The sequence below is a fragment of the Hetaerina americana genome, unplaced genomic scaffold (assembly GCF_022747635.1).
Source record: "Hetaerina americana unplaced genomic scaffold, ioHetAmer1.1.p SCAF_1, whole genome shotgun sequence".
Lineage (NCBI taxonomy): Eukaryota > Metazoa > Arthropoda > Insecta > Odonata > Calopterygidae > Hetaerina > Hetaerina americana.
Genome location: NW_027286069.1, coordinates 38,824,927 through 38,897,015, shown reverse-complemented (window position 1 = coordinate 38,897,015; position 72,089 = coordinate 38,824,927). Strand labels below are relative to the sequence as shown.

Here is a 72,089-nt window from a genome sequence, read left to right as displayed (position 1 = left end):
TGATGTTCACTAATACCTTGGTCACCGCAAGTCTTCGTCCTCTTTATTCATTATAATTCCATCGTTCACTCAGATGCAGTTGTGCATACATACCTTAGCAAACGGTCTTACCTATTAATCCTTGAAAACTCTTTTACCAACATTAGATATATATCCTATTCCCTTTGCGAATTTCAAATAAAGAATTAATAACTGAACGTAGCACTTCACTTCATAAAATTTTATTTTTTTATCAGGTGATGATGATGTAATACATCGAAACCTGGTCGCAAGATAAAATTTTATCAAGTGGAGAACTGCTACGATCAGTTATTCATTATGTTCGACTTCCACCACAAGCCTGGAGCTACTCAATTTGATTTCAAGTAGAACTGAAATCAGCATAGCTTTGACCATTTTTCCGTCAAAATTCAATTTGATCATTTTGAATATTTTGTAGTGTGCCCCTAACTCCTGTCACGTGAGTACTACAGTACTAATGACAAATGACCGGTGATTATTTCATGTATTGTTTTTGTTTCAAGTGAAATGCCAATAATCAACTCTCTGGTCAAAATATCCCTGGTGTATAATATAACTCATAATTATTTACTGCTCTTATCCGTACTCCTTTCTAGAATCTTGTTACCTACCATCCTACTTAAATGTCTAATTACAGGCCAGCACAATTTTCCTTGATTTCTATATTAAATCGTATGATATCTATTTCATGAATGCAGAAGATTGTGGTAATGAGCGAAAATTTGTTTACATTTAGAGGAAAAAGCTGCCATAATAATCTAAGAAAATAGAATGTAAAAATAATAAGTTTTCTGATGGCAAAGAAATAATTCGAGAATACGCCAAAGATATGCAGATTTCGACCAATCAAATGAAAGGTAAGACGGCCAAAACATTTTTACCAACTTGAACTAGATGGAAGCAATCTTTCGTCAATGGGAATAAAGCAGCGATCAGTGTTTTGCTAAGAAGGGAAATAACGGCATCAGTATCTTCTTTTGATTTTTCAAATAAACTGATCATCTTGTAAGGAAATTTTAAGTCATCTTAGAGTAAAACCTACCTGTAGATTGGTTCATTTCTACAGAGAAGAATATGCATAGCAAATTATGCTATGTATATCAATAAGAATCACTCATGGAGGGAAGGTTAAAATACCGATTAAATTTCTTGCATAAAATGGAAGCAAGAATTAAGCGATGATGCTGACCATTATTAGCCCCATCGTTATACGGTAGGAGAGGGAATTAATTATAGAGACATGAAGTGTAAAAAAGATAGATAAAGGATGTAATTTTCCCCGCGAACGACGAGGAATCAGAATAACATCTGATCAGGCTAGGGGGAAAAAGTACGATTTGTATTTTGTGTCAAAATTAGCTTGTGTGTAATCACCCTGTACACGTACACTACACACCCTAGCGGTGGTTGGTAGGGTACCATGTAGATAGATAAATTAAAAATATGTTTAAGGATCCTTTAAATATCAAGATATCAGAAAACAAAAAAGTCAATGTGTACGAACCCTCGATCTCAAAACTCAATAGGCTAGGGTGTGAACGATGAAATGACTTCTCAGGTCATTCAGAATGAGTGTCGATTTCTCTTTATTTTCGTTTGCCAACGATGCCAGACAAAAATTCAATAGTTCAGTACCTTATAATGTTACACTTGACTGAAACATTTTAAGTGTCGCTTCCAGCAAATTGTGGTGATTCATAAGACGTATAGTGCAATCTATGCACTGTGAGTATATGTAGACGCATCAGTGTCTCTGTGCTTGGCTCAGATGGTGTTCGTGCTTGGATGGCAGTAACGCTCATCATTCGCCCTCTGAAAACAGAGTTAAGCGTGGACCGTCGAGTGAGTCATCAGTAAGGCATACGATGTTATATGAACCTCATAAAAATGTGTCTACTCGTCATGGCGCGCCAGTTAATTTATTTTCTGTAAGTTATGCTACCCACACGAATAATCTCTTGGGAGAGTTGCAGCAATCCGAGGGGCGCCGAGGCACGATCCGAGACTACACACAACCAATCGGAAAAATATGGCAAAAATATATACATTATAAAAATTGCTGATGTTAGTATGCATACTGCCGATATCTTGATTTTATTGTTATGTGTGATATTAATATTTAACGTTTTGGTACCCAGCAAGCCACCGCCAGGGTGTGTGGCAGGTGGTCAATACACACAATACCAACTTTGACCCGGAAATGATTAACTTCATCACTCTAATTTAATTGTCATGATCTCTCCTACCGAAGTGCGATGGGGGTAATAATACATTGTCATCATCACTGCTAAAACAAGAGATTTAATCTCTAATTTAACCAAATGTGGAAAGAAAACAGTCTGCTTGAGTATAAATGCAGTTTATTCACAAATGATTTAAGCGAAAAACGAAAAGTTGATATAAATGAGACATATCAATCGCTGCCGGAATCATCTGAATATCCAATGGCGGAATTGGCTATCCCCATCTGTTCAGCTCAGGAATTAAATTGTAGCAGTAGGAATTAGTCCCTATCTTTCCTATTTGCAGAACTACGGCATTGATCGGAGTATAAGTAAGAGTAGAATAGAGTTGAAAAGAAGGGTAATTTCATCAAGATTTCAAGGATTCCATTGCGCCTTGTGTATGCAGAAAATTCTTTCGCTCGAGGTATTATAAATATTAAATGTAAGATTTAGACGATCCCCAACGACTGTAATGCTCTACGTATCGCATGAACTTGCCTCTTGGAGGATCTCCTGATTCGGAAACCGAGCTGGGTTTTTATGATTAGCTCATAATATCAAGATGCCGCACTATCGAACTATACAAGTTTAATAAAACTTTTATCTGCGCTAATAATACACCGAAAGCCGCCCCAAGTTATTTCGGCGGTGGGTGCTAGAGCATCAGCCATTCCTGCTCAATAATCTACATCTTCACAATACCTGCAAGCCGCCTCAAAAGTATGGGTGGGAGGTCTTCGGGAACCAGCCATCCGTGCAAAATTATCAATAAATACTTTTACAGAAGTTTACTGTAGCTGTCTTTACAGAAGCTGTGCTACATATAAAATAAATGTTTATGAACAACATGCAATAATTTTGGCGATTGACCAATTCATTAAATTCTACAGGATCTGGCAGAATGGACTCCCTGATTTCACGGGTGAATTGTCAAAAAAACTAACCAAGATAATTAAGAAAGGTTTTTATTTCTGAAAATTATATCTAATGCCTTGTTATTTTCATTAGGTTTTAATAATTATTTCATCCAGGTGACGCCCTTGGTGAGCGATGCACATGTTGAGTTATTCAAACAAGTTTTCGAGAACTCTTCTCCGTATATCTTGCGTTATTCCAGGGATGACATATGCGATTGCCTCCTTAAGAGCTTCCAAGATCACTGTCTAAACTTTGTAAACCTCAGTTTTGAGAATCCCAAAAGAAAAAAACTCTCATGGGCTCAAATCCGGGGAGCGTGGGGGCCATGGAACATCCTCCCCTCATGAGGAGATCAGGCGGCCGGGAAATTGTTCTTGCAGGATTTTGCGTGAACGACGGGCGGTATGAGCCGTGGCACCATCCTTTTGAAACCAAAAGGCTTCTGTGCCATATTCCTCACCATACTCTGCCATTTTGGGATGTAAAAAGTTCTCCAGCATCTCACAATAGCGCACAGAATTCTCAGTGGTAGTTGAACCTCGAAATTCAAAAAAGTACGGCCCAATAATTCCAACACAGCGCACCAACATGTCACTTTGGGGCTATAAAGAGGTCTTGGATGAAGTTCGCGAGGGTTTTCAGTCGCCCAGTAACGAATATTTTGCTTATTTAGTGATCTGGAGAGGTATAAATGCGCTTCATTGCTAGACCACCGAATAGTATCAGGTTGTGTAGAGGTTAAGATTGCCTTGCAAGCATCTGTACGTTTCACCCAATCTTCTGAACTCAATTCTTGAACAACCATGATCTTCTAGGGGTGTAAGTAAAGGTCAGAGTGCAAAATTTGCCTCACTGTTCTGGGCGATATTCCAAGAGCAGCAGCATGTTTCCGCGCAGAGTGCGATGGAGACTGTTCAATGGATGCTCTCACTGCCACGATGTTTTCAGGTGCCCGCACACTTTTAGGTCGCCCAACTAGTTTTCTAGGAAGTGCAAATCCTGTCGCCCGTACTCTAGTAATCCATTTCCTTATGATTTTAACATCAGGAACCCGGTCATGACGAATCAAACCAAACCGCCTACGAAAAGCCGTCTGCGTCGCCACCATACTATAATTATTTTGTTTCTACGACAAAGCCTCGATTGTTACCAGACCATTGCATGGTAACTCCTAAAAATGGTGTTATTTCCTCCAACTAACGCCACTACACTCACTCCGCTAATTTATCTGTAAACTCTTCAATGGTATTTTTTTTAAACTAGGTAGTCCTTTCTGCTCCAACCTGTTTTATGCAAAATTGACTAAATTTTTTCGGACTCTTGGGTTCAATTTTGTTAAGACTGCCTCTCGTGAAAGGGAAAAGGAGTTACTTGAATCTCTCTGTGAGGATGACTATCTCTCTTATTTTATCCCGATGGTCGAATCGATCAAAATTATTTGGTTCCACAGTAATTAAGCCTAAAGGGAAAATTTACTTGTTTTTACTAAGCAGCCTAAAAGGAAAATTTACTTGTTTAAAGAAGGGGACTACAATGGCCTAAAGTGCGTGCTACAGAATCAATTTGCTAGTTTTAAGAAATATGGTAATCACCGAAATACTGAGGATACGTGGAATCATTTCCTTGAGATCACGCGCTCAGCAGTCAGCAAGTTCATTCCCAGTAAATTTATAAAAGATAACACGGAACCTAGATACGTAGTACAACGCGGATGTTAGAAAGGCATTACGACGTCAAAGGCTATTTCACGCTAAGATGAAAAATATTAGGGATGATTTCTCCAGCGACAATAAGAGTGAGATCACTTATGATTATAAGATGTCTAGGCGAATGCCAAGGATGAATTTCGGAAAGCGTTAAGGGAATTCAAAAGGAAAAGGTTAGCGAAAAATTTGAAAGTGAATACAAAAGCATTTTGGTCATTCATCAGAGAAGTTCAGGGAAATAAGTCACTGTCAGTTCACTCAAAAATGATAAAGGCGAAAGAGTTACCAGCAGTTTGGAAAAGGCTAACTCGTTAAATTCCTTCTTTCAAAGCGTCTTCAATAATATCTCACAGAATACCCCCCCGATAGCTTACCAAATCGTGCCGGTCAACTGATGCCCAAAATTGAAATCTCATGTAAAGGAATGGAACGTTTCCTGAAAAATATTAAGCCTAATAAATCCTCCAGGTCCGAAGAAATTCCCGCTCGTATGTTTAAGGGTCTAGCTTCGTAAATTGCGCCGTATCTATAAATAATATTTAACAAGCCGCTAGTAGATCACAAGGTTCCCAGAGGTTGGAAAAGGCTAACCTAACATCAGTATTTAAAAACGGAGACGAGGAGGAACCATGTGATAACAGACCTATTTCCCTCACATCCATTTTAAGCATGGTTCTGGAACATATAGTTGCTAGTCCGATTGTGAGACACCTCGATAATCAGAAGTTATTAATGAAAAATCAGCACGGTTTCCGGAAAGGTAGATCCTGCGAGACAAAACTTGCGCTTTTTGTTCATGATATTCTTATTTCAGGAGAGACCAATGTTCCAGTGGGCTAAATTTTTCTAGATTTTAAGAAAACCTTTGACAAGGTACCTCATAATAAACTACACTCAAAGCCCGAAGCATATGGCATGGATAAAAATATCCGGGGTTGGATTAACGACTTTTGGAATGGACGGGTTCAAAGAGTAGTGATAGATGGAGTAAGTTCAAATGTAGTTGAAGTTACTTCAGGTGTTCCCAAGTGTCATCGGACCTCTTTTATGCCTACTTCCCATTAACGACATTGACTCTGTAGTCACGAGTAAGATACGTTTATTTGCCGACGATGCAGTGGTTTACCGTGATATCCGTGATCCTGAGGACACAGCAGCTTTGTCAGATGACCTTTATGCTATACAACGCTAGTGCGACACTTGCCAATTACAGTTTAAGTTAAAAAAGTGGTGTGATTTATAATTGGAAAAAGATCAGTTCCCTCCCTAACGCCTTCTGTATCGGGAACACCGAAATGGAATGTGTAGACTCGATTAAATACCTAGGCGTCACCCTTACTCACGATCTCTCCTGGGTGAAACACATACAGGGAATATGTAGACAAGCTAACCAAAAATTAGGATTTATTGGAAGAGCACTGGATTAATGTGATGAAACGGTCAAAGAGAAATGTTATCTGTCATTGTTTAGGCCTTATTTAGAATATGCTCCAAATATATGGGATCCTCACGAAGTGGATTAATTGCTGAATTGGATCGCGTGCAGCGTAGAGGAGGTAGATTTGTAAAACGTTAGTATGATAAACTTAGTAGCGTATCCAAAATATCAGAACAGCTAGGCTGGGAATCACTCACGGAGCGAAGGTTAAATTACAGATTGAAGCTCTTGCATGATTTGGAAGGAGGTCTCTTTAGTAGAGATGTTGAAAATGTATTGTTACCCCCATCGTACTACGGTATGAGAGATTATGCAAGTAAAATTAGAGAGATTAATTGTAGAACAGAAAAATTGAAGATATTATTTTTCCCACGAACGATAAGGGATCAGAATAAAGTTGTCCGACCGCACTAGGAGGGAAAAGTACTTTGGGTCAAAAGTAGTCTGGTGTGAAATGCTCCGCCACACAACCTAATAAAAATACACCAGAGTATTAGATTTCCAAACTCGCTGGAAGAACTATTTTATCTGACAAAATTTATTTAGCAACACCAGATAAAGCTCGTTAGGTCTCATTTAGAAACGATGTTTTTCTACCCTTAAAAATGATAAAAACATTAGGCTAAGAACAGCTATCGGCTCTGGTGATGCTGGGCATTTTCATAATATATGTCAAAAAAGGCTTTTAAGTTAAAATTTTCTGTTTTTTCCCAGAGATATTTATCGCTAATAAATTTGTAATAAAACCTAAAATTCAGTCCGCAACCTAAATCATTCCCTCCAATAAGTGCGTCGCAACGCATCTAAAAGGAAAATATTTCCAAAAAGCGTCAAGTGAAAAACTACATTCGCTACATATTTCACTTTTTCCCCGAAAAAAGTGAAAACAAATATGTAGCGAATTGAACCGAAACGTTTTCTGAGTATTCAGGTTTCAGGAGCGAAAATTTAGAATAAATACCTGCAGAGACCCTAATTAAAAATCAGTTTTTTAAGTTCAAAAAACCAAAACGAAATTATAATTTTATCCGTTCAAAATAAATACCTACGAATCTGAATTGAGATCGCAGAGAATTTTATGTAAATAAAATATTTGAAAAATTAATAATCTAGGTGGCACAGAAAATATTTGTAAATTTGAATATTTCACTAGGGTGTATCGGACAAGATAAATGGCCTTGAATGGCATTCCTCAGAATCTCTGACCGAATCCTCTCTCTTGCTGCGAACTGAATGAAAACGGAGATTTCGGAAAGGCTTACTTTCTTATATTTCTATTGGTCACCCTCCCTTTCCGCTTGGAATTGAGGGAAAGGATGCTCAGGCTTTAACCGTAGAATACATTTTACAGCCCTTAGCTTGGGGCCTGGACCTTCAAATTCCTTCGTGGCCATAATATTTCAGTGGCCTAACCCGCCAGAGAAAAAGAATTTTTTTTACCTTAGTAGTAGTATTTAGGGGAGGCGACCGACTGCTGAGGTAATTTGCGCCATAGGGGATGGACAGGAAAGAATGAAGGGTGGAGAGAAACCCGGCGTCGGCATTAGCCTACTCTTTACGAAAGGCGCAAAGGGGTCCGTAGCTTAACGTCCCATCCGACGGACGGTGTACTCACTCAAAGTGCCCTCCACAAAGCTCCTCGAGGAGGGATCGAGATACCTCTGAAAAATATTCAACACCGCCGGGATTTGAACCCAAGCCCTCTGGATGGGAAGCCAGTACGATAGCCACCGCACCAATTTCGATCCCCATTTTTTTTAAGTTTTACAGGTTTCGCATTTTCTATTATATGCAGCGAATTTGACACCTTGTATTTTTCCAAAAATAAATTTCTGTTTTATAGTGCCATGACTTCATCCTGCAATTGCTGCTCATCAAAAACTACTTGTAATCAATTATTTTATGACGTTTCAGTATTATGAATATCATAAGATGTTTTTGAGATCGTCTCTTTCAAAGATTCGATTAACTAACTTAATTTTCTTAAAAACCAATAATCACTTAATTTCAACCATTTTATTACGTCCCTGAATGGGTTCTTTAAGACCATCGTTCTGCCCTCGAAAAAAAATTGTTTAGAAAAAGCTTATTAACGTATGACTGTAAAATTATTTCCTTTATAAATTTTAAATGACTGATCGCACAGAATGAATCCTTCCGTTATGTTTAATTTAATAATGTATTTGGTTGAATTAGAAAAAAATCGAAATTATTTTAAAAAATGGCTAAAAATAAAGACTAAATGTAAGCTTATACAGCTTTTGTAGTGTTCCACAAAATAATTTTCTCTTCCGCTACGGTGGTCATTAGTTTGGTGCGTATTCACCCCCTGCCACAGACCCTAGCGATGGCTTGCAGGGCACTAAAATGAGAAAAAAACTTGCGTTATAGCCAGGTGAAGTCCCAATTTCCAACTCAGGCCAGGGGTTTGCCTTCGTCCCCCGTCCCTCCCAATAAATCGACGAAAAAAACAGTCGTTCGAGAGAGACGCCCGTTTTAACTGAAAAAGAGGGGAGCAGAGCACTTGCTTATCCGTGGCTCTTGTAGTGCGCAGTTCCCTTGAGCATGTAAGCATAAGGCGTAGCAAAACTTGTGGCACACGCCTGCGCGAAGCATGGCGTCACGGGGGGGGGGGAGAAAAACAGAGGTTGAGGGAGTGGACGGGAAGAAAGAAGGCTGGAAGGCAGGACTGCTAAAGCTGCGTCTTAACTTGTTAGGCATTATGAAGCATGATTTTACGAGTAGGTGCCTAAATGTTAGGCACCTAATGAAAAGGCAGCTTGAGCTTGGGCACCCTACCTAGAGATACTGCCATCTATGTAGCTAAGAGTAAGGAATAAAAATATGAGACCCGAATGTAAATACTTTGATATTTGAGATAGCTTGTGCAAGCATTTGCCAAGTTACAAAGCCGCGTAATGGTTTTTGCGTAGTTCTAGGTTTACTTTACAATTCATTCAGCAGTAGTCGTTCAAAAATGTTCTATTCCACGATATGAAATTTCAATTTTGGGAATCGACTGGCGGATATGAAATGGTAAGCTATGTTTAGCTTCGGTGAGCCAATGGTGAACACTCTTAAAATGAAGGAATTAAATGAAATGGCCTTGTCTAAACTGTTGGCTACTCGCTCGCAGTTATCGTTTTGGATTAAATACACTCTAGACTTATTTCTTCGATACTCTCTGGCATAGGACCAAAATGCTTTTGCATTCTTATTTTTGTAATTTTTCACGATTTAAGTACGACTCACCTACCATCTTGGTTCCGTGTGATTGCTGAGCGCAAATAAGTGATTCCACGCATCCTCAATATTTAGGTGTTCACTATCTTTCTTAAAATTTACAAATGAGCTCTGTAACGCGCACTTTAAACCCTTTTCGGGTACGTTCGTTCCTAAACGAGGAGCTAGATTTGTAAAACGTTGATATGATAAACTGAGTAGCGTATCCAAAATATTAGAGGAGCTAGGCTGAGAATCACTCACGGAGCGAAGGTTAAATTAAATGGTAATTTTTCTGACTAATCGTACATATTTTTTTGGCGCACTTTTTTCGGTCTTGGCTCGTGCTTCAGCTTCCATTGGGATGATTGAGCTTTAATTTCACGTCATAACCATAAACCCATGATTCGTCACCAGTTATGACCCTATGGAGCAAATTTGGGTCGTCGCGGACAGTCATTGACAATGTAAATGCGCTGCTGTTTTTGGTCAAAATGTTTTATTACTCCCAACAAAAAACAAAATCCAGCATCCTACTCTACATCAATCTTACTTCCTTCCTCCCTTCATCCCATCCAACATCCCTATCCTGTTCCTTCCGTTTCCTCGTTTGCCTAACATTCTCCCCTCTATTACCATCTTCAACATCCCACTGCCGATCAATACGCCCCACATCCATTTTTCCTGCTTCCACAGGATTTCTCCCCACGAACCCCTCTCTTCGCCCACCATACCAAGTTCTTCCTCCTATTTTAATGTTTAGCTTAGCCTTTTTCTTTCTAGAAAATCGCATAACCTTTGTTTTATTAATATTGATTATCATCCCAAACCTGTCACACTGAATTTCCAATTCACTCAGAAATGCTTGCAGCCCCTTGGCTGACTGACAAACTAAAGCTTGGTCATCAGCAAACCTAACTGATTTTACGAATTCCCCGCCCACCTTCATTCCTACCTCCAGTTCTTCCCATGCCTCTTTAATCGTTTCCTCCTCATATAGGTTGAACAGCAACGGTGATAATGGTCAACCTGGACTTGTACCTCTTCCTCACACTGCCCATCCGGACTCCCCGTTCCCCACTCACACCTGAGCGGTCTGAGACATGTACAGGTTACGGATTAGCCTCCTGTCCCTCCAATCTATTCCTATATTCTGCAATATACTCATTAGTTTTTCCCAATTCACTCTATCAAACGCTTTTGCAAAATCTACGAAACAAGCGAATACTTCCTGATTGTATTCTATATTCCTCTCGATTAGTGATATCATTATTGTAATGGAATCACGCGTACCTCTCCTCTTCCTAAATCCATTCTGCAATTCCAATTCCTGGAAGTGCAGGAGGAGTGGGGGAAGGCCGGGAGAGGGAGAGTTGGGATGGAGCAGGGTGGAGTGGTGACAATAGGGCAGGATTTACATCTTCCTCGATGACATGGAGTGGGTATGGCTCTGGGGGTGTGAGGGGATTTTGAGAGCGGTTTGGTGGATTTGAGGATATCTGCTAGGTTGGCGGGCCGTTTGATGGCCGTTTGAATGTTGTCTATCTTCTGACCTGTAAACTCTGCACGGCCATAGGCCAATGTTCCACACCCCTGAACCTTAGGATTAACAACCACCGCGCCTCGTGAAATCCCTCCTCCCCGTCCACGGGTCTCCCCATCCCTAAACATGCTTCCCATCATAAAACCCGCTTCAACCAGTGCTACAATGTTTCCGTCCTAAAATGTCTCCGATATGCATCGCTGGGGAAGCGATGCATATCGGAGAGGTGAATATTTTGTTCTTCCGCTGAGTTTTGGTTTGCGAGGCCTTTGTTTCGACTTGCAGGGTCTTGATCACGACTTAGTAAGTTGAAACCTGGGTCTCGGATGTTACAATAGTTGCGGTGAGCAGATTGTTTTCTTTTCCGATTTTGTGTCAATTCCACCTCCTCCCTCTCACTCATTCCCTATCTCCGCTCCCCTCTAGCCTTTCCTCTTCCCCAAACATTCCTCTTACCCCCTCCTCCGCCTCCCGTTCTCCCCTTCCCCTGGCTCCCTTCCCTTTCTCTCGCACCCCTCACCTCTTCTATTCCAGCAGTCATTACTTCTATTTCTTCCGATAAAGACGGAGCTGAATCCCGTCGAAACGATCAAGAAATAACGTGTGAGTGATCTTTTTGTGTTCTTATATTTGTTTGTTGCTGTCAAAGTTTGTTATTCAACACTTCCGTGTTACTTCGACGAAATCATATATATATATATATATATATATATATATATATATATATATATATATATATATATATATATATATATATATATATATATATATATATGTATATATATATAATATTTATATATATTATATATATTTATATATATTTTATATATTTATATATATATTCTATAATATGAATAAATAGATTTTGATGTCCAGGTATACTAGACGATGAGATAGAAAGGGCATTAAATTCGCGGGGAACTATTGAAATGTTTAGGAAAATGTGGGAGGAAGAGAGTATATGGGCTGATTCGTAGTATCTATGAGGAAGGAATCTGGCCGGAAGAATTTGTGAGATCAGTTTTAGTTCCTATTCCGAAAAAGGTAAAGGCTACATCATGTGCCGGGCACAGAGAACAAGTAAAAAAAATTCTTTTCTAAATAGAACAATTGTTGATTAGAACACCTTACCTGCAAAAATATTCGAGCCGTTTCCTAACGGAGTGTATACTTTTAAGAATAGATTTAAGGAATATATGTAATAATTTGATTGATGTGTGGTGTATTGTATTATATGTAATAGCTTAATTTTTTAATTTTTCTTTTTTCTTGCTAATTAATGATGTAAATGGGATGGGGATTCGCTTGTTTTGTTAAAGAGATTTGTGTTTTTAAGTCTGATTTTATCTATTATCTTTTGCGATTATTTGAGACTTGTGTGCCACCTGACACTGTCTATCAGTACATGTGTATTTTTAATAATAATAATAATATTAGAACATATAGTAGTATTCAATTAAAGTACATGGAAATAAATGTAAACATTATTTTTTTTATGTGAAGACTACAGGACACAGAGTTTTATATCCCCCGCAGCTAAAGTCGTTCTCAGGATAATAAACAAAAGGATAGAGAGTAGGGCAAATGATTAATTAAGGGATGATCAGTTTGGGTTTAGGAAGGGGAGGGGTACGCGTGATACCATTGAAGTAATGAGATTATTTATCGAGAGGAACATAGAAGACAACCAGGAGGTATTTGCCTGTTTCGTAGATTTCATAAAAGCCTTCGATAGTGTGAATTGGGAAAAACTAATGAGTATTCTGCAGAAAATAGGAATAGATTGGAGGGAAAGGAGGCTAATCCGCAACCTGTGCATGTCTCAGACCGCTCAGGTGCGGGTGGGGAATGGGGAGTCCGGTTGGGCAGTGTTAGGAAGAGGTGTAAGGCAGGGTTGCCCATTATCACCGTTGCTGTTCAACCTGTATGCAGAGGAAATGATTAAAGAGGCATGGGAAGAACTGGAGGTAGGAATGAAGGTGGGCGGGGAATTCGTAAAATCAGTTAGGTTTGCTGATGACCAAGCTTTAGTTTGTCAGTCAGCCAAGGGGTTGCAAGCATTGCTGAGCGAAGTGGAAATTCAGTGCGACAGGTATGGGATGAGAATCAATATTAATAAAACAAAGGTTATGCGATTTTCTAGAGAGAAAAAGGCTAAGCTAAACATTAAAATAGGAGGGCAAAAACTAGAGCAGGTAGAACAGTTAATGTACCTCGGAAGTGTTTTGGACCAACACGGTCAAAGTTGTAGGAACGTAAGGAGGATAATTGCGCTAGGCAAAGAGGCTTTCACAAGGAGGAGGGAGTTGATGACAGGGACGTTGAGTACGGATGTTAAGAAAAGACTCGTAAAAACTTTGATATGGAGCGTAGCTATGTACGGCGCGGAAACGTGGTCATTGAAGCTGGAGGATAGACGTAGACTGGAGGCTTTTGAAATGTGGGTGTGGAGAAGAATGGAGAAGGTGAAATGGACAGAGAAGAAAACAAATGAGGAAGTACTTGGTATAGTGGGCGAAGAGAGGGGTTGGTTGGGAGAAATCCTATGGAGGCAGGAACAGTGGATGAAGGGGGTATTGACCGGCAGTGGGGTGTTGAAGACTGTAATAGAGGGGAGAATGTTAGGCAAACGAGGAAAGGGAAGGAACAGGATAGGGATGTTGGACGGGATGAAGGGAGGAAGAAAGTACTCAGAGATGAAGAGGGACCTGATGTAGAGTAGGATGTTGTGTTTTGCTAGGAGCCACAAATTATTTAATTTGTAGCTATGTCCATCCAAAAACCTACCTTAACCGGTAGGTTACCTAATCATAATAACGATGTAGGACTCGGCATCGTTCACAGTTTACTGTTATTGCATGGTATGTATTACAAAAATCCACATATAAAGAATGGCATGCTGCGCTCTCGACAAAAATAAAATAAATAGTGGATCTGAAACAAAATCTGCGTAATGTTTTCTAATCAGTTTAACGTGGAAAGGAACAACCATATCAGAAGTTTACTTGCGACGTTCATCATGCATTGTTTACCCATAAAAATTTCTTAATGTTGAAGAAATTTAGTGGATAAATATAGGCTCCAGGAGCAAGATAATAGATACATAAACGTACCTTTAATATCGTTAGCATTATGGGGATTAAATAACTTAAAAGTTGATGGATTCATTGCAACCATTACCGTTTGCGGTGAATGGAAGAGAAAAGTTAAACTACAAAAGAAGCTTGAGTTTTAAAGGGATATCTTTTTGGTTCAAATCGATTACATGAAAATTTTAATAAAAATGCATACGATACCGCGTTTGGCAAATTTGGCACTTTTCAAAGAGGAGATTATCAGGACTATTCACCCAAAAGTGTTGGTGATATTTTAAAAATGAACTTTTGTTTTTCTTTTTAGTGCATTATGCCTGGGCAAATACAATAAAAAGTTTTAGTTTACGTATCCATATTCTTTTACGCACTGCATATTATTTTCTTCGTTATATAATGATCCGTTTTTATATCCATACGCTTTAATATACTTTTTTCCAAATAGTAAATATTTTACAATAAATTTAGAAAAATTGTAAATGTTTGCAAAATATTTTGAAATAAATAAGTTTAGATAAATTTTACATAGAGTGAGAGAATATTGATTTCCCAGTACAGTAAGTTGTACGTATCAGCAGGAAACACTTGCAATATAGATGCTTTTATAATCCAATCCAGTTGTGATCTGCCATCCAGTCACTTTAGTTATTCACACTAAGCGATAAAGCGTAAACATGGTACACCGTTACTTTCAATGATGGTACCTTTGGTGGTACTGGTTTTAAATCCTGACTGGTAGCATCATAGCAAATTTTGAATCTAGTAATGGTGAATAGTTTGTATTTTTCACCCGTTTCTGCCGTGCGGCTTTAGTATCATCGTCTATCCGCAAGTCTCGATGTAATGAGAGTTTGAATGTAATTCAGGGAATAATTGCAAAGGTCGCACTTTGCCCAACTAATCTACGGATACCATTTGTACACGATCATCAACCGTTTCAGTCTTGAATTTTAACGCGTACGTTTGGTCAGTAAGAATTCTACCTCTTCCTAAACACGATCGTTACAGCAACGTGATAGGTGAAGTCTATGTATAGCCTTTCACGAGTGATCAATCTTACTCCAATAAAGTTACACTATCAACAAAAGATAAAAATAACCCTGAAGAATGGTTTTAATTAATGCATAGCTTTTCGCACGCTGGCTGCAAGATACCTCTAGATTTGATAGCTATCATTCCCAAGAACTAATTTTCAGATTAACTTATCTCGTAATATGTTACAGCTCATAAAATCTACTAAAAATAATAGTATCACCAGCAAACGACGCCCTTCACCCCGGGATTTTAATAGTTACCAACAAACTAACTTACTTAGAAAGGCAAAACCCGGTAAAACATGAGCCATGGTTCGCATTTTTTGTCACAAAATAGGAGTTCAACAGTGTTCTCATTCTATCGCTTTCTCCAACGGGAGCCGATTCCCTTCTCTCGAGTAGTAGTAGTTTTAGGGGAGACGACCGACAGCTGAGGACATGTGCCCCATTAGGGATGGATGGAAAAGGAAGGGTGGAGAAAAACCCGGCGTCGGCATTAGCCTACTCTTGTCGAAAGGCGCCAAGGGGTACGCAATTTAACGTCCCATCCGACGGACTCACAAAAAGTGCTTTCCACAAAGCACCTCAAGTAGCGATCGGGACACCACTGAAAAACATCTGCCGCCTCCGGGAACCCAGGCCCTTGCGGTGGGAAGCCTGTTCGCTAGCCACCGCACCAACAGGAGGCGGAGTGAGCCCCTCGGTCCAGCGCGTCGTCAGCGTTTTGTGATGAACGAGCATTTTTCTGGGTACGAGCTTGTCTGGTGAGCCGGAGATAAGAGAGGGAATTTCTTTGCTCGCAATCAGCCGTGACGCCCAAGAGAAGGCCTCCTTCATGCAGGAACTGACCCTCCCTCCTGCTGGCTCCTGGTACGAAGTCGTTTCGTGTAGCGCGGCTTACTTTTTCCTCTGGGAAGTTCACTGCGAGACTTAGTGCAACTGCCGACATTAAACTTTTTCATATTTAATTTATTCTATATGTGTTATGCAATAACTTACTCGTACTTCGGCTGTAGCTTGCGGGAAGACTTCGAATGTATGCAATGATTCAAATGCCATCACTACATGTTCGTGAAATGCGTAATAAGGTGCAACTTTAAAACACTGAACAATTATATAATCAATGAATAAGAATCGAATGGCCTTAGAGATTGATATAAAAGTGGTTTTCTAGTGGCATATATATTTTTAATTATATACATTATTGGGCATTAAAATAAAAATGAAACAATTAAAATTTTAATTGTATCGAAAGTTTTTTCGAGGATATTCAGTGAATTCATTCTTTTCGTTAGTTTCATCCATCCAGACCCCTCTTGAGATAACTGGGCGCCCTGGGCCACCCCTCTTTTGAGGCCTCTCCCTTCTACGTTACTAGGCACACACTATCTGTGCGCATCATCATTCCTTTCCCAGAGACATACGCGTGAGGTCACATTGACGGTCTGTTCATCCCTGATCAGAGCATATATTGTCCAAAGGAGTACGGGTTCAGGAGGTTAAAGGGGAAGCATTGAGTAGGGCACTGAAGTTCTAAGTTTGGGGTGGACTGACTTGCCGTAACTACAGTGAATGTGAGTGCGACGAACTTTCGGCGAACGTCTGTGCATTCACGCACGGCAGACCTCTCAATCGCACGATTGGGGGGAGGGGGGGGGGCTCCTGGCTCGGCGAGTGTCCTTCGACTCCATATACAAGCAGTGCCCAATGCTTCATTCACTTGCCCTATGCTTGGTGAGGGGCGCTTCAGTCAGGCTCTCTAACTTTTGCGTGGAATTCAATGAGCGGTGAAGAAATACTCTCGCAGGTACAAAAGCGTTGGGTATATTTCCCTAGCTGTTGACACATTTGATACTGCCCAACTGTGATAGATAGATAGATAAACGTCTTTATTCGCGCGAAATTGAGACCATAAGGTCCCTTCTTCCATTTAACCCTTCGTCAAATACATAACAACAACAATAATAATAAGAGGAAATATGAAGCGATATAAAAAGAAAAAAATGGTAATGATCACAACTTCCTAGTAGATCAAGGCATTTGCTCCTCTGCTTTTACACTCCTCAGAATAAAGTAGCTCGCGAGTTAGGTTTCCTAATTCGCGCTCTGCGCTGGACTTGGGAAACTATTTACATTAGACTTTTTAGAGGAGGGAGTGAAATGAATATATTTCATCCCCCCCCCCCTTCGGATGATAAGTTACACCTTACGACTCGCATACCTGAACTTAGAGCCAAGGGAGAACCCTTTCTATCTTCAATTGCCGGAATTCGACGGAACCAAACCCTTTCGTGCTCTTCGGTGCTCTAAATGGCAAGCGAATTAATGTACGTTAAAATTGGCCACACAGTTTTAATTGGCCGAACCCTAGAAATTCGAGAGAATAACGAATCCTGGGATTTTATTTCGAATTTAAAATCTGAAAAGATGGACAACTAATGAAGAATATTTTTGACAAGTTTGGTTTATCGACCCCAGATCTAGTGGTTTTCACCGAGGACTTTACGCCCCCTCCCTTCATCCCTGTTGATTGCCGATCGCGTCTCATTGTCAAATCTGACAATACCAAAATCATGCAGGTCCATCACTGTACTACCAATAGTACCGCTGCCCATGAATGGAGTCCACGTGCAGCGGACGTCCTTTCTCTCCTTTAGCTTCAGAAACTTAGTAATGTCTCAACCTTTTTTTTCTTTTCTCTTGGAAAGAGGTAGCTTTTGTTATTCATGAAAGATACGGTCTCACTTTGTATCAGCTGGAGGGCGATTGTTCTGATCAAGTGGACTGACATTGTAGCCAAGTATGTTTGTGCAACTATCATTTCCGTTCTTTGCCTACAATCTTAGCATATAAGGAATGCGATTTTTTTTTCAGCCCTCGCAAACAATATTTTTATGTTGAACAGAACCTCTACTTTTTGGAAGGGTATATGTACACTTTTTCTAGTCCTGTAAAGAATGAACGTTTTAATTCACAAATTGTACACATTACAGCAGTCCTAATCCGATAAGAAACGTAGGACAATAACTTTGTTACAATTAATAATTCATTAGAGTTAGCGGATGCTAGATAGAGAAGAAGTAGCTAGGATTGATGAGAATTGAATCAGACTTCGTAAATTAATTAGTTTCCTATTGCGCTTTAAAAGCTGCATCACATGCCCATAACTTATTACTCGCATGAGATACAATTCGTGGTTTCCAATAAAAAAAAAATCCTGACCCCATGTAAAGGAATGAGTAAACCATGGGGGCCTTTCAGAATCTCGCCAGGGTCTCGCTTTTCACGAGTATTGACGAGACAAAAGCGACATCATGGCGGTGTTGTTTGTAATGTGTGTAAGGTGCTTCTCTTGAAAGCACAGTTTTTCGAATGAGCGGTGTGTGTGACAATCGCCAAGTTATCTGAGAACTAAATGTCTTCAATTTGAAATAGGAAGAGATATATTGCATGTAGTTGGTAAGCTTATTCGATATATATTGAAATATTTCCGTAGCCTTAGACCGGGACGCATGAAAACAATGACGTCTTCTGTTCCACGATCACGAAATTTTTCATCTGACAATTATTATGAGAGAAAAAAATACCGCATTTATCACTGTACACATTTTTGTGAATGTTGATAAGCTATTTATCTTGATGTATTTTTGCTCTCGTGTCATTGCCGGGCATATTTGTAAACAGTAAATACTGTTGTAATGCGTAACACACCCCTGTTGGCTGTGCCGTATAGCATGTTTATTTGAACTAATAGATTTTGACTCTTTAGTATGTATTTTGTAATAATTCATGTAAATATATTTTTATTTAATGACTCGATCAACGACCTAGCAAAGCACAGTGTTTTGGCCCCTCTACCCTTTGAAAAGCCACAATGTCTGGCACTACAGGGAAATCTAAAGGTATGTATGCTTCGTGGTTGTGTTGATGTTTTTAAAACTCGGGCAATTTTTACATATGAAATTCTAATTTAGGAAATGGTGTGATATCTACCGGCCCAGGACGGCCGCCCAAAAATAAGACGTGTACATGGTGTGGTGAAAGTAAGCAACCCTTAAAATACGTTTTACCTACTCAGCACGGGAAAAAGGAATTTTGCTCTGAAACATGCCTCTCAGAGTTCAGGAAAGCGTACATCAAGGTGGAGTATATTCATTTGTTGAAGGGACTTATAAAAATGTCGATTAAAAATTTAGATATAAATATTCCATTGAAAATTACCATAAACATAAAGATTATGCATTTACTGCCACTTTCTATAGGGTGCCTGCATACTTTGTGATAACGTAATAAGGGGCTCGCCTGTGCGACTGGAGCAACAGGGGCAGATAAAAGATTTCTGCTCAAGCTTTTGCTTGAATAAATTTCAGAAGAAGGAAGCAGTGAACCAACCCCCTGAGCAGAAGCGTGGTATGTCGACTTGTTTGGCTTCTGTTGACAATTAAGATGAAGAAACTTGGAGATAACTTACTTCTGGTCATTAAGTCCTTTTCTAACCATTCTTATTATCGCCATCCGTAATTATTCGATAAACATTCGTTAAAGTTGATGGCTGTTCAAAAGCTAATATGACACTACGAGACTATTTCAGCCACCTATAATAAATGATTAAAACAATGTTCCCATATCTTGTTGTCCAGTGATCTGGGTTACGACTAGTTTATTATTTGCTAGTATGTTAGAGGGGGCACACAGAGGGTGAAGGCCAAATAAATAGCCAGTACAGAGGCGGAATCAGGGTTCTTCCTTTGTATTTGGTAAAATTTAATTATTTGTTGGAACTAAGTAAAAGAAACATCATCAAAGGTGTTGTGGTCTCCTTTTGACCTCTCTTCTCCACTAAATCCTTAATTGAACCAAACTTGAATTCAATCGTATTTCCTAGCTCTATTCTATCAGCTAGTGAAGTTGAAATGGCATATGTCGTACATTACTTAGTATAAACTCGTAATTGATTCCTTGTAATGGCAACTTTCTGGTTCTTCTTGAAACAATAGTTTTCAAGGATTATCTCTGGTGCCAACGCCTTTTTGTCATTTTTTAGTCTATTAGCTTGTCGATTTTGTTGAATTTACATTGATGGCATCTTCATGATGCATAATCAGAAGCAATGTCTGTGGCCATATTTCTTTGTAATTATGAAATATTTTCATTATTTTGTGATACACACCAAAGAAGCTCCAACTTATCTCTTACTATTTGGTAAGAATTTATTAGTAAGAAGTAGTAAGCCAGTTATTGCTTGTGATGTTTCAATTTTATATTTTTATGCTACTTCAATTTTATATTTTTATGCTACAGAAAACATTTTTTGGAATGGTTTGATAGGGCACAATACAGCTACCAATTTCTCTATCATTGATTTTGTAAAAGGTTGAAAGTTTTTCTTTTGTGTTGGGAAACATCTCTTTAGGAATTTGCATGCAGCAGCTTAACTAAACATATTTTGCTTAGTGTTTATCTCCATTTAGTAATATCTAGTATAAAAATCAGTTTCATCTTCACTGGGCAAAGAAAATTCATCCAATGTTGCACCCTGATTGGACTCTGAAATCTTGTTTTCATATGAATTTCTCAATTCTGTCAAAAATCTATTTCTAGCAATTCTTTGAATGCAACTGCTGCCCCTTATTTTGCTAAATATTGAATTTCCCCGTTGAAAAGTTTTAGTATAAAATATTTTAGCTAAACATTAGTCAATTTTTCATGTACAAATATTTTCTCCACTAGACAGAAATTCAAATATGTATGCCTACATAATTAGTCATGCAGCACTCCCAATAACTTATAAGGGTGTCATACAGTTGGTACCACAGTTTTTCCTTGGTCCCAGAAGTTTGCCGGGTGAAAAAGCACATAATGAAAGGATTGATTGAAGTCCTAATTCATAAAAATGATCTTTTTTGGGTTTTTATTTCAAATTACTTAGTATTGTCTATCCTGAAAATCCATTGTTTTTAACTGAGCATCATGCATATTATTTAAATTGTAAATTGTGAAATATTTTAATTGCAAATCTGCAAACTTTGCAGCAGACTGGGAACTAAATGAAGAGTTAATTTTTACCTTCCGAAATTGTTTCACTAACAGCATTTTCATTAATATATCACCATAACATTGGTATAATTTTTTGGACATGCATTTGTTATTTTTTTTATCAATCAGGTGCCGCGTCTGCCTCCTTTCAGTATGAAACTTATTCGCAGTTTGATTGGGATAGTTATCTCAAAGAAACCAATAGTCCTACGGCCCCCCCTGAGTATTACAAACAGGTTAGTATTAAATTTTTGTGAAATTAATTGGCATTCCCATTTATATACACAGTTTAAATGTGTATATGTCTGTAGTTATCAATTTCTTATCTTCCTAATCTACATATCCTTCAGTGTTTAAATGGTAAAATGTGGCAGTTAACTTAAATTTTATTAAAATATAAAATTTAAGTGGATTGTGATGTTCATTTGTGGTGGCTATGTCATGAGTGGCCTGCAGATGCTTTTAAGTTATTTCAGGTTCTAACCAGAAATCTCTGAAATATGTGATTGGTGATTCATTGTGGAGAAGTTCTTCATCCAGATGTGCTTTAATTGAGAGACCATTTCTTGTTAATATCCACATACTCACCGTGTTGCTGACTTTTTCTATTTCATGACTGCTGATTTTTTTCTATATTTTATGAAATGATAAAAAATATCGAAATATTTTCATTTGTGGCCAGCATTAATTTTCCATAAGAATAACTTCTAAAAGCTCAGCTAAATGTAATATTTTTTTTAATTTAAGTTTCTCAAAAATTGCTAGAGGAATAACAGTGCCATTGCCCATTTGCAAAAATGTTTGACATTTCGTGATATGGTGATGTGGCATGAAAATTAAATAAAGAATGACATGAAGTGGAATTGTAAATAGTCATAACTTTATTATTATATTATATTATTTTAATTTCATTAATCTTTTTCTTGGCATAATTTTTGATTTTTTGTTGATTAGTTGAAAATATGAAATCTGGTGCAATGAAGCCACAGTGTGCAGATTTTATGGAAGCTGCTCTTTAAACTAGTTGAATTTTCCCTTTAACTCTTGCTGTTAACTTAGTAGTTTTCATTGATGCCAATAATCTGATATTCTGGTGTTTCGAGAATTTGAGAAGAGAATGATCATAACGCCATACAGCAAGACAGCTCAAACACAAAAACAATCTTTGTTTTGAAGTATGCTCAGAACTTCTCCAGACTCCGGATCTATTAGTTCACCTTCCTCCATGGATGCATTTAATCATTACTTTCGTAATATAGGTGTTTTGAAAAGATGCATCAGCTTTAGATTTTTATTAATGACAACCTTTGTACTTAAATGTGCACAGAGGGATTAATGTTTTCCCATAGCCTTGGTTTACCCAAAATTACAATGGTCTCACTTATAAGGGTATGCTGCAACCTAGTTATATACGAAAATGGCAAATGGCTAAGCATAATTGAATACAACTCCGTACTTCTCAGCCTCCACATCAAGGTGTCAGCCAAGCAAACCTATACCACACAACCCTAATTTGTCATCAACCCCTTTAAAAATTTAAACTTAAATCTTTATGAAAAATATAGGGATCAGATTGGTTCTTAGTTACGGTTCTTAAGTCATGAATATATATCTGTTAGTCTTTTTTTATAGTGATACCAAGGGAATGGAAGGGTAATCCTATGTATGCAAGAAAGTGGTTCCCTGAAAATTAACTAGCTATCAGGGGTCCAAGTACCTTGTTTTTTTCACTAGAAATGAGAGTCTCTGAATTTTGTACCCTGAGAAAGGTGTAAAACATGAATTTTCTGGGAAACCTTGTTCTCACCGCCTAAGTCTGAAACTAATTAAGCAATTTCTAGAAGACATGTACAAGAGATACAATCTCATCAATCTAGCCAGCTCAAAAAAGTTTTCTCCCAAGAAGAATATTCATATTGCGACTGTGATTGTTTCCGAAGAGACAGGTCCTTCTATGGACCAATTCAGATTAATGTTTGTGCTTTTGGAGTGGTTAGATGAGGTGACAGTGACCTATGCTTCAGTGAGAGGATTTTAAGTTTTAAAATATTTATTTTTAGATTACTAAGTCTATCTTCCTTGTGATAAGGCTCAAGCATTTTCATATTATTCATAATTTATAAGTAATAGTTCCCTAGGTATTCTAGGGAACTGTCTCTTATTAAATAATCTATGTTTGTCCATTTTGGTTGTTAATACATATTTAGTGATTCTAAATTAGGATTTTTGGGTATTTTTGCATCAGCTTACTAACTAAATAACTTTGGCAGTATTTCCATCGGATGGAGTAAGATCCTTGTTAGCATAATAAAGAGGAAAGCATGTTATGGATATACGTACTAACTAGGTTCCACTGTGTCGATAATTGCATAGTTTTATCATAGTTTAATTTAAAAGTTAATTGATTTCCTGTATTCAGGAGATTTGCCAGAACATGTGTGCAGCATAATACCAAGTCCTTGCAGCTGGAACTTGAAAGGGGAAATATATAAACTGCTCTCAAAAAATGATTCTCGCTTCTAAAATGGATGTATGGTGAAGCCATGGTTTTACATATAAATATATGTATATATATATATATATATATATATATATATATATATATATATATGTATGTATGTATATGTGTGTGTATATATATATATATAATGTATAACACTTAGCACTAGTGGACACAGACAAAAACACAGAAACACACAAAAAAAGAGACTCGCTATTTTTGTGTGTTTCTGTGTTTTTGTCTGTGTCCACTAGTGCTAAGTGTTATACATTATTATTCACATATATTATGTTATCATTATTATATATATATATATATATATAACACTTTTTAAAGTCTCACGGACGTGAATAATAATGTATAACAATATAACTATAATATATATATATATATATATATATAACTATAATATATATATATATATATAACTATAATATATATATATATATATATATAACTATAATATATATATATAACTATAATATATATATATATATATATATATAATTAACAAAGTTTTTAATGGTCTGGGTCTGTTTCTCCTTTAACATCCTTACCCAATGTCATCAACTCCCTCCTTGTGAAAGCCTCTTTCCCCAGTGCATTTCTTCTCCATACATCCCTGCTACTTTGACCATGTTGGTGTAAACTATCACCTGCTCTAGTTTTCGCCCTCCCATTTTAATATTTGGCTTAGTCTTTTGTCTGTCTTGCAAATCACTTAACCTTTGTTTCATTGAAATTGATTCTGATCCCATATCCATCGCACTGAATTTCCAATTCACTCGGCAATTCTTGCAACCCCTTGGCTGACTGACAAACTTAAGCTTGGTCATCAGCAAACCTAACTGATTTTACAAATTCCCCGCCGACTTTCATGCCTACCTCCTGTTCTTCCCATGCCTAGTTAATCATTTCCTCCACATATACGTTGAACAGCACTGGTGATAATGGACAACCCTGCCTTACACTATAACTACCTATCCAGACTCTCGGTCCCCCACTCGCATCTGAGCAGTCTGTTGATTGATATGGCTTTATTAAGGTCAAGAGAAAATAACAACTTTAAAATTCATCCAAAAGCTATATATTCTGCAAGCAGTATTCACACGCGTAGAAAACCATCCTAAATGGGTAATTATAATGGATTTTCTTGATTGGAGTGAATGCTTCTGATTATGAACAGAATGTGTTCTTTATTATTTATTTTAAAATAATATTGCAACATATTCAACACAAAAATTGATTTTTTGTAATAATTTTTGCTCCAAACTCAATTTTACAGTTTTCATTAGAAATATATTTATTCATTCGACCGCTGAAACCTGCTTAATAGCAAATGCATTTAGTGGATATAGAGTTCATAGTCTATAGGAAAAGGGATGAAAATATCCATTAAAGACAAACACAAGGTGGTGCAGAGGGTTAAAGAGTGCAGACCATGAGTGGAAAAATGTTTCCTTGATTTCCTTTGACTTTAACCACTGGCCTTCAACTTGCCAGTCCAATGTTCTACCAGTTAAGCTGTTGTGGGAATGTCATTACCCCTGTAATCCATGAGGAGTTATGCAACCAAGAGCAGTGATTATGTGTCCAAGAGATGGTGTTCAAAGCTGTTTCACACTCCAACAGAGATATGACAAAGTTATGATGATGGTTGTGAAATCGCAGGATAATGTGAAGATGCTGGATAGCTTTGGGAAATAGTATTTAGTACCTTTTATATGATACTTTAATGTATCTTACAAAAATATCCATAAAAAAGGAAACCTGTGACTACTTAGTTGTATCTTGTAAAATAATTTTCAATTTAAAGTAACAAAATTGTATTTATTACTATCAATATCTCCCTAGGATATTCATGATTTTTGGATGGCAAAAATAATATTTTAATCTATGCAAGATAGAATAGTGGCTTCCCATTTTATACAGGGTGCGGCAACATAACTTCATTTTTTCAAACGCTTTCAAACAAGGAAGTTATGTTGTTGCACCCTGTATTACAATGAATACACATATGACAATTTTACTGTTTCACTGTTTTCTCAACTTGCATGTATGGATGTAAATTATGTTATTAAATTTCAGCACTTAACTCCCCCTACAAATGAGTTCAAGATTGGTATGAAGTTGGAAGCACTAGACCCAAGAAACCTAACATCAACATGCATTGCATCTGTGGTTGGAATATTGGGTCCCCGGCTTCGATTGAGATTGGATGGAAGTGATAATAAGAATGACTTCTGGAGACTGGTGGACTCAAATGAAATTCATCCTATTGGTCATTGTGAAAAACATGGAGGAATGCTGCAACCACCTCTAGGTTTGTTTCTAAAGACCTTTTAATAACAATCAGAATGCAACACACTGTAAAATGGTCTTGCAGGCATGATTAGCTGTCCATTCTGTGCTTTTAATGAACCCAGTAGGCTTTTCAACTTTTAATCTATTCCTTATGTCTTTTATAAGCATCCCATCTTGCCTCATTAACTGCAGAAAGATGTGTACCAACCCCGTCGAAACTTTAAATAGAATATACAGTTCATGGCCTAACTGTGATATCAAGTAATTATGGAGTTAAAGTTTGTGTAAGAATGCTTGAAATGACTAAAATAAAATTCAATGAATAAAAAAGGTTTTTGCATGAGAAGGCATTGCCTGTAGAACTGCTCGGTATTTATAATGGCCATAGTTGTATGTGTATCACCCTTCATTGAAAATAAAAAAAGCAAAAGGTCAAACAACCCAATTAATAAGCAGTCAAACATTTCTTCAAAATGTTCACTCTACAAAGGTCATACATTTTTCATGCAACAGATGCAGTAAAGTTTTACCTTTGATCAAAAAATAGCATTGGTGAAGGGATTTACATGGAAATAATTGAAATGCCTAGATTTCAATGCTGTCGAGTTCGTATATTTTCCTGATTATGTAATTTCATTGGATGAAGTAAGAAAATATCTCTGTTATTTTGAATGATTTGACCAATAATGGATATTATGATTGCACTGCTGGCAGGATCTATCCGAATAGAATCCAGTGAGCCAAAGATTTCCACCATATTATGTAAACATTAAATTTTTAATGAATTCATGCTGAAGTGTTCTGGACATGCATGCACACATGTAAAGTGAGAGTTGCTGGTAATAACTTTCAGTGGAAGCTTATGGGCACTTTTTTTCACAAAAATTTAACTCTCCATCACCACCCTTCATGAATATCCCTTCTAATAAACAGCTGTAACTAATCAACAAAACAAGATATCAGCAAAGTGGTTGAAGTCGGAGATTCAGGAAGTTTCCTTAGGTACAGTGCCTCCAAGCAGGTAAAAAATAACCAACTGGAGGCGAGCTTTTCAAAAAGTTTGGGAACTTTTTGAACTGACCTCATAGTTCAACAGGCGGTTGAGGGATTAAATCTCTTATTGAGAGCTTTACAGGAACAATATAAAGAGTGGTATGACGATTAACCACAATAAATAAAGTTAAATGGGTATATTGAAATGCAGTTAAGTGAAGTTAAATATCAAAAAAGCAAGGAATAAACTAAAGAGTTGATATAACGGTTCATGCATGTGGACAGTATTTTAGAGGGAAGGGGGCTTGGTGGTGCAGGCATTACGAGAAGAATTGCCTTAGCAAAAGAGGTATTTGACAGAAGATAAGTAACAATGTGAAGAAAGTATTATTTTGTAACTTTAGTAATGGAATGCTTAATGGACATGAGATTAGATCTGGCAGGGAATAGAGAAAATGAGTTGGACGAGAGGAAGATGTAGAAGTTTTAAAGAGAGGAAGTTATTTAGGGAAATCCATAGATACAGTGGAGTGTATTGAGGAAATATCCAAAGGCAATTGGTGTGTTTTTTAGACAACATAAAAGCGAGTAGTATCCCCAAATAAATGTGAAAGGCGTTATGTAGAGCAAAGAAAGAAGAAGTCGCAATAACTGTCCAAATCTTACCTTTAACTAATTAAGTTACCTAAAATGAATATTTTCACCTTCATATCTAGTAATGTAGGTATATATTTAGGTATGATATTGTGTTTTTAATGACATATAGTTTTGTATTTATATAATGCCTAACAATGTTTGTGTTAATTTTTTATTTATAGGGTTTCGAATGAATGCATCATCATGGCCCATGTTCCTTTTGAAAACTCTAAATGGGGCAGAAATGGCTCCCGCCAAAGTTTTCAAAAAGGAACCTCCAACACCACGTTGTAACTTGTTTCAAGTCGGAATGAAACTTGAGGCGGTTGACAAGAAAAATCCTCAGCTCATTTGTGCTGCAACAGTGGGTAAGTGAGATTATTTCAAGTGTTTTGATGGGTCATCGCCATTTTTTCATCTCTTGATAAAACATCCATCACAATATCTAATAATGTCAGCATCAAAATCATCCTTGCGTTAGCATGTCACAGTAGTATCAATGGAAATGCATATTTTGCATGACTCTTATAAAGAAATAGAACCTTTGGGATATGTATTGGTTTTTGCTGATGAGATTTATGGAATATGCCATAGCTCCTTTTCAGAAGTGTTTAATTAGTCCAAATTGCTACACTTGGAAATGTCTAAGATTATATACTAAGGGTACCACAACAAGACAAGATGCCACATTCATTCAAATCAGTACTTTTGTAAGTCCTGCCTGTGATCTAATTTCTGTCATTATTTTTGCCATTTGCCAAATGAAGGTAAGGGTGGTCTCACCACCCACGTCCATTGCTGAGACTAAACCCTTTTAATGGGGAAGACGTCTTTAGATGCACTCTGGAGAGAATACTGAAAAAGGGAGGGCTTGGACATGCCAGATAAGATTATTTTTCCCTATTTAGGGAATGCATCTAAATATGCAGGTCTTTCAGATTCATAGTGTACATGTTTCTGCCATTAGTGTAATTTTTTTAACACGGTGGTGTTGGCAGCAGATGCAATGGAATTCTTTACTTTTGTGAAAGTGTTATGGTCTTTTCAAAATAAAGGGTCCCCTTATGGTACTTTTTATTTCACTTGCCCTCAGGCACTTCTCTAGGGGAAGTGTATTTAGTTTTTGGGTGTATTCTTGGTAGATAAACGTTTTTTTTGTGTTCCTTTGCAGTTTTGTGCGAATATTTATGGACTTATTTTGAACATTTGAATTTTCTTTGATTCACTCTCTTTGGGTGGAAATTAGGCTCTAGTGGTGCTTTTTATGTTTTTGCCATATCATTCTGAGTATTGTTTCTTCCATGTAGCAGATGTGTGTTACCTGTTATTAGTTATTCCTAACTTGTGATAACCTGGTCATGAATTATCTGACCTTGGATGTGCTCTTCATTTTCTGGAGTTGTCAGTGCACTTTCCACCTGTGTGTAGTTAATGAGTTTTGGAAAACTCCTATTAGTGATTGTGACTTTTTCGTATAACTTTCTCAGGGTGTAGCTGATAATATTTAGAACCATTAGTGTTTTGCTTCTTTCGTAGAACTTTGCTGTGTGTATTGTTGATAATTTTTATTCCTTAGTCTAAGTTATCTATATAATAGCAAAGAGAGCACCTACACCGCCTGATGATTTTATAAATAAAACATTGTAGCTTATTGAAGAAGAGGTTAGTGTTAGTGAAAGCCCCTCACAATCAGAGGAGGAACCCTCAAATGTGTCAATGGAAACGATTGGTGGTGCCAGTGAGAAAGCAGCAGAGTTTCCTGCAGAATATTTCTGTCTGAAAGTGAAAATATGGGTGGTAAAGAGGATGGCAATACCAAGCAAACACATTCAAGCATTTGGCTTGAAAGAGGAACTCCTAGATCTAGATGCCCAGCTAGAGATGAGGCTGGTACAAAAGGTGATCTAGTTCAAAAAAATGAGTCTGATGGGATATTTGAACATTTTATTGATGATGATATATGTAACTACATAGTATAGCAAAAAAATAAATGAAAGAATTTGGCAGCAGAAAATTAAAAGAAGAAGCTGCAGTAAAGACTGGGTTGACTTTAGCGGGAAGGAAAGGAAGTTGTTTTCTGCAATGATGTTGCAGGATATTATTCATACATGTAAACCCACTCTAAGCACTTATTTTAACCGCAACCAGCTCTTGGCAACCCTCATTTTTTATGAAATGACGGTTAAGAAAAGATTTTTTTCCTTTTGCGATTTCTGCAAAATGCAGATAATAAATTGTTTAGTGACACAGGACCAGTATCCCCAAAGTTGTACCATATAAAGCCTTTTTTTGATCATTTAATTAGAAAATTTTCAAAGAAGTGTATACCCAAGGGAGATTTTCTATCGATGAAAGTGAATTGCTTTGGAAAGGTTGTCTAGGGTGGAAGGTCTACAATCCAAAAGAAGGGCATGTTTTGGCGTGGAATCGTATGAGCTTTGTGAAAGAAAGAGCAGTTAAGATTGGAATATGATAATCTACTCAGGAAAAGAAATGTTACTCATAAATTGTGTTGGAGAAGTTGATGTGCGACATTTTACCAAACCCTCGCGAACTGTGCTAACACTATCAGACAAGTTACTGAATTAGGATGATTATCTGATGGGTCTAGATAATTATTTCTCCAGTCCCGAGCTGTATGGGTTTCTAAATTTGATGGAAACTGATGCATTAGAAACTTAAATGTCAAACCGAAAGGAATTGCCGAGAGTTATTATGACGAAGAAATTGAAAATGGGAAAAGTTGCAACCTCAATTAGAAATAAATTAATGGCTTTGAAGTGGAAGGACAAGAGGGATGTTTCTGTACTGAGCAGCATTCATGATGCTAGCACAAAGACGGTGCAGGACTGGTACGGGAAGGCAAAGGAGAAACCTCTCACCATTGTGGGTTACAATGACTACTTGGGAGGAGTTAATCTATTGGTCCACAAAATGGTGTGGTACAATATGGCAAGGAAGAGATTGAAGAAATATTATCCAAGGATATTCCGGCACCTTCTTGATCTATGTGCTTTCAATTCTTGCTATATGTAGGAAGCATGGAGATAAGGAAAATCATTTAAGTCTCCGTTTAGATTTCATTTACTGATTATTCAACAAATACAGAGGAGCTATTTCCTAAGTACCTAGAACAAGTTCAAAATTAGACCCTCCTCTACAATTATCTGGTATGCATTTCCTGCACCTAAATTCACCAACTGCAACTAAAAAACATTTTCACCAAAGATGTGTGGTGTGTTTGTCACACCAGCAGAGAAGGTAAACAATATACTGCTGCAGAGAGTGCAATGTTCCACAATCCAAACTTCAGTGGATAAGGCTACTAATAGACAGTGAACAATGTGAAGACCCAAAATTTCAGAAGCAAACTCATTGGCTCCTAATTCATGAAATTATCCTTTCTGTTCAATGAAAGTTGTAGAGAAAAAATAACTTTTTAATAATGTTTCAACCTTAGTTAGGCTTTTAAATGGGTGGAGCCTCAAGTCTCAGTAAGTGCAGGCAAGTAAGTCACTCACAATTGCCCATTTTCTTTGCCTCTTTTTCCTGCCTGTAATTTCAGACTACCTATTTTATCAAAGGCAACCAATTTCAAAACTAATTCTGATTTGTGTTCAAAGTCAAGGGTGAAAAATGCATGATTATTAATTATTTAAATTTTTCTTCTAATTATTCTACCTATGAAAAGTAGGGTTTGGACTTCTTTGTTTTACATTATTTCCTTCGACATTTCCTCTTACCTTCTAATAGCTGTCTAGTTGTCTTTAAAGCTTATTTTCTTCTTTCGTGTAGTTAGCATATTCCCTTTTATGACAACCTTCAACATCCCACCATCAATCAGTATTTTCTCTACTTACTTTTTCTGACTTATTTAGATTCAACCCATCAACAAAACAAGAAACACAAAAGTAGATTGCAATATTCTACTTGCTTAGTCCAGGCAGCTTTGAAAAGCATATCATACTTTAATGGTGTAAGCCTTGTAGCGTAAGTCCTCATTGAATCTGATGTGTAGTCTTTCAGTCACATTGACAATTGACGGCAATTTCAAATTTGTTACCCTGAATCCTCAAAAATGAGCTTCTTAGGTTATTGGATAACATCAGGCATCGTGACAACACACTCCTTTGTGTGATTTTTCCTTGCTGGTGTTCCAAAACCATTGTCAAACATACATCAAGCTTATTTAGGCACCAATGGTGACTTTTACATTCTTCCATGATATTAAATGGTGGGAATTTCAACTTGAATTTGGTCGGGTTGCACCCTCTACAGTTATTTATTTATTATCATTCAATTAACATTTAATTATTAGTTTGTACTCTTGTATTTCAGTCTTTATTTTTAAAACTTTTTGGCATCTTTTTGTTTGTATACACGTGAAGAAGTTGATAGGGAGCAGCAGTTATGTGGACGTTTTTAGGGAATTCTTTAAATATTAGTGGGGTAGCATTTGTACAAATGCCTTAGTAAAGGAAATTCGAACAACTGAAACTCGCTGGCCTAGAAGTTAGCTACTTAATTTGTGCATTGAAAGAACATCTGCAAGAGATAATTAATTTCTTACAAAGTTGAAATTATTAGGAATGAAAAGAACTTCTTATGCAAACATGATGAAGCGAGAAAAACACAAGAACTGGTGACTGACAATATTTTGCAATGCCTCAACACAGCTGTTGAATAGTTTTACGCTCATAAATGATGAAGAGTATTGAAACTTGCTTCATATCAAAACTGTACTGAATCAAATATAATTTTATATTCATCGCAAAATTTTGAAGTTGGACAACAGATAGCATTAGTCAAATGGCAAGGTAGCTCAGGCTCTCATGTTTCAGGTTTTCTTCAATTACTTGGGAATGTAAATTATATCTTGCTCAACAATGGCGAGGCCAGGCAAAAAAAAGAACTTTAAGGACAAATAAAAATTTTGAAAAAAAGTTGATTCTCATGATGGTACCCATACTGATCTGGCAAAACATATAATATTTCTGGCCTCTGCTCTAGATACAGTAGTGAAAACTCACGATTTGATTCTGAAACATGCAAATTAGTGTGGACATTTGCCTAAAATGGAAAAATATGTCAAGCATTCAGAGTAAGAAACATTAGACGAATTACTGAAAGATTGGTTTGTAAGTGATATCTTCAAATATCCCAATTTCAGGCATCCCATTGCCCTAGGCATCATCGTAAGAGAAAAAGGATTGGGAATTGAAGGCTTCACTACATCCAATGGTTGCTTGGATTGTTTTAAAAATAGGCACAAACTTTCATGAGGCAGAATGGTTGATGTCAAGGCTGTTACTCAGTGGAAGGTGTTGGAATTGAATAAAATTCTTGAAGGCTATAGCCCAAAAGATGTCTTCATTGAGACTTAGACTTTGACACTTAATATCATCGTTAGTGTCAAAAACTAAGTGATACTAATAAAATTATTTATTAGATATGACTAAGTTTTTTTCGGTTCTTCCTTAATAATGGCTAGCTTCCTCAAAATGTAGCCTGAAACCATTCCTTCCTTTAGAATCTGTTACCTTTATGAAGCTCATGACTGTTTAAATCCTAAGCGTAATCTCCTGTAATCAAATTTTTATATAATTTACAGGAGCAGTCAAGGGTGAGATGATCCATGTAACTTTTGATGGTTGGCGTGGTGCATTTGATTACTGGTGTAGATATGATTCCAGAGACATATTTCCAGTTGGCTGGTGTGCCAAAAGTGGGCATCCATTGCAGCCTCCTGGTCAGAAGTGTGAGTATTTTAACCATATATTTTGGTGTATACGTTCATCCTATAAGCTTATTGGCATATTTGTTGTGCATCCAAGAACTTAATTTTTCAAAAAATATGGCACATATCCAATGGTATGGGTCAGAATTTTAGTGTTTTAACTATCATAAATCATTCAAAATAGGTAGCAAATAGTGATTTTTCTGGTAGTTTTGTATATCTTTTTCAAACTGAGGTTTACTTAATATTTTGCCATTATATTCGTACCTCAGATTCAAATGGAAGCAATATATTTTAATAATATAAAGGTTTGTTGGAGTCTGAAAAATGAGTAAAAACAATAAAATCTTGCCATTTATATCCTGTAAAATTTGAAATATCATGTAAATAAAAACCGAAGGTATTGCATAGCCAAAGTCACAAGATGTATTTTGGTATTATTGATTGTAGTACTTATACAATTCATTTCCATTTGCACCACGCAACATATTTGTATGGAGCAAAGTTCTCATGTACAATATGGCATTTCTGATTGCCCATTATTTGAAACAAACTTCCTAATTATTGTCAAAACATGTAAATTGAGTTTTTTATTATTATTGTAAGGGGTTGACATAAGTCAGCATTAATTACTAGGCCTAATGTGATCATTGCCTGTGAGGTATCATACCATTATCTATTGTAAAACCCAGAGCTCTGTCATGGAAGCTGGAAGAGGAGGAAGAGTAACAAGATCCATGCCAGGACTAATTCATACCATCTGGGTATATTGTTTTCCACCCTCTCCTTCTGTGCCTAGTGAGTAGATTTTGGTTTTGAGTGTGTGAATGTGGGGGCATAGTGTATAGCCCCCTGAGGTAGAAGAGACAGGACATGGAGTTTAATTTTTACAAAAAGATTGCATGAAAAATGCAAACTCTTGAATGTCATATTCGGCCACTCATCTTGAAGCCCCTGTTGAGATAGTTAAATTGCTTCCTTGCATATTTAGGAATTTCGATGGTGATTAATTAGGTTTCCCATTGCGCTCTCTCTTGAAATTTCTGAGTGCAAAAGAAAAAGAGCACTGCGATGAGTTTCATTTGAAGCCCATTTTATGTGAAAATGTATGTCCCCTTATCAAAAGAATCAAAGAGAAAACTGTTGTTAAATAATTCCAGAATTAATGTAATATAGGTCATAAGTTCAGTAATATAAGTCATACTGTGCATTAAACATATTCTGCAAAAGTTCATATCCATACACATTGTAATTATATTTTCCCTTATGACCGACGAATTGAGGTGAAATTTCATTTGGATCCAATTAAAATATCAAAAGATATTAAGCCTTGTGATATCTATTCTGTTCTTATTGGTGTTCCTATTCAGTTCAGTTCTGTGTAGCTATGCTTGAGAAGGTAGATAATATGCAAACTTCCCTAAATAATTGAAATTATCATTACTATTTACCTCAAATTGCCATTACTTAAATGTGAGCATGTTATGAATTTTCTGTATTTTAATGGTATTGGAAAAAATATACTGATGATTTCTTTTTTTTTTAGTTTCTATTTTTTCCTTCTGTTTACATGTGGTAATTAAATGTAACTTATATCTATTTTAAATATATGGTTCTTAAATAAGTGAGTGGTACGTTATACTTAATATATCTTAGACAAACAGGCAGAATTGGAAATGTACCATACTCTATGGTAATGAACTTGTGATATTCATTTAGTTTTGTGAACTCCTCAATTTTGTATTTTCACTGTGTCATTATAAAAGGAACATATGGTGATCTGTTATTACTAGATATTACATTATTTTCTCATCATTCAATAAAGTTATATTTTTTTTAAACCCTATATGAAGGTCGAAATTATATTTATACTCTGAATTTTCCTTTCTCTTTCGGAATAAGTAGCTACTCATGGATCAAACCGTTTTAAAACACGAGTTTGCAATGTTGCACCCCAGCCTGCCTCGTCCCCTCAATCTTCAGTCAGTCCTCAGATGCTTGATGGGGCCACTTGTTCAAATGGTACAACACATCATCTTACATCAAACAGAACCAGTGACGACCACATGCATAGTGGTTTGCATCAAGTTGCTTCAGCTACAGGAACTAGTACCATCACTGTAACTGAACCTGATACGTCAACCGTGCCAAAAATTCCTAACTTGTGTAAGTAGGTAAAACATGTTTATGGTATAATCCTGTGCTTATTGCATAAGTTCAGCTGTTTGAAAAATCCCATATCTTGTTTTATGTAGTGGTATTGGTAATTCAATCCCTAGGATATGCTCATTGGAGAAAGCTCATTCAAAAAATTGAGAATCCTGTCAATCTCATCCATTATCCTTCTTTTATCAAGTTCATGTATATATTTTTTATTTACTAGTAATATTAATATATTTAAATGATTAAACTCCGTAGCATAAAATTTTAATTTTATGCCTTTTATTGCCCATTACCTATCTTTTGTTTCCAGATAATTTCAACACCTCAAATGTGTAATAGTTGTACGTAATTCATTGTGCTTTTTCTCTTTCATTAGCTTCTGGTTCAATATGTGTCTATGTGAACCATGGCTGTACATGTGGTCCATACTTAGATCCCCGGAAAATGGGCGATCTACCACCTCAGTTTGGACCTGGATCTCTGACCTGTGTTTTTCGTGAATGTGTGCAAGCATTGGTTGATTCTTCATTGGATCAGCAACAAATATTTGGCCTCCTGCGGCAGGGTGAGGGGAAAGTCATTGTAACTGGTGAGTTTATTCAATACCTTGCAGTTAAAAGCTTTCGGGGCTTGTTTTTTTGTGGTTTATTTGACTACTCGGAAGACATTTGGTCTGATACTATCTTTTAGTTTTAAAATGTTTTCTACATGTTAATAGGTGTGTTAAGTATTTTACTTACCGGTAGGGTATTTATTTTTCATTTTTACAGCATCTTTTGCTGGGAAAACAGTAGTTGTTCAGCTGCCTGTTGTGGAAAAGACAGATGACATATGGAACTTCCTTGAAATTTTTTTTGAGGAGTTAATGTGCTGTGAGAGTTTATATACTAGCCAACCAATGGATAATGGGTGTCCTAAGTGCACTAAACCAAGTGGTGTCATGGTTCCAAATTGTAAAAGAGGTACGTTGATACTTATGTTTTAAGTTGTACTTTTTCATTACATTTTTCATATAGTCATTAAAGCCTATACAGCCACTCTTTGGCTGTTGAATGAAGTTGTTGAACGCATGATATATCTCTGTTGCTGGTTATGTACCTAGATAGCTTCCAGCATTATATGTCAACTATGTCACTGATAATTGGTGTACGGATAGAAAAGTTTGCAAATGAATATAGTTTAAACTTGATGTCATGAGTATTCACAGCTAAAACATAGCTCATTTTATTAAACTCTCTTAATTATCAATGGCAATTTTAATAAAAATTTATCTGCTAGTTCTATGGCTTTTTGGTAGGACAACTATTGCTGTGAATGTTTTCGAGGAGCACATATGTATAAGGATATTCCCTGGCAAATATGAATAAGGAATTATTAACTTTACAAAACAAGTTTTGTACAGCATGTATCATCATATTTTACTATCATAAATGATTTTTAGAGGTCTATCGTGGTAGCTACTCCAGTTTGATGCCAAGATAATTGGGCATCATTGGTTTTAGTGTAGCATCATGACTTGGAAGTAGTTTAGAATGTAAAATGCATAGACTTCAAAATTTTGAACCTTTATTCTGTGACTATTTGTTTTAGAAGGTTGTATGCTACGGTGGATGATGTTATATCTCCAGTGTGATTTTAAATGATGTGCATACTCATGGTGTTCTACATTCATGGAAGGGCTAACTATCAGAACCACTTTCAAGTCATAATATATAGATTTAAACCAATGATGCACCATAATCTTGGTATCAAATTAGTCTAGTTACCAAGATAGACCTTTAAATTTTGTGTGTTGAGTGTCCCTCCAGAATTTGATGCAATTTTTCACAAAACGCTAAATATTATCAGTAACTTTAATAATGTCACAATATTGATTTTGTGAAGTCTTAATTTCATGTAATCACAAGTATAATTATGCCCACAAATTTAAAAGTTCAGGCTCATTACCCAGTCATGTTCCTCAATAATTTGACCAATCCAAGGTGATAAAAGGTCTTTACCCATTTGATGGTATGCAAAGAATCATTCAAATTGGTTGTAATTGTCATTGGGTATTAAAAAAGGTTTTCAATATATTAAAGCCTGATACTGTTTTTACAGGTTTGAAATTGTAAATGCCTGGTTAAGATTGGCTTCTGTACATTTTTAATAATAATTCACCATAAATAAATGTAATTAGAAAACAGTAGAATATATCACAGCAGCAACTGCTGAGTCATCTGCATTCTCTAGTGTGAGCAGGGTAAATAAAAGATTATGCAGTGTGATAAAGTTGTCCTTACTCATCCAAAGCATTCTAAATTCTGTATTTTTTCTTGCTTAGTCATTTATCTCCATAATATGCTACAAATTTGTTTCACTTAACCCTTCCTTCACTCCCGGAAAATCCTACCTATACTAAAATACCCACCTATCTCTGATGACACAACCAACCTCAGCTGCTAGTTGCATATATATAGCTACTGTAATACAATTTGAAAGGTTTATACCTTAGAAATTTAACATTAGAAATATAAATTAGCTTCAATGTGTTTATACTATTGGGTTTTTACTGATTCATATCTGGCTTGAATGTATGCGTAGACAACTGCGGCCCACCATCATTTCACATAGTTGTCAGGGTGCAATGCATATGCAACCCGCACATCTGAAATTTGAGATCAATGAATTTTATCTGAATCTTGAATTAATGAATTTGATGATATTCTACACCATCCATATATTCAACTGGTTTTTCATTTCCTGCCTTGACTACATTCTTGGTGTGTATTTTTTTACTCAAGGTCTGAAATCAATTCCAGTTGAAGGTATGGGATGAAAATAATTGTTAATGCTAAGCAGTTTGTCATTATTGTGCAGCGTAAACTAAATATGCAGTTAATTTGGGCACATTTTAGTTTGAAGATATTTCTTTTAGTTTATGAAGTGGTCATATTCACGTACTTTAAGTACAGCACAAATGTTGTTTTATAGTCAAGGGGGATATGTCAGGTACTGTTAATTTGACCAATAGAGTAGCTTCAGGCGTGATGTGGTGGAAGTCGAACATAATGAATAACTGATCGAAGCACTTTTCCACTTGATAAAATATTTTTATTTTACGACTGAGTTTCAATGTATTACATCATAATCAGGCAATGATGGTGGTGATTACCTGATGCCTGAGACCTGAATCCAGTCTTAAAATTAAAAAAAATTTATCAAGCAGAAAAGTGCTTTGATCAGTTATTAAATGTTAATGTTTAATTTTGTATTCACTAAGCACAGTGAATACAAAATTAAACTTATTCTGTATGTTTGTTGTTGATTATTTCAAGTATAAGCAGCTACTGTAATTGTGGAGAAGTGAAATTTGACCTTAAGACATTGGCTGTTTCCAATCAGTCTGCACAAATTATCACAGTAGACATTTGGAAAAATAAGCATGATTTTGCTGGTGATAGTTGTAATGACAAGCACTGAAGTTTTTTTAACTTCCTAGAAATGTCAGGGGAATGAGATAACAACACAAAACCATGGTTTTCTCCCTTGTTGAGCCTGACATTTTGGCAGTTTTTGTAACTCAGCGAAACCTTGAATTTATGTTCCCTGGATTCACCTATTAATTATGAATCATTAAATTTGCTTAATAGTATTATATATCATGAAATTATTATATAAGTAAGTCGCTTATGGGGACATTGTCCTTCTACAAAGTTGATCATTTGAATAATTGGAAGTTTAATATTCATTAGATATTTTTTATTAAAAACAATTTTTTCATTCTACCTACTTCAAAATAAAGTATTGTTTTAAGAAGGAAGCTGTGCCTTTTCTTAAGACTACACCATATGAAGTCAATCCTTTTGGCTTAGTATCTATCTCAATTTTTGCATCATTTGCTTTTCAACTAATACTGGTTTTCAAGGTGTGATCTGTTGGTACACTTAAACTTGTATTTTATAGTACTCTCACATATAGAAGTATGTAGGGTACCCGATAATTGTGCCAAGCTTGGGCTGGTGGAACATAAAATCTTTTCTATTAGAAAAAGTGAAAATCAAATAATATTTTCCATCAACTGATAAATTCCTTTAACACCCATTGAGGTGTAAAATTCCTAATATTATTGTTGTATTTTTCTTTCGCTCAGAAGATTTTCCTGTGTCTGCCACTGCAAGTGAAGTCTCTGCTACTTCTGAGACCACCAAGCGAAGATGGTCTTCAGAGAGCACGGATTCGACCTTAAGAGTCAATCCTCCATGTGCAAGTGCAGGCTCTGCCACTGCAATTTCTACTTCAACAAACTCTCATCCTCCAACCTCTTCAGTTGCTGCACCTCCCTGTAAACAGCCTCGAAAGTCAGCTCCTGGTTAGTACTTTTTTTGAAAATTCTTATAGGATTATTTTTGTATGCCTGTTAATTTCTTAAAGAAAGTATTTTGATTCAAGGAGTAATGTCTGTGTGGTTTTTACGGATATATATAATTAAATATATATATATATATATATATATATGTATATATAATATATTATATATATATATAATATTTATATATATATTATATATATATAATATTTATATATATAATATATATATATATATATTATATACATATATATATATATATATATATATATATATATATAAATATTGGTATTCTACCCACTAAAATAGGAATTGGATGAACACAGAATACAAGTATACTATGGTAAACAATACATTTCCTTACCTCTCCTAACAAAGCAAACCATTCAAAAAGCTAAGTATCCCATCTTTCCTGTCTCTTTTGGAATTCTTCCAACAGTCTTTTCTCTTTCTCCACCATGCCTAACACTTTTTGTGAATAATTTTCTTACATACAGGGTACAGCAACAAACTTCCTTTTTTGAAAGTGTTTTGCATTTGAAAAAAGAAGTTGTTGCCGCACCCTGTATTTGCATAGTTATATCATAATCTAGCTAATATCTTTCCGAATTCCAGGGCATTTTACATGTAAACTTACATCTACAGTAATGTTTAAATTATGTGTTTGTTATGATTAAACCCTCTCTACAGCAGATCTCAATTACTCTCTCCTCATGATGATTCATTGTTTGTAAACCTCACTACCATCTCTTCCTTCATTTACCATTGCATTAAAACCCAATTACTATCGGGTATTTCCTTCCAGGAACACCTGCAATTATACCAGAGATGAAGACTATTACAATTTTCTACTTAATAAAGATTTACATCTGACTAGTTTTGCTGCCCTACATCATTTTCAAATCCACTTGAAAATGATGCAGTGCATCGAAACTAGTTGGAAATCAATCTTTATTAAGTGGAAAATTGTAATAGCCTTTGTCTCTGTTTTTATGGAACAGTTCCACTATATCACACCTGAATCTGTAATTTATATCTGCAATTATATTCTCAATGGATTGTATATGCTTCAACTTCAACTTTGGTTTGGTTTATTTATATATTAATACATATGTGGGTTGTGTTAGTCCAGGGGTAGAGCGTTGGACTACTGACCGCAGGGCTGGGGTTTGATTCACGCGCAAGCCTCTCAGGCCTCCTGCGGCTCCACCCAAGCTATTTTTTTGGGTACCAGATCTTCCTGGGAAACCAAATCGACACAGGGAAAGGAACTGACCCCCCTACCCTAATGTGTAAATTTAACATGCCGTCGGGCTCAGTCCTGGGTCAACTCCACCATCGCCTACCGAATCGACCTTTCGGTTGATTAATGTGTTCATGGTTTTTTTATGATATGTGTGTGTATGTATATATATAAATGGTATGTGTATATATACATAAATACATTCATACATACACACACACACACACACACCCAAAAAATCACATACTTTGGGTAGAACTGCAGGTCCCCGGAAAGGCTTGTCTGGGAATCGAACCTGATATATATACATGCATACATACGTACGTATATATATATATATATATATATATATATATATATATATTTATTTATTTATTTATTTATTTATTTACTTATTTTCACATACACATACATATGAGGCATGTTCATAAAGTAAGGGTCGTTTGGTCTCGGGAAAAAATATACTCATATGAAACACATTTTATTGGCACTTATATTTAGCTGCAAACCTACTTCACTTCTTTAAATAATTGCCATTCACTTCTAAGCATTTTTCGTCCTGCTGCACCTGCTTCTTTAACCCTTCTGCATAGAAGCTCGCCGCCTGAGAGTTGAACCAATTGACAACGCCGTTCTTGAGTTCCTCTTCGGTTTCGAAATGTTTTCCACCGAGCCGCTGTTTCAAGTGCAAGAAGAGGAAGTAGTTGCTAGGTGCCTGGTCAGGACTGTACGGTGGGTGTACAAAGGGTTCCCAATGAAAATCCTGAATTTTCTTAATGGTTTTGGTAGTAGTGTGAGGACGTGCATTATCATGGAGGAGAGTTACGCCAGATGACAGTTTCCTGTGTTGTTTGTTTTGAATCGCACGTGTGTTTGTTGAGCATTCCACCGTAAACATCAGCTGTAATTGTTTTCCCACGTTCCATAAAATCCAGTAAAAGCACTGTTTATGTCCCAAAAAAACAGTAGCCATCAATTTTCGACTAGTGTACGGAGTTTGCTTAAACTTTTTCGGTTTTGGTGAATATGAGTGTTGCCACTGCGTCAATTGCTGTTTAGAATCTGGATTGATGTAGGATATCCACATCTTGTCCCCGGTAGCAGTGCAAGAAAACAAGTCATCCCGATCTTGTTGGTAACGGCCCAAAAACTCTCGTCTACTGGACATTCTTTGCTCTCTGGGGTGGTTGGTATGCATTTTCAGTACGCACCTTGAACACAATTTGTGGGATCCGAGGTTTTCTGTAACAGTATTGTAGACAGTCGTGTGTCCAAGTTGAGGAAATTGTTCAGCCAGGCCTTTACTTGTCATTCGACGATCACATCGCAGTTTTTGTTCCTCTTGGGAAACAATTTCATCAGTCACAATACTGCGCCTGCCACTTCGCTCTTAGTCATGGACATTTGTTCGTCCATTTTTAAAATCACGGCACCATTGTCTGACCTTTCCTTCATTCATAACTGTAGGTCCTTAAACTAGGCATAACTCCCAATGAATTTCAGCAGCCGACAATCCTTTTGCATACAAGAATCGAATGACAGAAAGCACTTCACAGCTGGTGGGATCAACGATTGTCGAGGACATTGTTGTTTGCATACATGGACAAGCAAACAACTTCTGAAGCAAAGCAAATGCTGCTATAGCTTCTCAATGAATCAGTAGATGGCGCTGCAGGAGTAAAACTGTGTTCTGAAGCGCCAATATTTAAATATAAACATACGCCCATACTTTATGAATATGCCTCGTACATACACATATACATACATATACTTATATACATATACACATACTTCCATGTATACATACATAAACATATATATATATAAAAATACAGAATCGCATGTACACACGTGTGTATTTCTTTTGTTTTTAATATTTAGATAGATAGATTTCAGAAAAAATTCCTTGTATTGTGTACAGAGCTGGAAGCGGCAACTTCTACTACTCAGTCTGAAGGACCAATCCTGCCAAAGTTGCCTCCTGACCCCCTGGAATGGTCTATTGAGGAGGTCATTCAGCACATTGGGTTTTCAGATCCAGGACTAGGTGTCCACGCAGATCTCTTTCGAAAACATGTAAGTTTTATGAGCCCCCAAATGTTTTTTTGTGATGGGTAATACCCCTTTTCACATTTTTCAAGTCATCCTTTCTCTTGGGGATTGAGATGGTGCAGGGGCTAATGTACTGGCTTCCCACCTAGAGGGTTAAATCCCGGCAGTGTTGAATATTTTTCAGAGATATCTCGATCCATACTTGAGGTGCTTTGTGAAGGGCACTTTGAGGGAGTATGCCGTCCATCGGATGGGACGTTAAGCTGCGGACTCCTTGGCGCCTTTCGTAAAGAGTAGGCTAATGCCGACGCCGGGTTTCTCTACACCCTTCATCCTTTCCTGTCCATTCCATATAGTGCAAATGACCTCGGCTGTCGATCGCCTCCCCTAAATACTACAACTTTTTTCTCTCAATTACATAGCATTATATGCATACTTAGTTTTTTTCCAACATAGCTCTCTTTAGCTTACACTTCGTGCATTGTTTGTACAGTGCTGCAACCCATCTGGATAATACTAGAAATTTATGGAACGTAACATAAAAAATTTCTGTGGTCTGTATTTTATGCAAACAAGATTTGTCATAATCTTTGTTACCTGCTGGGCTGTTAGTTTATTAGTTGAACCCATCTCAGAGCTAACTAGATTTATTTCAGGATAGCTCATCATGGGATGTTCTGTCATCAGAAATCCCAGTGCCATGAAATAACTAGCACTACTGTTCATTCCTTAAATGTCACCAAAAGGAGTAAGCTTTTGTATAGGTTCTCTAAAAAGAGCATAGTGATATATGAGAGCACGGGAATAAAAAGGTTATCAGTTGTAACCAAATTTAAATCATATTTTAATTTATCTTGCCTTGAAAATGTTTGGCCTTTATTAAATAGGTAATGTTTTCTCATAATTAGCCCCATGGAAAGTTATAGGGCCTCAAACCTTTTTGTACACCCTTAAGCACAGTGTCGATTTATTTATTCTCGAAATTCCTTGTTTCTCCATAATATTCAATTAGCGACAGTTAAAAGTTGAAAAGAGTGTCACAGAACTTGGTCACTATTTTCATAGGTCTTGGAGTTGTTGGGATTCATTGTTAGGATCATTGAAGGAAGTATTAAACATGGAATTTTATGGCGATTAAGGGAGAACCAGTTATTAGAAAGCAAGTATTACAGAGTTATTAGAGAAACTAGGTTAAGAGTCTTCAATCACCAAAGAACTTGGGATAAAATATGAGGAAGAGAATTAGGGGTCTTAGGTTACTTCACCTCCAAATAAGTTATTAAATACCAAATGTTAAAATTAAAATAATGGATGAAGAGAACTAGACTTGCACTCTTAGATATGTACATTCATTTCCCTCATCCACAATTCATGATTACACCAATTCCAAGCATCCCAACAGTTTTGATGGGCATTATCATTTGCTACTCTTGGCACAACTCATTTTAATCCCAATATTAAAACCATATGCTTTCTTGGAATAATGAAAATTTAATGAGACTAGTCCGAATTAAAAGAATCCTGGTAAACAAAACATCTCCCAAGTGCATTAAATAATCATTTTGCTGATGTGTTACTTACTATTCCCATGAATAATAACTTAATTGTTTCAATTTACATATTTTTAGGAAATTGATGGCAAGGCTCTTTTGTTGCTCAACTCCGACATGATGATGAAATACATGGGCCTAAAATTGGGACCTGCCTTGAAGATTTGCAACTTGATCAATAGGATTAAGGGCAAAAAGCATCTCCCGTTGTGACTACTGTGTAATCCAGTGTTTGAAATATAAATAAATAGGAGTGTGAAAACAACAATACTACTTTGAAGTGAGTAACGGAGATTAGGGAAAGATGATCTACCATTCCTGTTCTTTTTTGTTTTAAGTGTATGGTCAGTCTAGCATTAAACTTGTCGCGATCTTGAAATACTTCCAAGGTGTTTTTCTTTTTCTGTATTTTGCTTTTGTTATGTCTTTTTCCTATGTATCCACATAAATGCTCTCTGAATTTTGTGCACTTCCACTGAGATACTGTTTGGTGAACGCTGCAAAAGTGTTATCATGTGCTTATGACGGAAGTGGATTATTCAGTTATGTTAGAGCAGAATAATTGTTTTTTCTTTCAAAATTCTATTTTTTTGCACTGATATTGTTAATTCTAAGCTTTTTGTCCTTAGCACAAACCTTAACCTCATTCATGTTTTTAGAATGTGGATTGTTAATTCCAGTGTGTTAGCTATAATGATTATATTATCTTCCCTCACTCTTTCATTTCTTATCCTGCTAGTTTGGATTCATTTTCATCTTAATTTGCTACATCTGTTTCCAAATTTTCCATGTACTGATTTTATATATTACGATTTCAATGACTATCACCTTTTCCTTTTTCTTATTCAATGGTATCTACAGATTCATTGATTCCCCTCTTTCCAGAAATGTGATAATAACCGTAGAATGACTTTGCTACAGTTTTGGCATTGATATCATGTAATGGATGGCCAGTATACTCACGGAGAGTTGCTTGATCACCTAAGCTCATGATCTTCCTTACCTGTACCTCACGAAGTTATTTCATTCATTACATACTTTTAGTTTTCCTCTGTCGAGATGGCAGAAGCAATGTTTTAATTTGATTCCTCATTATGATTTACCAAAAAGGATATAATACTAAAAATTGTATGTAGTGGCATTCATTGTGTAATTTTGGATTGAAGAAAATTTATGTTACACAGTGAAACTTCCTTTGCAAAAAATAATGGATGCTGTTCATGTCTGGTGGAAGTGATTCTGTATCTTTTCAATTTATTTATTCTCTTCTGCTTCTCTATGACACCGTATAAAAATAGAATATCAATATTGTTGAACATCCATGTTGTCTTTATTGTAAAACACCAACCTATGAATCACCCTTATTGTTGATAGCTTAATGCTTTCTATCTGCATTTTGCTAGCTTTCTAAAATTGAGGCAAATTGTAGCATAATATATAAACATTTTTTGAAGAAATCGTATTTTTGATGAAAGTAACCATTGTTAGATTCTGACTGATGTGTATATTGCCTTGTGTACAAATATCAAGTTACTGATGGATATTTTACCCATAGCTTGAATATTCTTATCATTCACTTTATATGCGCTAAAGAAGTTTCACTGAGTGTAACGAATCACAATTGTACAAATGTCATATTTTTATTACCTTTTGACAGTAGTAAAGTTAAATCATTTTCACGACTATTGTAGTGTAAGTATTGTATTTATTTAAACAAAATTGAATTTAAATTTGAAAACTTCTACAATGGTTATTGAATGATTTGTATTTGGTTTAAAAGATTGTCTGGGCTAGGAATGAAGTCATAAATAACCAGGGCATTCCAAGGAATTGTTGGAATTTGATCATTCCTGTTCCAGGATAAATTATTTTTCTATCCTATTATTTAAAAATTTTTCCTCTGGAAAAATGTCATTGGCTTTTTGTCTCATATTCGTTAGAATATGGTATGTATAATTATTCATTGAAGTAGGTTTTTTAAAGATTTTCAGTTATTGGCATGTATCTGGAAGACATGTATTTATTCATGAAAAAGTTACATCTGTCTGAATTATGTTTGTAAGTTCCATGAATATTATTTTCCTACTTGGAATGATTTTGTCTGAGTTGTATTTTGGGCATGTTAGTAAGTATGCCATTTGTATCATAATATAAATATATCAATAAAATTCCAACAGTTAGTCCATCTTTTATTGCATTGCCCATTATGTTGTATGATTTTATAATTTGCATAATTTTCATTATTCAGGAAAGTGTTAACTCAAGCAACAAAACAGGCACAGCTTGGTGCATTAGGTGGTGCAATTCTGTCTCTACTGGTACCTGGGAAAAGTGCAGCAAGGTGACTGTCGACCAGAAGTTTACAGAATGTCTTGGATTTTTTTTATGAGTGCTACAAAATCATCCTTGAATCAATTTCAAATAATTTCAAATCTGGGTAAAGGTACAATATTAAGGGATAGTGGTTTAATTCTTCTAAATGTGTCCTTTTTCTAACCCTGTAAATCATTTTGAACACTTTTTGGTTCACAAACAAATGAATCAATCATTTTTTATGACCTGGGTGCTCATAACCATTTCTCTATTTGAAACTCCTGATCTAGTGTGTCGTTCTTGTTTGGTTTTCAAGAATGGCACATGATATAGTGTGCATACTACTTCCTATCCCTCATCTTTGTTAACATGCTGATATTTTTTATATAAATATCCATTTCACCATCAATTCAATTTTGGTTAACACACAAATGGCTTAATTTTAGTCAAAATTTCTTCAGGGTTCATTTCTTATTTCTGCTTAAACCTTTATAGTAACCTTTGTGCAAGGTTTATAGATGTGCAATATAAAATTACAAAGAACTTCTAAGTACCCAAGATTAAATACAATCAAGGAGTGGAATACAAGGAGACCTTGGCCCCACTTGCTCCTGACTTTTTTTGGTGTCTTGCCCACCTCATTGAATCGCACACACCCAATCCAAATGATTATGAGAACTTTTATTATTCCATTGTACCTGCCACCTTTGATGCCATTGAAATTGTTTTTGTTATTATGGATAGAAAGTCTGATGAATTAATGGCATTGGTATTTTGACTACATTAAATCTATAAAACCACAGTTACAAACAATAGGGTGAACCTCACTTTGTACTAAGCCCAACAGTATGTGAAATTCACACTTCAGGATTTAGTTCTTTTCCTGGTTTTGCCTCTAGTTTCCCAGGTAGCTCTTCCAACAAAATAATTACACAGTTTGGGTTAAACTAGGTGCCCATGATTTAACCTGGTACCAGCACTTACGTCCACTTATTTTATCTATGGTTATATTAAATTAATGGAAAATTCCATTGCCATTATTTCCTTACTAAGTGTTTTTCCAGAAATGGAGACTACAACTTTTAATATATGAATGAGAGATCATAGTGGAAAGCTACATATAAAAATTTTCATTGCAATGTCTATATATATGTATATAAATTATATGCATCTCCTTAGGTCAATAAATTGTTGGCTTATGTTCTTCATTTTGTGAGTAATCAATCCGCGACAATATGTAGATATAATCATTTATGAAACATGAAAATACACTTTTAAAATATTTTTCACAATTCTTCAGTTTTACAGTTTCCTGTCACCACAAAATTTGAGTTTTCACTGTATCTTGCATTTATTTCTTGGCAGGTAAATTGTTTCTCATATTCACATGATTTGCATCAGTGATTGGAAGTTAATTTTGTTCGGAATCAGTTCCTTTCTGTCACTCATTCTTAGATGACCTTAAATTTATAGAATTTTCACTATGATTAAGAATGGAAACAATGCAGAAGAGTGCTAGACAGCAAGGAGTGAGGCTTAAGGAGATATGGTCCCACTTGCACCTGTTTTTTTCTTTTCAGAATTTGCCTACCTCATTGACTTGTAAAAACAAACATGCTCACCAAATCAAATTGACTGTGGGCACTTTTTATATTTTAACACATAGTTGCATTTTTCATTACAAATTGAAGTTCATCTCTGCTGGATTGCAGTACCTCTTCTTCATTTAGTTGATTTTCAATTTTCTTCCAAAGTGAAAGAGATGCATGAGTAATGGATGTAATTTTTCACTAGTCCTAAAGAAAATGTTTCACAAATTAGTTTGAAAAAAATCAATGTATATGGTGAATATAACATTAGTGTATTGAGGCAATGTTTAGGGAAAAAATAGCTCTAAGAATGCAAGGGGAAGAAGCTTACTCCATTTTTTTCCATGAACTTTCTGAACATCATAGGTTGTACCAGGAATTTCATTAAATGCTTTAACTATGATTACACATTCCAAGTTTGGCAACAGGATTTCCGACAATTTATTAACTTGTACTGCATGGTAGGCTCAGCCCATTTCAGATGGTCCAACACTGATTGCTCGACCTAATGTTTAATTAATTATTTAGACGTTTTAGATTAGAAGTTTGAGCTGATTTAGAATCTTTAACTATTGCAAAACAGAAGTGACTGGGGGAAGTGGAAACAACCTTTCAAAGAACAAGGAAATTATGGATTTCCCTGAAGGAAGCCTAATATAGGTGTTGTGTTAAGGAAAGTGGCAGCACTCATCAGGAAGTAAGAGGAGCAAATCTATACACACTTATACATGCCTCAAGAAAGTTATCAACTGCACCAGGAAAGATGGAAATAGCATAGGGTCAGGCATACTTGATAGCATTAAGGAAAATGAAATCAAATATGGCCATAAGAACATGATATCCGGGTGAAACTACTTAGGGGTTTTGGAAATTGTATGAAGGAGAATTTTATGGGCTAATTCATGGCATTTATGAGGGAGGAATTTGACCCAAAGATTTCATCAGAACCGTCCACAACATGTCTCAAGTTGCTCAGGTATGAGTGATGAATGAAGAGTGAAGGGCTATGTTAGGAAGAGGGGTGAGATGGGTACCTTCCTTGTCATCCATGCTTTTCAAGTATGCATGGAAGATAAAAGGTATGGAAAGTACTGTAAATCGGGATTAAAATCAGAGGAGTACTCGTAACATTAGGTTCGCAGATGATCACGCTTGAGTTAGCCAGTCGGTCAAAGGGATATCATTGCTGAAGGTTTTAGAAAATCAGTTTGATAGGTATGGTATAAGAACCAATGTGAACCAGTTTATATTGATTTTTGAGAAAGAGGAAGGTTGAGTGAAATATAGTAACTGATGTTTTAAGTCTAGATATTGAACGTGCCAAAACCTTTTTCAGATCTTTGAAATTATTCGCATTACGCTAAACAAGGAAAATCCTAATATCTTTCTAACTAACTGCTCTACTAATTTCCTCGTTTTCCAGTTTCTTTATGCTCGTATTTGCAACTACCTTCCCCCAAAACTGAAAGGTATGTCTCACGGAGGGAAAGTCAAAAGACAATTAAAGACTTTCTGTCTTGATGATGTACTCCAGTTTTCATTTTAATGTGCTGCGTGTTTCATTTTTTGTCGCCCTAAATAGTGTGTAAGAAAGAATATGTAATTATAATAACGATGGGAATGGCGGTACCAACTCAAGCTGATTGACGGTTGTGGTAGTGACAAGGGTCACCTAATCAATCAAGCGAGTTAACTTCAGACAACAATGATCTAAACCCCATTTCATCTATTCAAAGCACATAGGGGAGGATTTCCATGTATACATAGCGCAGAACACCAGTACGCCCGTACAGTGCCCCATCGCTCGGTTCCTAGAGAACCTATCTACGCATACTAAATTAACCTCGCCCAAATGATTATTTCTTCGCATTGCAATCATAAAAATTGATCAAATTGCAGGATCACTTCGTGAAGAAGTGCCATTATGAATCCCCTCACACACTAACTTTAATTATCAGTTTTTATGAAAGAGGAGATAAGAACTATCGTTAGTGACACAGCAGTTTCACATCTTGATACCACAACAATTGAAGCCCAAAAATAATCTCAGTAGCTGGTCTCCCGATGGTGAAAGGCCAATATAACACCTCTACATTACACTAACTACAGAAATTATACAATTTATCTGATAAATCTCTGAACTTTATCATTCTCATTTTTTATCTCAAATTGACTATCGAGATCCGTAAGTCAGGCACGAATTTGGTACAGATCAGATAGGTCGGACGGTGGCGAAATACAAATATTCTAATAACATTGCATATGAACTGGAGCTGTGTATTGTCTATGGTGAATGAAAATAAATAACTAATATGTTAGATGAAAAGTTAAGGTTCGACGGACGTGTGGCCGTAGTTACTGGTTCGGGTGCTGGTAAGGACTAATAAGTGGCCGAGTTCCTTACATTTTGTGAATTTTTAGATTACGGTACATGATTAATGAAAGATTATTTGATTGCAATGTGGTGCAATAATCCGGAAACATTGAAAAATGCAACTTATTAGAAGTTATTGTCTTGAATTCATAGCTGTTATCTCATCCTTCCTGTATATTAGGTCTTGGACGAGCGTATGCACTTCTACTAGCAGATCGTGGTTGTTCGGTTGTCGTGAATGACTTGGGAGGGGCGAGGGATGGTCAAGGAAGAAGTACTGTTGCAGCTGACGCTGTTGTTAATGAAATAAGAGCCAAAGGTAAACATTCCATCCGCGTAGTTAGCCACTTAATTTATTAGTCGTTGAGTTATTTTGGCTTTGAATGTACACCATAGGCAAAAGTAAAAAAAATAGCCGTCTCCCCGAGTTGCCGGAACATAAATAATCTGATCTCTGTCCATCATCGTATCGTGAGGTCATTAATTGAGATGCTTTCCTGTTGCCTTCCTCAATATTGCTTCTAATTTGCATGCCCCAACACCTAAATGTCCATTCCATCAGGGACAGTCACTAATGCAGCTCACTAATATGATGCTGCAGGGACCACCTTTCATCTGGCCCCAACAATTCCATCTATTTGGCGTCGTGACTCTACCAAGAGCAATTATTATCTCTGTCACTAGCACAGATTTATTTATCATTGAAACATGCAAGCCTTCCACTTCATCAAGGTTTTAGTCCAGAGGGAGGGATCAATGGAATATATAATTTGAGTGCTGCATTAAAATATCCTTTTCCATGCAATAAAATTGATAAATTTCCACCCAATGTTGGGATTTATGCTTGGAAATTAATGTGAAGAAAACGCACAGTTAAGGCATTCTTTTGGGGCTATTACTGTATGGTTTTACTTCATGAAAAGTAGCTTCACCCCTGTCCTTGGAGTTTTAAAAGTCAATGATTTTTTGGTGAGACAAAACCACCCAGGAGGAAGAAGGCTGTGCATCATTTATTGGAACTTTTTGATTGATTGTTCCTTCTTGAAGGCTAAAAATCCACTTCCTTCCCCTCAAGTGATCTTTTTGTTTGGCTTATTTATGATTTTCCAGTTGAGTATCTGATCTGATGGGTATGTGAGCTCTTTGTGGCGTGAGCACTTCTTTGTATGTGAGCTCAGCAATATGACCTTTTCTTTAGTAATGACGTCCCTGGCTTTCCAGTAAAAGTATTGAAAGGCTATGATAATGAGGTGCAATAAGCTCATAGTTGACATGTACTGTATACATGTATATGAGCTGTACAGGGTAACTGTAATTTTTGAAAAACTTGCCAATGAAATCTGTTATTATTGTGTTCAGTTCTATGAAAGTGAGTGAAGCACATGCACTTATTGGCATGCAGTAGAAGTGTTGATTGCTTAGTGATGTTAAGCACATATGAATGGGTAGTTGGTTCTAATTGTTTTTAATGAATTATGATTTTCATTTTCTTAAAAGGTGGCAAAGCAGTCGGTGATTACCATTCAGTTGAAGAAGGGCAGAAGATAATTCAAACAGCATTAGACAACTTTGGACGTATTGACATATTGATAAACAATGCAGGGATTTTACGGGATCGTTCCTTCCCAAGAATAAGCAACAGTGATTGGGGTATGTATAAAATTGATATCTTTAAATGTGGTATGAGATAACCATTTGCTGACATTGGATTTGTACTTATGTTCCCCTTCCAGACAGGGCTGAAAATATCCATTTTTGGTCTTGTTACTTTTTCAATTTAATTAATTAAACATAGCCATTTCTGAAAATTATTGTCACTTTTTTCCTCCACTTTATGCCCCTGTAAGAACTTGTTTATAATATTGGCTGCAAGCATTGGAACAGACTTGTTACTTATTTACCTTGGCTGGATCTAGGGCCATGTAAAAGTGAATGAGCAGATGTGCAGTCATTGCCTTGTTTGATCTCTGTCAATAACTACCTTCTAATATCTAAAGATGCATCAATATAGTAGTGGGTGGTATAAACTGCATTTAGGAAAGTGGTTAAGGAGAGGGATGTTTCATATCTTCTCTGACTTTCAATGAATGAGTTGTCATAAAAAATTATATAGCAGTGATCAATTGCTTAGTGATGGTTGAAAATAATCATTACCAAAGTGTATAGTGGCCCTTAATTCTTTGAAAGGGGAGAGAAACCTCCAAATAAATTGTATTACTAATTTTCAAATTATACAGTGGAGAAAACATATTGTATTGTTCCATGCTACCTTTTTCATTTCATTTACATTATATTTATTTTCCCACTTATGATTCAAGATTATAAATGTTGTCATCTGAGTTTATTCCAGAATAATGATGTGAAAATAATCACCCTTGATATTTGCACCACTGTTCTCTTTTGAATCATTTGTAGTAGTTCTGACCTCTACAGGGATTTCTTTTAAAATTTGTGTATTGAGAATGCAGTCACCATCAAAAGAGTATATAGGCGTGTATCAGGCTGGTTATCACACACCCTTGAAGGAATTCAGTTGTGAAGAAAGAGCTGTAAGTCATCAATTTTGTTTGCCTCTGCATTTCACCCCCACTTAAAAATGCATCATTTTGCTGTGGTGGTGCTCATTATATCAGTGGTAGAAAATACTTGCTTTAATTGGCAATGGGATGTTGAAGACTGTGATAGAGGGGAGAATGTCAGGCAAATGGGGAAGGGAAAGGATTAGGATGATAGGGATGGACGGAATAAAGGTAGGAAGGAAATATGAGATATTGAGGAGAGACTTAATGTAGTATGGGTTGTCAGGTTGTGCTTTGTTGTGAGAGGCAAGGTAATGTATTCTTGTACATTTGAGTCCATCCAAAACCAATAAAATCAGGAAAAAATATTTTGAGAGAATGACATTGAAAAAGTGATAAGGAAGAGGAAATACAGGATGTATGCTATAAGCAGTTTGTGAGGAGGGGCAGGGGAGTAGGTAGTGTGAACTGTAGGACTAAGACAAGGAATATGCTCCCTTGGAATATACATAATATTTGGATTAGTGTTTTTTTAAATTTTGGAATTAAGTTGAATTGCACTGTTACTGTTATCAAGTTTGTTGGTAAGAAATTCATATTTGTGCTTTCATATTTGTTGATCTTTGGCATTCAATTAAAATGTTCAATAAGTTTTAAAAGCTATATTTTGAAATGGTGGGGTATTTTTTCATAAATATGTTTAGCAACTGCCAATGATGCAACAACTCTGTTCTTAAAGTGTATGAAGTTCTCCTTGTCAAAGCCCAGAAGTGCACCTATTATCATTTAAATAGTATATCCAGTTCCTTGCATGGTTAGATGAACTACAATGGCTATATTATTGTGGCTTGTATCAGGAAAATCTATTCTATTTCTAGAAATGCAAGGAGCAGAAGTCATGCTATAATGAAATGCCTAACAAGTGTGTATATTCTAGAATTAATATCTTCTTACAGATGCTATTCAGGCTGTGCATCTAAAAGGATCCTTTGCTACTACTCAGGCAGCATGGCCTCACTTTCGCAAACAGAAATTTGGCAGAATAATTATGACATCTTCTGCATCTGGTTTATATGGCAATTTTGGCCAAGCCAACTATAGGTAAACCTATTTATAATTTTTTCGATATTAGCACCTATTCTCTGATAAATGACATTGTCAAATCTACCTTATTTATAGCTTGTGGGTCCCCAAGTCTACATTGTGTAATGACTCATTGGCATAAATAATTTCTGTTAAATGTAGCATAAATAATGGATTTTGTTCTTCAAATACAATATATGTATGAGTGGATCTTATGATGAGTAGGATAATATTTGCCATATCACAAAAATTACCCAGGTTTCAATGAGACTTAAGCATAGTATTAAATTTGAAAAATCATTTCCTGATCTGGTGATTGTTTTTCTACTTAAGTGCTGCAAAAATGGGCCTTGTTGGTTTGGCTAACACAATTGCAATAGAAGGAAATAAGAACAATATCCATTGTAATGTTATTGTTCCAACGGCAGCTTCGAGGTTGACGGAAGACATTATGCCTCCAGGTGGGTGAGGTTGTACAAATTGAACAAGAAGTTGCGCACATAATCAGTGAATGACTGGTACAAAATTGTTTCGTGCATAAGTGGTAATCTTTAATGCCATTTGTTTCCTTGACTCAATTTTCTAGAATTTTTTGAGCAGTTGAAACCTGACCTCATTGCTCCAGTTGTTGCCTGGCTCTGTCATGAGTCAAGCACAGATAACGGCTGTATCATTGGGTCAGCGGCAGGATGGGCTGCTAAGTGTGAGTACAATTTTCTTTTTCTGAAATAAAGCATTGAAGCTTATTGATCATAGAAGTGAGGATATATGGGAAGAAATATGGAGGGATCTGAACCCAGATCCCTTGATATCCAGCCTTAAGTGCTTTATTCAATTAAGCTACCTAGGCATTGACAATGTTCGAATTGGGAAAGAGGGAGGAGTGTGTGGTTTAGGAATTAGGAATGTGGGTGGAAAGAAAGTAATCAAGTTCATCTGGAGAAAGGGTTGGATAATGATTATTAGCACTTGCTTCAAATACAACCACAGGCCACTCCTTAAGTATTGCTTCATTTAGCCCACACTTGATCCTAACTAAATATGTACTCTGAAACCTGTATTATAGTTAAAAATACCACAGTTAAATGGGGATAGGGGAATGAATATAGTTTGAGAAAGGTGATTGGATTAAAAAACTGCAAAAAAAGAGAAACAAAGGAAACAGTAGGAATGGTGTAAGCTAAGAGAATCAAGAATTCTTGAATCACAGGCAAGATGCTTAAAAGTATGGATGATAGAAGGTAATGGAGGAATGTTAACACAGAAATGGGGAGAAGAAAGTGCAGGAAGCTAAATAATTAACTTAATTGAGTTGCTTGTCGGACCAAGGGAATATGATAGAGAGAGCAGTGAGAGGCTGATCAAGAATTTTCAGGGATGGAGAAGTTTGAGCATTATACAGTGAGAATTTTCAGGATTTGGTAGTGTGAAAGGAATTTAGGATGTTTAGATTAATTTCACACACATAAGCATAGTTTGTTTTGAGAACTATCAATAGAAGGCTGCATAATAGGGCAAACAGCTACCTAGTCAAAGATTTAAGTTTAGGTGGGGGAGAGGAATAAGTGATGCCATTGCAGAAAATAAGAACATGAGTAGAAAGGGACATTAAATATACGAGGGTCATCCGGAAAGTAGTACCCGTTCGTGCCGCATGAAGTGCTGACAACGCGAGTAGCCGCTGGACGAGGTCAGATAGCTTCAGTGGCTTGTCTGCCTTCTCTGAGCCAAGTTGCGTGACGCTAGCATTGCCTGTGTTGTTTCTGTGATTGTTTACAATGTTTAAAAAAATTGAGAACGCCGCCAGTTGTGAAGTGAGGGCAGTGATTAAATTCCTCAATGCAAGAAACGTTCGCCCATGTGATATTCATCGCCAATTAAAGGAGGTGTATGGAGACAATGTAATGGACGAGTCGTCTGTTCGGCGGTGGTGTCGCAACTTCAACATGGGGAGGGGGAACACACACGACGATGAGCGTTCGGGGAGACCGTCTGTCATTACAGACCAACTGGTGAGCTCAGTTGACGAATTCGTGAGGAACGATCGGCGCGTCACAATTGATGACATCTGTGAGCATTTTCCCAATGTTTCTCGAACAATTGTTCATGAAATTGTTAAACACCATCTGCATTATGCAAAAATTTGTGCAAGATGGGTCCCTCGCGTATCTCAATGAGCTGGCGGCGAAGGACTATGCAGCAGGAATACAGAAACTTGTCACACGTTATGACAAATGCCTTAATTTGCTTGGAGATTATGTTGAGAAGTAGTTTAAAGTATCCTCTTTCAAATAAAATTTTTTATGTTTGTTAATATTTACTTTTGTGTCTTTATTTCACGAACGGGTACTACTTTCCGGATGACCCTCGTATATATATTCAGGATGTCTTTGTGTGCTTTGTGGATTTTGAGGTGTTTGATTGTGTTGTGTTGAACAGGTAGAATTAAAGGAAATATTGGAGGAAACTGGAATTATTGACAATTTATTTGAGACTTGTACATGAATCAATTGGCACAAGTAAGGGTAGCTGAGGGAGAATTGTGATAAGCAGTGATAAACAGTTGAGTGAGACAGTACTGCCCATTATTGCCAGTACATTTTAACATATATTCTATGGAAACATTAAGGGTGGCATGTAAAGATCTTGCGCTGGTAATGGAAGTGGGTGGTCAGGTCAGATTTGTAAATGATCAAGCAATCAGACGTTTATTATTCTAGCAGCATAGGATTGCAGTTCAACAGTTTATTTCACAATTCAGTGCTTTAATATGGGATGAAGATTAGCCATAGAAATGAAGAAGTAATGAGATTCCCGAGAATTAGGAAATCTAAGTCAAAAAGTAAAGTGGGAAACAACAAAATTAGAACTGGTGGAGTTGTTCTCATGTTTGGGTGTTGTTTTAAAGGAAAATGGGAATAATAATGGGGAAGTTAGAATAATTGCATTGGTGAAAGAAATGTTTACAGGAAGAACAGAATTATGACAGGTCAGTAATGTTATGAAAAAAAAGATTTGTAAATGATCAAACAATCAGACGTTTATTATTCTAGCAGCATAGGATTGCATAAATATAAGTCGTAGCAATATATAGACCCGAAACTTGGTATTTGATACTTGGGGATGATCTTCAATTGGAGGTTTTTGAGAAATGGGTATGCATAAAAATTGAGAAGATGATTGGCACCGAGAGGAAGACTAATGGCAAGATTTAAATGTGCTGGAAGAAGAAAGTGGGTTGCTCAGTGGAAACATAAGAAGGTAGCAAAAGTGGGTGGAAGAAATATTGAGAGATTGTGTAATGTTGAAAGCAACGATATGTGGGAGAATGTTCTGTAAGTTGGGTAGATGAAGAAAGAGAGTAGGTTTTCTTTCACAGAATGAATGCCAGTAGAAGTTATGAAGAAATGAAAAAGGTAAAAATGTGGGGCAAGCTATCTTATCCTTGGATTTGTTGAATTACCAAAAGGTATTAATTGCCACTTCATTAAGCTATCCATGGCTATTTTTATGTAAATGAAAATCCACCTTGGCAGAGAATTATATTCTGCCCTGAACATCTGTTAATAGACAGGGAAATACAATTAATTCTTCCTTTTAGCAAATTGGTAGGTTCAGAAAATGAGGTTAGCTGATTTTGCTCATAATAGAGATGCTCTTTAGACATTAAAGCTCTCTGATGTAAAATATTTCATCCCTGCAAGTATTCAAAGATTGAAAGCACTTGTTAACAGGCATGCCAAAAGCCATCCTTCTGGAGCTTCTTTGTGTGCAGTTCATGACTCTAATTAAGAAATGTGCATGAGCCCAATCCAGGGAAACCAATTTTCCAGTGGTGTAGGGTAGCTTACCCAGTGATATTCCTCTCCAGGTCTCCGGGCAATAAAGGGGAAATAAAAAAAGATATTTACTGGACTCATAAAGGTGAATTTTTACATGATGTGGTAAAGATTTTGAAAATAAATAATTTTGTCATTTTTAATATCATTTGTAATATGCATTACAACCAATGACATAACCAATGGAATAACAGTATTTTTATAATAACCAAGTGAATAATTTATTATTGTGTTGTAGATCATTTGGTGAGATCTAAAGGGAAGGTATTGAGAAAACATATAACTGATGGTGTCACAATAGAAGATGTACGTGATTCCTGGGATAAAGTTACAGATATGTCATCTACCATTCACCTGGATTCTATTCAGGTATAGAAATTACATAAGCGTAATGAGCTGGATTAATTATGTGTGCTAAATTGTTTGTTACCAACACCCATTCTGGCGAAGGGGTATTATTTATTTTTCTTTTTATTTCTCACAGGAAGATACAGGTTCTATCATGCAAGGTTTGGAAGACTTAAGATCAAGGCAGCCCGGCGAAGGAGGAACTGAGGTTATAAAAATAGCTTAATCTTTTTTCTGTTATAAAATAACAAATTCTCTATGTAGAATATCAATATGATTTATTATTTATATGAAATCGTTCATTTTAGGATGAAATAGTGGAAGGAGTGTATGAAGTAAATGATAAGGACCTTATATTATATGCGCTTGGTGGTGAGCAACTTTTATAATGAATAGTGTAGAGTATAAATAATGACTTACTCAGTAAAAATCATATGCTTATATTTTTAAACAGTTGGTGCTAGTATAACTGAAGAGAGCAATTTCCGTTATCTGTATGAAAATTCAGAGAATTTTGGTGCTTTGCCTACTTTCTGGATCCTTCCTGGACAAGTATCTGCAACATCATCCGGCATAATAGCTAATGCCATTCCAGGAAAGGAATTGGATTTTACTAAGGTGAGTCATTATTTAATACCATTTACGTACCTGTGTATATGTTGTATTGTGGTACAGTAAAAGGGTTTGTAACTAGTTAGTATTTATGTACTTGAAGAAAATGTCAGAATTTAGAATGAACTGTTTAGCATGTACTACTTAGAAGGACGTCTGCCATGAGGTTTGGGTTTTGTGATTATTACCAATAACTGATATGCTGCTGTTGATAGCATGGTGCATTCTGGAAGTACCTTGTCCTGTGAAAATTCATCTTGTATGTATTTGAACCCAAAACTAATATAAATAATGGATATAGATATAATTCATTAGTTGTCATCAAATTCAAATGGGGTAGGGCAGGGGGACCAGAAAGTGTCTTTCTGCATGGGTTTTCCAGAATAAAATTTGTATTTACTGATGTTATTATGTCCCTCAAAATTTCAATGTTTTTGGAAAAAGTAATCTGAATTTTGAATAAGTCATTGCCCGAGGGCAAAGGGACTTATTGTTCATCAAAGATTAATTTTTGGAAAGCATTTTTGGATTCATGCTCATAAAATATTTTTTTGAATGTTAGAAAATTGAGGACCAAGGTAACAGATTCTGTTTTCAAGAAAAGTCACTGATTTGATCGAAACGTGCCAAAGGATATCCTTGAGAATTTTTTGAGCAAATTCATAAATAAGCTATCAAACACATCACCAAACATATTTTAGTGTTTGTTATGAATACCTAAAGTTGAGACTTAACAATACAATTAAGTACCAGGTTTCCATTGCCTTAACGTATAAATTTATGATAAAATATTACTTTCCTTTCTCAGATTAAAGATATATGCTAAATTACTATTGCATGGTTTCTGACTTCATTTCCAGCATTAATTATTGTAATCAGAAGGAATTTCCAGGTTGTTGTATTCCAAATGTCAACAGGAGGACGTTGTTATGGCATATTGGATGAAACACTCTCAATATGTGAATTAGGAGTTCGACCTCAAGAGATACCAATGATGATATGTCTCCAGTATTTTACTTTAGGAGTCAGCAAGCAGTAGAATATGATGACATTTATTTTGAAATGAAAATGCCCTGGTGGGGGCGGGGTTAAGTCCTCGCTTCGTCCCCAGGCAGGAATTGAATCAGCTACCTCAACCAAGAGATTGCTGGTTCGATTCCTACCTGGATGGGTTTTTCTCCATCTAGGGCTTGGGTATCTGAAATTGTTTTTATTTTATACCATTGTTAAAAGTGCGATGTAAAGGCCGAAGTACCATATTGAGATTAATGTGAAATAAATAATTTTTTTTAATAACTCACATTATTTATAAATATACTTATAATTTATCACACCTGTCTCAGTGGTATATTTACAGTACGTGAATTTAAGGAGGATACAAATTTACAATTTTGACTTTTCTCCGCTTCCATGTGCATTTCAAAGCCATTGACTTACACTTCGAAGTAAATTGTGGAATTAACGTGTTTCGAGTAAATGTGTAAATACATATACTCTCTTTGTTGCATTGTTACAGCTTCTTCATGGAGAGCAGTACTTGGAGTTGTACAAGAAAGTTACTCCTACTTATGGAAAGGTAATTTCCAAGTGCAGTGTGGCTGATGTATTAGACAAAGGATCTGGAGCAGTTGTTCTGGTTGATGGTATGCAAGTTTATTTATGTTATTGGGTTAGATTGCATTTGGTTTATGTTAAGTTAGTATAATGTGCTGATGCATCCCATAAGTCTCTTTTTAAGTTTCCATTACTTGACTTGAATAAAAATGAAGATTAATTCTCTTAAATTTGTTCAACTATTTAAATGATCTAGGATAAATCATAGGTTTAGCCAAGACAAGTACATATCTAATGCTTTAATTAAGAAAACTGTCTGATATCAATCAATGTTTATCATATCAATCAGTGTTTATCATATCAATCAATATTTATCATATCAATCATTGTTGCGGTACAATATTTATATAATACACCCGTGTATTACTCCTCTGTCTAACACTGCCCATCCCGACTCATCATCTTCTACCAGCATTTCAGTTGTCTGAGACATGTTCAGGTCACCTATCTCTCTTATCTGATCCTGTTTTCTGCTATAAATTCATTAATTCGATATAATTTAAGCTATCAAATGCCCACTAGAAATCTACAAAACAAAGAAATACGTTGTGATTTTTTAATATGTTCCTCTTCATTAGTGACCTTATTACTGCTCCCCTTTCTGAATCTTACCTTTTCATCACCCAATTGATCATTTACCTTCCTCTCCATCCCTTTAGTGGTTATCTTGAGTACCACCTTACCTATGTGTGAAATCCAACCTATTGTTCTGTAATTCTCATATATGGTTTGCCTTTCCCTATTTTGGGATAAGAACTCAGTAGTACTGATCTGACTATATCTTCTGATCTAATTCCTCCACCATAAATGCTAAGAATTGGCCCGTGAAAACTCTTCATCCCCCATTTTCCTTAACATTTAAGTAGTTAAACGGAAATGTTATCAACCCCCACAGCCTTATTAGATTCCAATGCCACTAATACCCTTTCCATCTCACCATCAAGTATGCCTAGACCTAAGCTATCCTCATCTACATCATATTCTCTGTCTATACTTGCTGAGCTACTAAACCATGTAGTCCCTCTGTATATTCTTTCAATCTCATTTGAAGCTTTCCTGGTTCATTAATAATTTTCCTGACTAATCTATGATTGCTTGAATGGATTTTGCCATCTTACGATTTGATGGATCTTTCACCTTCCTTTATAATGCACCCATTTCACCCTTCTTTGGTAAACATTTCATATCCTCACTCTGTGTCTTCCACCTGTTATTAATCTTACATTATTTCTCCTTAGTAAAACAAACTAGGAAGGCATATGTTTAGACAGTAGTTGGTTAAAATAGTATTTCCACATATGTTAATCCTTTTGAGTATAAATCCTGTAGAGGCCAGCAAAAAATAATAAAATCTCTTTTATTATTCACAGTGGTTACCCATGATGAAAACGGAGAAAAAATTGCTTATGCTCAAATGACAGTTTTTATTGTTGGAGCTGGGAACTTTGGTGGGAAGAGAAGCTCTCACAAGGCAATTGCCACAGTTGATGCGCCATCAAGAGCGCCTGATGCTGAAATGAGCCAACAAACATCACTTAATCAGGTAACTGCAATGAGCTTCCATAAGTCAATATACTTGAGGAAGTTAAATTATACCCGAGAAATTTTATGCATCATATATAATTTTCCTAGACTATTACATCAAATATGTATTCAAAACTTCATATTTGTAAATTTTGAGATTGGTATTCATTATCTGTTGGCATGATATGTAAATTTCAATTGTTTAATGAAGGTTACTGAATGAAATGTTTAGTTATGTACACAACGAGTGCTAACTTTGCATAAAATTATGGTTGATTCTTAATTATGTTATAATTTGGATGAAAATGTTTAATTTTAAATTAATTCTCTAAATGCCTTGTGTAGGCTACTCTTTACAGACTCTGTGGGGACCGAAATCCTCTGCATATAGATCCATCATTTGCTGCAATAGGTGGTTTTGAGCGACCAATTCTTCATGGTTTATGTTCTCTTGGCTTCTCTGTAAGACACGTTTTAATGACTTTTGCTGGTAATGATTCTTCCCTCTTCAAGGCGTTCAAGGTACAAAGTGCAGCTTATGCTCTATGAATTCAAATCTGCTGTACATACAAATAAAGTTATCATTGAGAATTAACTAGGAAAAAATCATGATTTCTTTTAAATAGGCACGATTTGCAAAACCAGTGTTTCCAGGTCAAACCCTAAAAACATCAATGTGGAAGAATGGTACAAGAATTCATTTTCAAACCACAGTGCTGGAAACAAATAACATTGTCATTACAGGTTTGTCCTTAATTTTTCTTTGATTTGTAATGTAATAGGATACATACATTGTGTGTTGTACAGTCTGTACCATCAGCCGTGATAAATTATGTTCCTTTTAAGTTGGATAGTAGGATCAGAAAGGAAGTTGGTCATATATGTATATGCCACGTACCTAAACCTTCAAGTCCATAGAAGCAATAGTAAATGGCATGTACATGACAGGACTATCTGATATCCCTTTAAGTTTTGCATAATAGCTTTTATGTGGTGCAAAAGATGGCAATGCATTTAAACTGTGCTTAGTAAATGATAATGCATACTAGGGATTCCTAATGACCCTTTCCCAAATCTCCCTTATATTCTCCCCTCTTTGACTTCCCTATCTCTAATCCTCCCCTCTTCAAGTTGTTTCAAAACCACTGAGAAAGCTTACTATTACATTTCATTAGTTGACTATACTGACTTCCTTGAATTTTCCTGTCATTTGTATTGTTCCATTCTCATTGGTATTGAGTAATGGTGCATTATCCAAGTCCTGTGTCTAATTAACCCATTTGAGTAGTGAGTTGATTTTTTATGGGAAGTAAATTTGAAGTAGGTACTTCTTAATTTAGTGCCTTGCAAATTTTTAAAATCTGCCCCACACAGTTTTTTAAGATCCAAAACAGGCAACCTTTTCAAAATGTCTTACAAATGAGACATTGTTGTTAGTGAAGGATCTCCAATATTTATTCCCTTGATTCTTCTCACCCAAATATGAATGAGTTAAAGCAAAAAATATTGGCATTTTACTCAAAGTTTCTGGTGTATTTTATGTTGCAACTAAAATGTAGATATATTTTCTATCTAAATTTTGATATATTTGTGTTGATACACCATTTTTCATATTTAAACTATAAAATGACAGTTCAACTGCAATTAATGATGAGCATGTAAATTTGATTTTCTGTGTACACAGGTATCAAGTAATGTTCACTATTGCCAAAGCTTTTACCTCTCATGTCAATAGAAAGATTTTTTTTTTAAATCATTAACTAGTGACTTACCACAAACACTACTTAATTTCCTATTGTATTCGATGTACAAGAACACTTAAAAAATGTGTATCTGTGATAATGTAGTGGCATTATAGTTTTCGGAGTTGTAATTTCATGAATCATTATTGAATACCTTTTTTATCTTTGAGTTAAATGAGTTGATTGAATTATCCCTTTTCCCTCTTTTAAAATTTAGAAAAAGAAATATCTTGCAATGTTCGTTGCCTCATTGGCTTCATATGATGTATATATATTTCTGGAGATTTGTGGTTAATGTATATGTCAGTACAAGGCATGCAAAGGCAAGAAAGCATTTTAAGGAAATGGGTCATGGGTTGATAAGAAAAACTGTAAATAAATTGCAACTGAATAATTTTTTACAGGTGCTTATGTGGATCTACATGAAATTAAATCTTCTGTCCGTTTGCGAAATGTTTCTTCAAGCTTGATGAGTGATATCATATTTGATGCAATAAAATCACAAATGGAAGCAGAACCAGACAAAGTGAAATTGGATGCAATTTTCGTTTTCAACATAACAAAGGATGGAAAAGTGGCTGGGACATGGAGTAAGTTTATTTTAGCACTTTATTTTTTTTGTAGTCATTGTATGATCAATATCACTGACAAATGATGTGTGTAATTTTATATTATATATTAAATAAAAAAATCAGGAACCATCACATCTGCTCCTGCACTTAAATTTGTCCGTGGAAGGGTATGGATATTTATTAAAAATGCATTTTTAAACAAATATATTATTATTTACAAATGAAAGAAGGGTCTTAATAACTTTTGGATATTTTTTTTATACGACTCTAAAATTTGGAAAGTGGTAGCTTCTAATAGATAATTATAGTGTGGTAACTGAAACCATATTATTATAATTTGTAATCTGTTGTATTTAAGTCTATCAGCTGATCTTTTATTGACATGAGGCTTATCACTATGTATTTTCAGAAAGGCAGGAATTAGATAATTATTTATGCTTTATTTAATGGAGTGCATATAATCAAATTTAGTACGTATCAGATTCATAAAAAATGAAAGTTCTATTCAAAGTGGACTAGAGTGTTCTTTAGATTTTGTTTTAATTATGCCAACAAATTATTAATACTCTCAAGCTGTTTTGAGCAAAGGGAGTGTTTTACAATTTTCAGCCCAGTAAAATTATCTGTATTCCTTTAGTGGTGAGGTTAATGGTTTTCTATAGGGGCTGACATAGTTGAATTTTGCCAATATTGTACAATATCAAGTAGATGCAAGAAGTGTTAAAAATTGTGCTATATCACTGCTTTAAGGAGAGTAATTTTTTATCAGACAAATGCTATCAAAACTATTGTGCATTTAATTTCGAAGCCAACCCTTGTTGAGCATTTTAATCAAATTTTTAACAGTATATTCTTCATATTTCAAATTGTTGAGATATGTGAAGTATCATATGGTTAAAAAAATTAACAGATTGGTAAGGAAATATTCCTCTGCTGAACTCTCCTTTCAATGTATGGAAAGTCAAGCAAGCCTGATTTAAGAAAAAACCCGAAAAAAGTATAGCTTTTATAATTATATGTACAAGGTGTCAAGTATTTTAGGTAATGTGTGCTTTGTTGTATTCTAAGAAATATCAAGTATTGAGTAAAACTGATATCATCCAAATACTGCGAATGTAAAACTGCAAAAAATGTTTTTGATTTGATACTCAAACCGCATCTGCGTTACTAATTCAAATTTTATTTTGTATAGCTGTTGATCTAAAAAAGAAGGATGTTTATAAAGGAGAACCCAAGGAAGGGAAAGCCAATTGCACAGTGACTGTGGAAGATACAGACTGGGTGGATATTGTAAGTTTCATTGGCTTTTTCATGGTAGCTTAACTTTTAAATTTTCATCTAGGTTACAAATCAGTTTGTTTTTCAAGAATGGCAGATGAAATTGCTGTGAACCAGTATTCAAAACTTCCCATACAGTTTAAGTGCAGGCATTATTGTCCTCTCTTAATAAGAAAAGAGGATTTCATTGCCTTGACTGAGATCAAAAATTAACTAGTGGAAATGCACACATTTTAACATTAAACATAATATATATAATAATAAAAACAAGACATTGTGCATAATTTTACCAGAGCGTAAGTAGTAAATTGGTATATGGCACTTTTGATAGATGACTCATGGGTAGGATTGGAAATATTTAAGAGAAATTCTTAAATGGAATCTTGATATTTTTTTGGAAAACACTGATAAAATAACCAAGAATATTAAATTCACCACTTGGCCAAATGTAATAAAGCACACTTGTGGTGTAGCCAAAGGAGTACTTTCTTAGACTTGTGTTCTCTTTTTTTATGGGGAAACAATAAAGAAAATTAATTTCCTCAGGATTATTCTAATGCATTAAATATTTGTTTCAGGCAATGGGGAAGGCAAATCCACAGATTGCATTTATGAAGGGAAAATTAAAAGTGAAAGGAAACATAATGTTGCTCCAAAAGTTTCGAGTTTTGATGAAGGTTGAATCAAAGCTATGAGTATTCCATATCTTCTTCAGGTTTGTCAACCATCACAGAATATGTATCCCAATGAAAGGTGGGAATAGGGAAAATGAAAATTTTTGTATGGCATGACATGGTTGTACAGCTGTTATACATTTATTTGGGCATTCCATTTATTTTTATTGTTGAACTGTTATATTGTTATACCTGTACCTGGTTTGGATATATTAAATTTTTTATTATTATTATTCTGCCTATTCTTCAAGTAGGTTCAAGATTCTCCTATATTTTCATCTTTCATTTTGTGATATCAGTTGAAATGGTTGTTTTCACATTGATTGCTTTTCAGATATTTTAAGGTACATAAATGGATTAGTCCAACACTTAAATATTTTTGTGTATGATGATTCTATTGGTAGAAGCAAAATTAAGGCAAAAATTTACATCATGAAGTATGAGGGTAATCCCAGAAGTACTCGACCCAACAAAGAAAACAAAAATTTTGGAAAAACGTATATTTTTTCAACATCTCCTTTCAGCTCTATTTACTTTTTCCAGCAATGTTCAATGAATTCGATACCCTTTTTATAATAAGAAATGTCTTGTTCCTCAAAATAGCCATTAACTGCCAACATCACTTCTTCACGGTTGAAAAATCTTTGACCACCGAGCAATTTTTTCAAGTTTGTGAACAGAAAATAATCTGAGGGGGCTAAATCTGGCGAATAGGGTGCATGAGGTAGCAATTAAAAATTTCATTCATGAATTTCGGCCATTGCAATAACGGATTTGTGAGCTAGTGCATTGTCTTGATGAAACAACATTTGGCGTCTTAGCCAAATGCAGCCGCTTATGCTTGATTTCTTCACTCAAGCGTTGCAACAAGTTTGCAATAGTATATCCTTTTTCAAGATAGTCAGTGAAAATTATCTCACGTGCATCCCAAAAAACCAATGCCATGATCTTGCCTGCAGATGAAATGGTCTTCCCCTTCTTTGGAGTCAATTCTACCTTTTGAATCCATTGTTTTGATTGTTCTTTTGTCGTCTCAAGTGTGAAGTAAACGACCCATGTTTCATCCATGGTTATGGAATTGTGCAAAAATTCTGCTTTGTTGCTGTGAAACTTTGCTAAGCACTTAATTGAAATATCTTCACTACATGACGTTTTTTGGTGGGTGGAGATTCTTTTCAAGCAAAGAACTAACAGCTTAAGTAGAAAGGTATTTTGGAATTGAAAGAACTTTTGAAATTATCTTCTTAATTAAGCAGTAAATTATTAGTGAATTTTCAATTCTGCAAAATGCACATATTAAACATTACTTTTTGATGCCCATATTGTGGTTTCATTGCCTTATACGTTGGACTAAAATTTCTTAATATTGTACAAATAGTACGTAGTAGTATGAATAAAAGTATTGAATAGTAATTGAATTACTAGCAATATTCTTTTCATATGAGGGTGCATGGGTAACTGATATTAGCATAGTAATGGTTTTTAAAATTACAAATGCCACTTCTATTATTTTAATGTTGACAAGTGGTTTGGTACAACCACTGACAAGAGGTGGATAAAAAACATATTGGGGTTACTGTTGTACATGTATAAGATTACAGTCACTCCCAACAGTAGTGCATAAACAAAGAGCTTCAGGAAGTGGTACTTCCACCCCTGAAAGATGTCCAATCACCCTTATTTATCGGATTGATTACTCTTTCCTCACTATTCTATCTTAATTAGTTTCTCTTATCTTTTTTTCATTATGTACTTCCAAATCAAGCATCTTCCCTGAGGGGTTGTGCCACTGCAATGTTTAGCACCTTGCAGGGAAAACAAGGCTATGCAATTAATGGAAGGAACAGCATGGGAATGTAATAATTTGGTTTCCAAATGATTTGCAATTTTCTTGATCTCACCCTATCAGTTCAAACCAGCATATTGAGGAATAGGCAGAGGAATGAGTGGCAAGAAAAGTAGTTCCTGCAGCTTTATTAGGCACTGACAGAATTTGTTCCTTTCCTAAATAAAGTTTTTTAAATTCCTAAAAAACATCAAAATTTGTCTCTTAAACCATAGTTTTTGCTGTCTATCCAAACCTGTCAAACCACTTTCTTTTCTCTCTTCTACTTCTGAAGTCTATCTAGTCTCTAAATGACCATAGGGCACTTCATACCATAGATTATAATGCTGTCTTAGGTGTGTAACATGCTTGAATGAACATAATAATGTCCGATAAATTTCATTATCACCATGGTAGACTGGATTGATTTGTCTCATGATGGACATTGACTATTTTCCAACTATGCACCTACTTTATTAAGTACCTTTAAATTTAATGCAGAACCTTCCACTTAATTTGCACCTTAGCAGCGTCACTTATTTTAAACTTCCATAGGTATCATTTCCTGCTACACCAACCCAGGGGGATCGAGATGGTGCGGAGGCTAACGTATTGGCTTCCCACCCTGAGGGCGCGGGTTCAAATCCCGGCGGTGTTGAATATTTTTCAGAGGTATCTCGATCCCTACTTGAGGTGCTTTGTGGAGGGCACTTTGAGTGAGTACGCCGTCCGTCGGATGGGACGTTAAGCCGCGGACCCCTTGGCGCCTTTCGTAAAGAGTAGGCTAATGCCGACGCCGGGTTTCTCTCCACCCTTCATCCTTTCCTGTCCTTCCCCTATGGCGCAAATGACCTTAGCTGTCGGTCGCCTCCCCTCAAAACTACTACTACTACTACCAACCCAGTACTTTTCCATCGTTAGACATGGGTAGTGATAGTGAACTGTTACGACAAATACATAAAATCTTCCATCAGTGCATCAGTTTTACTCAGCTAGGCCTGTTGAGTTCTACTCGTGTATAAGGGGTATGGTTTATAGATACTAGAACCCCCACTCACAGAAATCAAGCATTAGGGCCTATGTCTGAAACAGATCTTGCTCCATTATTAATCTCAAAATTTACTAAACTTTTCATCCTCCTCACTCTACGACTACAATGCATGTAAGAAAAAGAGCATGATCGCTTAAATTGGGGCAAATCTCAGCATGAACATTCACAGAATTTGGAAGCACAGTTATTTTGGAATGCTAATATGCAGAGAAAACTATTGTGCTGTGGCATCACTCTTACCCATGCGAACGGAAATATGGATAGCCTAAACACAAAATTCGAATAGCAGAATTTTGTAATCAGATGGGCAGTAATTGAATTTGAACACTATCTAATAGCAGGGCAAATTTCACGTTCATGACTAATGCCTTTCTCTATAACAATAATCAACAACTTTCACGCTCTCTCCCCTCATCAATCATTGCTTTGGAGGGCCCTTTTAGTGGCACACCTTGGAATTGCACTTGTTTTGCCTTCTAACGCAAAACAAACAAGTATAATGATTAATAGAAACTGTTCATATCTTATGTCTTTATTCACAACCAAACAGTTACTCTGGGTTAAAGATATAACTAAAGGCTGTGGACACCTTAAAGGGTCGATGGACATTGTGCTGAACATTCAACAGCCCAGAGAGCTTCTAAAAAGTTTAAAACATGAAAATTCACTTCAATTGGCATAATCCATAATTGAAACTTCAGCAAGTCTACTTGCACTTCAGTCATCATAATACTCTAATGCAGAAAAATTTTGTACAATTACCTGAGGAGATATGATTTATATCACAGCATTCACCACTGGGCAGTAAAGGTTACATTTCATTCTGCCATGTCCTAAAGGGGAATGGCCAATGCTACAACAAGTAAGGAAACTAAAACAGATGCACATAAAAATACTACAGATCATTAATCCCCAATTGGAATGAAGTCACAAGCATTCATTTATAAAAATCATCCTCAATGTCTCGCACACAAAAAAAATCCTCATGGTGTAACTTTTCAGAATTTATTATCAAAAGTTCATTTAAAAACTTTTAAATAAAAACACGCTTTAATCGTCCTTGCCTCTTGACTTCTCCTTCTTGTGTTTAACGATAGTTTCATACTTCGACTTGCTGGAGTACCATAATAGGAATGGGATTCCTAAAGATGGTAAAGTCATTACAGCGAAAGCAGCCCAATCCAGCTGAAATTAACATTGAAAATCGGCATTGAGGATTAAAGTATACAGGTAAATTGCAATATCTAATATTTTAACTTGAGATAAGTTAATGGCAAAAACTTCTACTTACTACATGCGGGGAGAACTTTCGATCGTATTCACGAAAAGCAATGATGACACCTTCACCGGGCTCACTCGTTATTGCCAATTGACGCTAAATAAAATAAGAATCAATGATGTAAGTTAACAGTTCTGGATCATCAAACTATGTACAAAATCTGAGGGCTTTAAAAATAATCCCCTTACCTCAGTTGCATCTTCTGATGGCAAATAACTTATCTGCGCCGAAGTAAAGTTGAAATATCCGTATTTCCTTGGTCTAACCACGACGACATGAGACACATTAGCTCCGGGTGGAATTCTGTCTAAACTCACTCGCAGTTGACCACCGACAACATCGAATGCATCTGGATTAAAGCTGTTATCATTTAGTTCGACCGCAAGAGCTGCACTATTACCAATATTGTACAGCGAATATTTTACTATAATATCCATATCTTCCACCAGATACTTATTCATAATCAATTTTGCGACAAGAAGTCTAGCACTTGTCTCTTCCTCGTCGGTGAATGCTACTCCAAGCATTGCAGCTATGACGAGCAATAGTAAGTGGAGGCGAAACCTTAAAAATGGGAATAAAAGATGCATTATAAAACACATAATAAATCCCTGAATGAACAATAAAAGGATCAAAATTCGTCCATTCTACTTTAGCGGTGAGAGGGAATCAAAATCAAACAATCACAAAAACTCACATATTGGAGGCCTCGTTCTATCAGCTTACGACCTATAAACACGCCACCGGCTGATGTCTACGTAACCGGAAAGGATAAGAGCTTCCAGCACTTCCATCCACTGCTGCCACCTCACCTGAAATCGTGCTTAACTTGCGCCACTTGCGCTACCTTTGAAACAGTAACGCAAGTTAAAACAAGGGAAATATGAAATGTGGTATGTGTTGTTGTTTTATTGTACTGTAAGTATTTCGATTAAGTTTATAAATCTGTTACCACCAAGGGTTTTGGTTAAATACCTTGTTGTCTGTTTACCCAAACCAGTAAATGAAAGGCCGTTAAGGACCTGTGCACTCTCTTCAGCAGACGTCAGTTGTCATTGAAGGGTATTCTCATGGGTATTTTTCAATCACATC

General features: G+C 36.0%; 4 protein-coding genes across 6 annotated transcripts in view; 3 read left to right on the top strand and 1 right to left on the bottom strand.

The window, feature by feature from the left end:
- The first annotated feature begins 18,518 nt into the window (after positions 1-18,518).
- Positions 18,519-48,203, top strand: Scm (Polycomb protein Scm). 2 transcript variants are annotated; one of them, XR_011701532.1, is made up of 15 exons: positions 18,519-18,658; positions 19,031-19,101; positions 19,174-19,340; positions 19,462-19,609; positions 21,365-21,471; positions 25,824-26,058; positions 27,851-28,036; positions 33,280-33,426; positions 35,311-35,571; positions 35,945-36,157; positions 36,339-36,530; positions 39,701-39,919; positions 43,081-43,235; positions 44,840-45,041; positions 47,010-48,203. XR_011701532.1 is itself a non-coding variant. In XM_071588531.1 (14 exons), exons 2-14 carry the CDS (start codon positions 19,074-19,076, stop codon positions 44,972-44,974), a joined length of 2,193 nt encoding a protein of 730 aa, XP_071444632.1. In that variant the 5' UTR covers positions 18,519-18,658; positions 19,031-19,073; the 3' UTR covers positions 44,975-46,941. The 2 variants fall into 2 exon arrangements, 1 of the variants encoding a protein (XP_071444632.1); XM_071588531.1 differs by lacking the exon at positions 47,010-48,203 and having other exon boundaries at positions 44,840-46,941.
- Positions 48,204-50,666: 2,463 nt separating this feature from the next.
- Mfe2 (peroxisomal Multifunctional enzyme type 2) lies at positions 50,667-67,069 on the top strand. Its single transcript, XM_071588521.1, has 17 exons — positions 50,667-51,036; positions 51,219-51,356; positions 52,535-52,687; positions 54,513-54,657; positions 54,973-55,100; positions 55,226-55,342; positions 58,717-58,847; positions 58,963-59,034; positions 59,135-59,198; positions 59,281-59,444; positions 60,955-61,081; positions 62,423-62,595; positions 62,922-63,098; positions 63,203-63,320; positions 64,723-64,908; positions 66,083-66,180; positions 66,747-67,069. Exons 1-17 carry the CDS (start codon positions 50,976-50,978, stop codon positions 66,861-66,863), a joined length of 2,169 nt encoding a protein of 722 aa, XP_071444622.1. The 5' UTR covers positions 50,667-50,975; the 3' UTR covers positions 66,864-67,069.
- Positions 67,070-70,234: 3,165 nt separating this feature from the next.
- SsRbeta (signal sequence receptor beta) lies at positions 70,235-71,805 on the bottom strand. Its single transcript, XM_071599620.1, has 4 exons — positions 71,695-71,805; positions 71,186-71,561; positions 71,010-71,093; positions 70,235-70,903 (listed from the first exon to the last, which is right to left on the bottom strand). Coding segments are annotated over exons 1-4 (597 nt in total). The 5' UTR covers positions 71,697-71,805; the 3' UTR covers positions 70,235-70,768.
- Positions 71,806-71,849: 44 nt separating this feature from the next.
- The window catches only part of LOC139690883 (BLOC-1-related complex subunit 8 homolog), a 19,146-nt gene continuing 18,906 nt past the window's right edge, over positions 71,850-72,089 (top strand). The window contains exons 1-2 of one of the 2 annotated variants that reach the window (XM_071588504.1): positions 71,850-71,915; positions 71,998-72,089. The exon at positions 71,998-72,089 is cut by the window's right edge and continues 58 nt beyond it. The gene's annotated coding sequence lies outside the window, so the exon portion shown is untranslated. The remainder of the gene's footprint in view (positions 71,916-71,997) is intronic. The other variant, XM_071588510.1, reaches the window with a different exon arrangement.

Bases quoted from the DNA above. Each gene is read 5' to 3' on its own strand.
- Scm (XM_071588531.1), top strand. From the start codon at position 19,074: ATGTCTGGCACTACAGGGAAATCTAAAG. The intron at 21,472-25,823 runs GTTAGTATTAAA...ATTAAATTTCAG, and splicing joins CCCCTGAGTATTACAAACAG to CACTTAACTCCCCCTACAAA. The intron at 33,427-35,310 runs GTGAGTATTTTA...CGGAATAAGTAG, and splicing joins GCAGCCTCCTGGTCAGAAGT to CTACTCATGGATCAAACCGT.
- Mfe2 (XM_071588521.1), top strand. From the start codon at position 50,976: ATGTTAGATGAAAAGTTAAGGTTCGACGGACGTGTGGCCGTAGTTACT. The intron at 59,199-59,280 runs GTGAGCAACTTT...ATTTTTAAACAG, and splicing joins TATATTATATGCGCTTGGTG to TTGGTGCTAGTATAACTGAA. The intron at 63,099-63,202 runs GTACAAAGTGCA...TCTTTTAAATAG, and splicing joins CCCTCTTCAAGGCGTTCAAG to GCACGATTTGCAAAACCAGT.
- SsRbeta (XM_071599620.1), bottom strand. The intron at 71,094-71,185 runs GTAAGGGGATTA...TATTTTATTTAG, and splicing joins CATCAGAAGATGCAACTGAG to CGTCAATTGGCAATAACGAG. The intron at 70,904-71,009 runs GTAAGTAGAAGT...TGTTAATTTCAG, and splicing joins GAAAGTTCTCCCCGCATGTA to CTGGATTGGGCTGCTTTCGC.